Here is a 72,089-nt window from a genome sequence, read left to right on the forward strand (position 1 = left end):
CACAAAATCCATAAAGAATACTTTGGGAGGAAGATGGAAGTTCAATAAAAGGTATTTACTTATCATTAAAACCAACATGTTTAGCCTTCATTAAAGCCTTCATGGTGGAGTTTTAGGAAGTGGACAGAACATAGCTCAGGAACAGTCAGATACTTATCTTGGAGGTGGGGAGGGGGCGATGGACGGAGAGACTTTGTAACCCTGGAAACTGTTGCTAATTAGCCCTTGAATGAGTAGCTGTGTCCAAACTTTTGACTGTTACTGTACATCACATGCGACCCTGATAAGAGTATGTAATTTGTATGTTAACAAATTATATTAAATGAATAATCTGACTCCATAAAGATTATACAAATTTGCTAGCAAGCATTAGGCAATGAGTTGATGTTGACGAGCAAATATTGGTCTGAGAGTGGAATACTAAAGGCAAATAGATTTAATGACATTGTAAAATGAATGATAACGTTATACAAGGCACAAGCTTAAGTTACAAGGCAATACTGACATTAATCAAGGAATTTAGTATATAGGCATGATCAGACAGGGAGAGAGAGACATTGAATCCATGTCTTGAGCCATGGCCCATAGCTCATGGGAGAGGGAGCGAGAGAAAGACTGTGCATATCTAACCACAGCAGGTCAGGAACAAAGAGCAGAGAAAGACTGTGCATATCTAACCACAGCAGGTCAGGAACAAAGAGCAGAGAAAGAGAGACACAGCGAAGCTGACCCTTTTATAACCATTTGACCATGTTTAGATTCCAAATCTGAGTTTTTGACCAATAGCATTACTGATGAGCTAACTTCCAATTAGATATCAGACCTACAGGATGTCATCACAACAGCACCTACTGCTTTACAGAGGTGTGACAGAATGGGGGATGTGGAGAGCAACACAGAGAAGATTCCTGAGAAGACAATAAAACCTTTTGCATACAGTGTTGATAAAACAGAGATAGGAGTTTGGGCCGTTCTGTGTGTGTGTGTAACAGTAGTCTGTGAATCGAGTCATTCACACAAACATGGAGACTTAAAGTGCTTTTACCCTCTGTGGACCCTGCCTTTGGCTGGTGGGATAAAAATAACCAGGGTCTGGCTGTCCTACGCCACAGTTGCCTACAGACACACACGCAACCACACATGCACAATTACGCGCACACGCAACACACACAACATACACAACATTTCCATTCAATCTCCTCTCACTTGAGTTCATTCCTCTCGATGCCTAGTTGAACTAAAACATCAGTTCTCTCCTTTCCTCTCTCCATCCCTTCTCCCCTTCTCCACTCTTTTTTATCCTCTCCTCTCTTCCTTAGTTATGAAATATGATTGACAGAATGTGGACAAAGAGGACATCTAATTCATATGCTAATCCATGTGGGTTTGATTCCCGTACGGCCGGGCCACGTTCACTAAATACACAAGTTAACTATAAATCAATTTGGATTAAAGCAGAGGTCTCCAACCTTTTCTAGCATGAGAGCTACTTTTAAAAATGTAACATGTTGCAAGCTACTATTTTCTTTTTTTTATAGCTTTCAAATAGGCACATTCTTCTCTTATCCTCTGCCTTGCAACTCTTCTCCGGGTCCTTGGTGTACAAGAGATGTGTTTTCTGTAAATATACCTGGTAAAATAATGGTTAAAAAACAACTCTAAGGGTCCCCATAAAATTATATTTTGTATTTTCCTGAATTCTGTTTTCTTTTTCATGTTTTGGGATTTTTTCTCTCCGTTTTTTACTCTCAATATTACAATTATTCATGGAGAAACAACGGCAATTGATGTTCTGAGTCCATGTGAATGCCTAAATCACATCAGAAGACAATTTTAGAGGTCTGAAAAAAAGAGATCTATTTTTTGCTGTAATTCCCCTTTAATTGTGCATCTTTTGATCCCATTCTATTGATTCCATTACAGCAATTACAATGAGCCCGTCCTCCTATAGCTCTTCCCACCTGCCTTCTCTGTGTTAGGCCTAATGATGCAACACGTCATGGCAGAGTTTGCAAAACAATTGCCACCCAATTGATACAAATAATAATGATATAGTTCGGTCAGGTAAGCCTACTTTGCAGACGCAGTTAAAGTTTAATTGAGAAAGTTTTTGGGGAAAGTCTTTGTCTACCCACAAGACGGTTATCATTAGCTAACTGGCTACATACAGAGTGATAGACAAACGCGCACACCATATCTGGAAATTAATTTGCAGATATTGTGTTACGTTTGGCTTTTTAAGCCAATTGTGGCTAACCAGAGGTGGGACAATGTCAATGTGGCTTTGATTGGATAGTAGCCGGGTGTCACGATCGTTGATTGAAGGATTGCAGCATTGAAGGTGCAGCATGGTATGCGTACATATTAATTTATTCAAGAAACACCGACAACAGAACGTGAAGTTCTACAGGCTACACAGCAACAAGCCAAACCAGAAACAAGATCCCACGAACAAAAGAAGGAACATGGCTGCCTAAGTATGATCCCCAATCAGAGACAACGATTGACAGCTGCCTCTGATTGGGAACCACACACGGCCAACATAGAAATAGACAGTACACCCCAAATCACACCCCAAATCACACCCTGACCTAACCAACTAGAGAATAAACGGATCTCCAAGGTCAGGGCGTGACACCGGGAGCTTTATTCCACTGGGCATAGACGTCAATTCAACGTCTATTCCACATTGGTTCCACGTCATTTGACGTGGAAACAATGTGGATTCAACCAGTGTGTGCCCAGTGGGATGTTTATTACAGTTTGCGATGGAACACATGAAGAAATGCATGTACTTTCAGAATTGATTGGTGAGCTACTCCTAGGTGGACTGTGAGCCACTGGTAGCTCACAATCTACCTGTTGGAGACCCCTGGCTTAAACCATCTACTAATTGAACCATTTGATTTTATAATGAGTAATGATTATGAATATAATGTTTTATTTGAACTTCTCTGAATCACAGAAACAGTGCTTACTTACTTGCTTATGGCAGCTCAATTCACCAGATGATGGCATGCCATAGCTCTCTGATAATCATGACAGTAGGTAGGTTCTCCATTCTAAGACAAGTGTATCAGCAGATGTTGTCCAAGTATGTTTCATATGGTATTCCAGCAGGTCTTAACCCAGGAGAAGGTACCCACCGTATGAGACCACTGACAGCCAGCTGATGATGCCTGAAACAGTATTGAAGAGTAAAATAATAAACAAAAATAGACCATACTTTATAAGTAGGACATGGACAGACATATGGTCTAACAATGTCTCTTTCTGAATGGAAGAGAGGGAAAGTCATTGGCAATAGTCTGGAAATATTGTATCTATTAAGGCATCAAGGTTCAATGGATGTGTTTTGTTAGCAGCCTTGGGTATTTCTTTGTTTGACAATAAACAAGCATTCATACTTGACATGAATGTATGGATACACGTGAAACTGGGGTGTCCTTGAAATGTGCGGTCGGTCTTTCTTGAATGCATCAATATTGTACACTGAGTGTACACAACATTAAGAACACCATGACCTTCTAATATTGAGTTGCATCCCCTTTTGTCCTCAGAACAGCCTCAATTCGCCGGGGCATGGACTCTACAAAGTGTCGAAAGCGTTCCACTGGGATGTTGGCCCATGTTGACTCAAATGCTTCCCACAGTTGTGTCAAGCTGGCTGGATGTCCTTTGGGTATATACACTGCTCAAAAAAATAGGGAACACTTAAACAACACAATGTAACTCCAAGTCAATCACACTTCTGTGAAATCAAACTGTCCACTTAGGAAGCAACACTGATTGACAATAAATTTCACATGCTTCACATGAATAGACAACAGGTGGAAATTATAGGCAATTAGCAAGACACCCCCAATAAAGGACTGGTTTTGCAGGTGGTGACCACAGACCACTTCTCAGTTCCTATGCTTCCTGGCTGATGTTTTGGTCACTTTTGAATGCTGGCGGTGCTTTCACTCTAGTGGTAGCATGAGACGGAGTCTACAACCCACACAAGTGGCTCAGGTAGTGCAGCTCATCCAGGATGGCACATCAATGCGAGCTGTGGCAAGAAGGTTTGCTGTGTCTGTCAGCGTAGTGTCCAGAGCATGGAGGTGCTACCAGGAGACAGGCCAGTACATCAGGAGACGTGGAGGAGGCCGTAGGAGGGCAACAACCCAGCAGCAGGACTGCTACCTCCGCCTTTGTGCAAGGAGGAGCAGGAGGAGCACTGCCAGAGCCCTGCAAAATGACCTCCAGCAGGCCACAAATGTGCATGTGTCTGCTCAAACGGTCAGAAACAGACTCCATGAGGGTGGTATGAGGGCCCGACGTCCACAGGTGGGGGTTGTGCTTACAGCCCAACACCGTGCAGGACGTTTGGCATTTGCCAGAGAACACCAAGATTGGCAAATTCGCCACTGGCGCCCTGTGCTCTTCACAGATGAAAGCAGGTTCACACTGAGCACATGTGACAGACGTGACAGAGTCTGGAGACGCCGTGGAGAACGTTCTGCTGCCTGCAACATCCTCCAGCATGACCGGTTTGGCGGTGGGTCAGTCATGGTGTGGGGTGGCATTTCTTTGGGGGGCCGCACAGCCCTCCATGTGCTCGCCAGAGGTAGCCTGACTGCCATTAGGTACCGAGATGAGATCCTCAGACCCCTTGTGAGACCATATGCTGGTGCGGTTGGCCCTGGGTTCCTCCTAATGCAAGACAATGCTAGACCTCATGTGGCTGGAGTGTGTCAGCAGTTCCTGCAAGAGGAAGGCATTGATGCTATGGACTGGCCCGCCCGTTCCCCAGACCTGAATCCAATTGAGCACATCTGGGACATCATGTCTCGCTCCATCCACCAACGCCACGTTGCACAAGACTGTCCAGGAGTTGGCGGATGCTTTAGTCCAGGTCTGGGAGGAGATCCCTCAGAAGACCATCCGCCACCTCATCAGGAGCATGCCGAGGCGTTGTAGGGAAATCATACAGGCACGTGGAGGCCACACACACTACTGAGCCTCATTTTGACTTGTTTTAAGGACATTACATCAAAGTTGGATCAGCCTGTAGTGTGGTTTTCCACTTTAATTTTGAGGGTGACTCCAAATCCAGACCTCCATGGGTTGATAAATTTGATTTCCATTGATAATTTTTGTGTGATTTTGTTGTCAGCACATTCAACTATGTAAAGAGAAAAGTATTTAATAAGATTATTTCATTCATTCAGATCTAGGATGTGTTATTTTAGTGTTCCCTTAATTTTTTTGAGCAGTGTACTACATATACAGTGAGGGAAAAAAGTATTTGATCCCCTGCTGATTTTGTACGTTTGCCCACTGACAAAGAAATGATCAGTCTATAATTTTAATGGTAGGTTTATTTGAACAGTGAGAGACAGAATAACAACAACAAAATCCAGAAGGACGCATGTCAAAAATGTTATAAATTGATTTGCATTTTAATGAGGGAAATAAGTATTTGACCCCCTCTCAATCAGAAAGATTTCTGGCTCCCAGGTGTCTTTTATACAGGTAACGACCTGAGATTAAGAGCACACTCTTAAAGGGAGTGCTCCTAATCTCAGCTTGTTACCTGTATAAAAGACACCTGTCCACAGAAGCAATCAATCAATCAGATTCCAAACTCTCCACCATGGCCAAGACCAAACAGCTCTCCAAGGATGTCAGGGACAATATTGTAGACCTACACAAGGCTGGAATGGGCTACAAGACCATCGCCAAGCAGCTTGGTGAGAAGGTGACAACAGTTGGTGCGATTATTCGCAAATGGAAGAAACACAAATTAACTGTCAATCTCCCTCGACCTGGGGCTCCATGCAAGATCTCACCTCGTGGAGTTGCAATGATCATGAGAACGGTGAGGAATCAGCCCAGAACTACAAGGGAGGATCTTGTCAATGATCTCAATGCAGCTGGGACCATAGTCACCAAGAAAACAATTGGTAACACACTACGCCGTGAAGGACTGAAATCCTGCAGCGCCCGCAAGGTCCCCCTGCTCAAGAAAGCACATATACAGGCCCGTCTGAAGTTTTCCAATGAACATCTGAATGATTCAGAGGAGAACTGGGTGAAAGTGTTGTGGTCAGATGAGACCAAAATCGAGCTCTTTGGCATCAACTCAACCCGCCGTGTTTTGAGGAGGAGGAATGCTGCCTATGACCCCAAGAACACCATCCCCACCATCAAACATGGAGGTGGAAACATTATGCTTTGGGGGTGTTTTTCTGCTAAGGGGACAGGACAACTTCACCGCATCAAAGGGATGATGGACGGGGCCATGTACCGTCAAATCTTGGGTGAGAACCTCCTTCCCTCAGCCAGGTCATTGAAAATGGGTCGTGGATTGGTATTCCAGCATGACAATGACCCAAAACACAAGGCCAAGGCAACAAAGGATTAGCTCAAGAAGAAGCACATTAAGGTCCTGGAGTGGCCTAGCCAGTCTCCAGAACTTAATCCCATAGAAAATCTGTTGAGGGAGCTGAAAGTTTGAGTTGCCAAACGTCAGCATTGAAACCTTAATGACTTGGAGAGATCTGCAAAGAGGAGTCGGACAAAATCCCTCCTGAGATGTGTGCAAACCTGGTGGCCAATTACAAGAAACGTCTGACCTCTGTGATTGCCAACAAGGGTTTTGCCACCAAGTACTAAGTCATGTTTTGCAGAGGGGTCAAATACTTATTTCCCTCATTAAAATGCAAATCAATTTATAAAAAATTTCTGGATTTTTTCTTTTGTTATTCTGTCTCTCTCTGTTCAAATAAACCTACCATTAATATTATAGACTGATCATGTCTTTGTCAGTGGGCAAACGTACAAAATCAGCAGGGGATCAAATACTTTTTTCCCTCACTGTATATATACACTACCGTTCAAAGGTTTGGGGTCACTTAGAAACGTCCTTGTTTTCCATGAAAACATACAGTGGGGAAAAAAAGTATTTAGTCAGCCACCAATTGTGCAAGTTCTCCCACTTAAAAAGATGAGAGAGGCCTGTAATTTTCATCATAGGTACACGTCAACTATGACAGACAAATTGAGATTTTTTTTCACCAGAAAATCACATTGTAGGATTTTTTATGAATTTATTTGCAAATTATGGTGGAAAATAAGTATTTGGTCACCTACAAACAAGCAAGATTTCTGGCTCTCACAGACCTGTAACTTCTTCTTTAAGAGGCTCCTCTGTCCTCCACTCGTTACCTGTATTAATGGCACCTGTTTGAACTTGTTATCAGTATAAAAGACACCTGTCCACAACCTCAAACAGTCACACTCCAGACTCCACTATGGCCAAGACCAAAGAGCTGTCAAAGGACACCAGAAACAAAATTGTAGACCTGCACCAGGCTGGGAAGACTGAATCTGCAATAGGTAAGCAGCTTGGTTTGAAGAAATCAACTGTGGGAGCAAATATTAGGAAATGGAAGACATACAATACCACTGATAATCTCCCTCGATCTGGGGCTCCACGCAAGATCTCACCCCGTGGGGTCAAAATGATCACAAGAACGGTGAGCAGAAATCCCAGAACCACACGGGGGGACCTAGTGAATGACCTGCAGAGAGCTGGGACCAAAGTAACAAAGCCTACCATCAGTAACACGCTACGCCGCCAGGGACTCAAATCCTGCAGTGCCAGACGTGTCCCCCTGCTTAAGCCAGTACATGTCCAGGCCCGTCTGAAGTTTGCTAGAGTGCATTTGGATGATCCAGAAGAGGATTGGGAGAAACCAAAATATAACTTTTTGGTAAAAACTCAACTCGTCGTGTTTGGAGGACAAAGAATGCTGAGTTGCATCCAAAGAACACCATACCTACTGTGAAGCATGGGGGTGGAAACATCATGCTTTGGGGCTGTTTTTCTGCAAAGGGACCAGGACGACTGATCCGTGTAAAGGAAAGAATGAATGGGGCCATGTATCGTGAGATTTTGAGTGAAAACCTCCTTCCATCAGCAAGGGCATTGAAGATGAAACGTGGCTGGGTCTTTCAGCATGACAATGATCCCAAACACACCGCCCAGGCAACGAAGGAGTGGCTTCGTAAGAAGTATTTCAAGGTCCTGGAGTGGCCTAGCCAGTCTCCAGATCTCAACCCCATAGAAAATCTTTGAAGGGAGTTGAAAGTCCGTGTTGCCCAGCGACAGCCCCAAAACATCACTGCTCTAGAGGAAATCTGCATGGAGGAATAGGCCAAAATACCAGCAACAATGTGTGAAAACCTTGTGAAGACTTACGGAAAACGTTTGACCTGTGTCATTGTCAACAAAGGGTATATAACAATGTATTGAGAAACTTTTGTTATTGACTAAATACTTATTTTCCACCATAATTTGCAAATAAATTCATAAAAAATCCTACAATGTGATTTTCTGGATTTTTCTTTTCATTTTGTCTGTCATAGTTGACGTGTACCTATGATGAAAATTACAGGCCTCTCTAATCTTTTTAAGTGGGAGAACTTGCACAATTGGTGGCTGACTAAATACTTTTTTTTCCCACTGTACATGAAATTAGTTTGAATAGGAAATATAGCAAAATGCACAGGAAATGTATTCATTGACAAGGTTAGAAATAATGATTTTTTATATAAATAATAAATAATCCTTCAAACTTTGCTTTCGTCAAAGAATCCTCCATTTGCAGCAATTACAGCCTTGCAGACCTTTGGCATTGTAGTTGTCAATTTGCTTCATGCTTCCTGAAGCACCTCCCACAAGTTGGATTGGCTTGATGGGCACTTCTTACATACCATAAGGTCAAGCTGCTCCCACAACAGCTCAATAGGGATGAGATCCGGTGACTGTGCTGGCCACTCCATTATAGACAGAATACCAGCTGACTGCTTCTTCCCTAAATAGTTATTGCATAGTTTGGAGCTGTGATTTGGGTTATTGTCCTGTTGTAGGAGGAAATTGGCTCCAATCAAGCACCATCCACAGGGTATGGCATGGCATTGCAAAATGGAGTGATAGCCTTCCTTCTTCAAGATCCCTTTTACCCTGTACAAATCTCCCACTTTACCACCACCAAAGCACCCCCAGACCATTACATTGCCTCCACCATGCTTGACAGATGGCATCAAGCACTCCTCCAGCATCTTTTCATTTGGTCTGCGTCTCACAAATGTTCTTCTTTGTGATCCGAACACCTCAAACTTCGATTCGTCTGTCCATAACACTTTTTTCCAATCTTCCTCTGTCCAGTGTCTGTGTTCTTTTGCCCATCTTCATTTTAAATTTTTATTGGCCAGTCTGAGATATGGCTTTTGCTTTGCAACTCTGCCTAGAAGGTCAGCATCCCGGAGTCGCCTCTTCAGTGTTGACGTTGAGACTGGTGTTTTGCGGGTACTATTTAATGAAGCTGCCAGTTGAGGACCTGTGAGGCGTCTGTTTCTCAAACTAGACACTCTAATGTATTTGTCCTCTTGCTCAGTTGTGCACTGGGGCCTCCCACTCCTCTTTCTATTCTGGTTAGAGCCAGTTTGCGCTGTTCTGTGAAGGGAGTAGTACACAGCATTGTACGAGATCTTCAGTTTCTTGGCAATTTCTCGCATAGAATAGCCTTCATTTCTCAGAACAAGAATAGACTGACGAGTTTCAGAAGAAAGTTATTTGTTTCTGGCCATTTTGAGCTTGTAATCGAACCCACAATTGCTGATGCCCAGAGACTCAACTAGTCTCAAGAAGGCCAGTTTTATTGCTTCTTTAATCAGCACATCAGTTTTCAGCTGTGTTAACATAATTGCAAAAGGGTTTTCTAATGATCAATTAGGCTTTTAAAATGATAAACTTTATTAGCAAACACAACGTGCCATTGGAACACAGGACTGATGGTTGCTGATAATGGGCCTCTGTACGCCTATGTAGATATTCCATTAAAAATCAGCCGTTTCCAGCTACAATAGCCATTTACAACATTAACAATGTCTACACTGTATTTCTGATCAATTTGATGTTATTTTAATGGACAAACAAATTGCTTATCTTTCAAAAACAAGGACATTTCTAAGTGACCCCAAACTTTTGAATGGTATATATATATATATATATATATATATATATATATATATATATATATATATATATATATATACACATACATACATACATACATACATACAGTGCCTTCGGAAAGTTTTCAGACCGCTTGACTTTTTTCACATTTTGTTACGTTACAGCCTTATTCTAAAATTGATTAAATAAATAAAAATCCTCATCAATCTACACACAATACCCCATAATGAGGAAGCGAAAACAGGTTTTTAGAAATTTTAACAAATGTATTAAACCTAAAAAAACGGAAATACCTTATTTACATAAGTATTCACACCCGTTGCTATGAGAATCGAAATTGAGCTCAGGTGCATCCTGTTTCCATTGATCATCCTTGAGATGTATCTACAACTTGATTGGAGTCCACCTGTGGTAAATTCAATTGATTGGACATGATTTGGAAAGGCACACACCTGTCTATATAAGGTCTCACAGTTGACAGTGCATGTCAGAGCAAAAACCAAGCCATGAGGTAGAAGGAATTGTCTGTAGATCTCAGAGACAGGATTGTGTTGAGGCAAAGATCTGGGGAAGGGTATCAAAACATTTCTGCAGCATTGCAGGTCGCCAAAAACACAGTGGCCACCATCATTCTTAAATGGAAGAAGTTTGGAACCACCAAGACTCTTCCTAGAGCTGGCTGCCCTCCCAAACTGAGCAATCAGGGGAGAAGGGCCTTAGTCTGGGAGGTGACCAAGAACCCGATGGTCACGCTGACAGAGCTCAGGAGTTCCTCTGTAGAGATGTGAGAACCTTCCAGAAGGACAACCATCTCTGCAGCACTCCACCAATCAGGCCTTTATGGTAGAGTGGCCAGACGGAAGCCACTCCTCATTAAAAGCCACATGACAGCCCACTTGGAGTTTGCCAAAAGGCACCTAATGACTCTCAGACCATGAGAAACAAGATGCTCTGGTCAGATTAAACCAAGATTGAACTCTTTGGCCTGAATGCCAAGCATCACGTCTGGAGGAAACCTGGCACCATCCCTACGGTGGAGCATAGTGGTGGCAGCATCATACTGTGGGGATCCCCGGACTTGAACCCGACTGAAAATAGCTGTGCAGCGACGCTCCCCATCCAACCTGACAGAGCTTGAGAGGATCTGCAGAAAAGAATGTGAGAAACTCCCCAAATACAGGTGTGCCAAGCTTTTAGCGTCATACCCAAGAAGACTTGAAGCTGTAATCGCTGCTAAAGGTGCTTCAACAAAGTACTGAGTAAAGAGTCTGAATACTTATGTAAATGTGATATTTCCGTTTTTTAAAACCTGTTTTTGCTTTGTCATTATGGGGCATTGTGTGTAGATTGATGAGGGGGAAAAACAACTTAATCCATTTTAGAATAAGGCTGTAACGTGCCGGGCCGGGCTGGCGACGCGCACCACTGGCTTGGTGCGAGGAGCAGGAACAGGCCGGGCCGGGCTGGCGACGCGCACCACTGGCTTGGTGCGAGGAGCAGGAACAGGACGGGCCGGGCTGGCGACGCGCACCACTGGCTTGGTGCGAGGAGCAGGAACAGGCCGGGCCGGGTTGGCGACGCGCACCACTGGCTTGGTGCGAGGAGCAGGAACAGGCCGGGCCGGGCTGGCGACGCGCACCACTGGCTTGGTGCGAGGAGCAGGAACGGGCCGGGCTGGGCTGGCGACGCGCACCACTGGCTTGGTGCGAGGAGCAGGAACGGGCCGGGCCGGGCTGGCGACGCGCACCACTGGCTTGGTGCGGGGAGCAGGAACGGGCCGGACCGGACTGGCGACACGCACCACTTGCTTGGTGCGAGGAGCAGGACTGGGTTCCTTTATTAACCCCCACTCCTTCTGCTGCCTAACCAGCTCCTCTCGCCGTGCCTCTACTTTTTCCTTCTCCCTTTTAGCCTCCTGTAGCGCCTCCCTCTGACCGAATAACTCCTGCTCCCTCTGAACCCCCGTAACATGGTGGCCTCCTCTCCTAACCTGCAGATCCGCCCTTTCACGGCCTCCTGCTGCCTCGTCGTCCACACTGTGTGCCCCCCCAAAATATTTTCTTGGGGTTGCCTCTCGGGTCTGATCCCTTTCAGGGCCTCCATCTGCCTTGCCAGATCCTATCTTATCTCACGCCAAGTCCATCCTCTCTGCTCCTCCTCGGCACACTGCTTGGTCCTTGTTTGGTGGGATCTTCTGTCACGTTCGTTGAATGACGGGTCAGACCAAGGCACAGCGTGATATGCGTACATGTTTATTAAACTAAATAAACACACGACAAAACAATAAAGGAAACGAAACGTGAAGTCCAAGGTAGAACACACAACATACCTTACAAGGAACAAGATCCCACAACTAGACAGTGCCAATAGGCTGCTTAAGTATGGTCCCCAATCAGAGACAACGAGCGACAGCTGCCTCTGATTGGGAACCACACCGGCCAACATAGAACTAGACATACTAGATCCTCATACATAGAACAAGCACAACAAGGAATATACACACCCTGACTCAACATATAAGTGTCCCCTGAGTCAGGGCGTGACAGCTTTTCACACTTTTGGCATTCTCTCAACCAGCTTTATGAGTTAGTCATCTGGAATGCTTTTCCAACAGTCTTGAAGGAGTTCCCACATATGCTGAGTACTTGTTGGCTGCTTTTCCTTCACTCTGCGGTCCAACTCATCCCAAACCATCTCAATTGGGTTGAGGTTGGGTGATTGTGGAGGCCAGGTCATCTGATGCAGCACTCCATCATCATCCTTCTTGGTCAAATTGCCCTTACACAGCCTGGAGGTGTGTTTTGGGTCATTGTCATGTTTTAAAATAAATGATAGTCCCACTAAGCGCAAACCAGATGGCATGGCGTATCGCTGCAGAATGCTGTGGTAGCCATGCTGGTTAAGTGTGCCTTGAATTCTAAATAAATCACAGTGTCACCAGCAAAGCACCATCACACCTCCTCCTCCATGCTTCACGGTGGGAACCACACATCCGGAGATCATCCGTTCACCTACTCTGCGTCTCACAAAGACACGGCAGTTGGAACCAAAAATCTCAAATTTGGACTCATCAGACCAAAGGACAGATTTACACCGGTCTAATGTCCATTGCTCGTGTTTCTTGGTCCAAGCAAGTCTCTTCTTATTATTGGTGTCCTTTAGTAGTGGTTTCTATGCAGCAATTCGACGATGAAGGCCTGATTCAAGCAGTGTCCTCTGAACAGTTGATGTTGAGATGTGTCTGTTGCTTGAACTCTGTGAATTATTTATTTGGGATGCAATCTCAGGTGCAGTTAATTGCCCATTTCTGAGGCTGGACTTATCCTCTGCAGCAGAGGTAACTCTGGGTCTTCCATTCCTGTGGCGGTCCTCCAGTTTCATCATAGCACTTGATGATTTTTGCGACTGCACTTGAAGAAACTTACAAAGTTCTTGAAATTTCCCGGATTGACTGACCTTCATGTCTTAAAGTAATGATGGACTGTCATTTCTCTTTGCTTATTTGAGATGTTCTTGCCATAATATGGACTTGGTCTTTTACCAAATAGGGCTATCTTCTGTATACCACCCCTACCTTGTCACAACACAACTGATTGGCTCAAACCAGGAGATTCCTAACACTCTTGTGTTAGAGTATAACTAGGCCCTCAAAGAAAGGCCTTATATATGTCACACAGTGGGGGGAAAAAGTATTTAGTCAGCCACCAATTGTGCAAGTTCTCCCACTTAAAAAGATGAGAGAGGCCTGTAATTTTCATCATAGGTACACGTCAACTAAGACAGACAAATTGAGATTTTTTTTCTCCAGAAAATCACATTGTAGGATTTTTTATGAATTTATTTGCAAATTATGGTGGAAAATAAGTATTTGGTCACCTACAAACAAGCAAGATTTCTGGCTCTCACAGACCTGTAACTTCTTCTTTAAGAGGCTCCTCTGTCCTCCACTCGTTACCTGTATTAATGGCACCTGTTTGAACTTGTTATCAGTATAAAAGACACCTGTCCACAACCTCAAACAGTCACACTCCAAACTCCACTATGGCCAAGACCAAAGAGCTGTCAAAGGACACCAGAAACAAAATTGTAGACCTGCACCAGGCTGGGAAGACTGAATCTGCAATAGGTAAGCAGCTTGGTTTGAATCAACTGTGGGAGCAATTATTAGGAAATGGAAGACATACAAGACCACTGATAATCTCCCTCGATCTGGGGCTCCACGCAAGATCTCACCCCGTGGGGTCAGAATGATCACAAGAACGGTGAGCAGAAATCCCAGAACCACACGGGGGGACCTAGTGAATGACCTGCAGAGAGCTGGGACCAAAGTAACAAAGCCTACCATCAGTAACACACTATGCCGCCAGGGACTCAAATCCTGCAGTGCCAGACGTGTCCCCCTGCTTAAGCCAGTACATGTCCAGGCCCGTCTGAAGTTTGCTAGAGTGCATTTGGATGATCCAGAAAAGGATTGGGAGAATGTCATATGGTCAGATGAAACCAAAATATGACTTTTTGGTAAAAACTCAACTCGTCGTGTTTGGAGGACAAAGAATGCTGAGTTGCATCCAAAGAACACCATAGCTACTGTGAAGCATGGGGGTGGAAACATCATGCTTTGGGGCTGTTGTTCTGCAAAGGGACCAGGACGACTGATCCGTGTAAAGGAAAGAATGAATGGGGCCATGTATCGTGAGATTTTGAGTGAAAACCTCCTTCCATCAGCAAGGGCATTGAAGATGAAACGTGGCTGGGTCTTTCAGCATGACAATGATCCCAAACACACCGCCCGGGCAACGAAGGAGTGGCTTCGTAAGAAGCATTTCAAGGTCCTGGAGTGGCCTAGCCAGTCTCCAGATCTCAACCCCATAGAAAATCTTTGGAGGGAGTTGAAAGTCCGTGTTGCCCAGCGACAGCCCCAAAACATCACTGCTCTAGAGGAGATCTGCATGGAGGAATGGGCCAAAATACCAGCAACAGTGTGTGAAAACCTTGTGAAGACTTACAGAAAACGTTTGACCTGTGTCATTGCCAACAAAGGGTATATAACAAAGTATTGAGAAACTTTTGTTATTGACCAAATACTTATTTTCCACCATAATTTGCAAATAAATTCATTAAAAATCCTACAATGTGATTTTCTGGAAAAAAAATCTCATTTTAGTCATTTAGCAGACGCTCTTATCCAGAGCGACTTACATTTAGTGCATACATTATTATTTTTCATACCCCCTGTGGGAATCGAACCCACAACCCTGGTGTTGCAAACGCCATGCTCTATCAACTGAGCTACATCCCTGCCTGCCATTCCCTCCCCTACCCTGGACGACGCTGGGCCAATTGCACGCCGCCCCATGGGTCTCCCGGTCGCGGCCGGCTACGACAGAGCCTGGATTCAAACCAGGATCTCTAGTGGCACAGCTAGCACTGCGATGCAGTGCCTTAGACCACTGCGCCACTCAGACATTTTGTCTGTCATAGTTGACGTGTACCTATGATGAAAATTACAGGCCTCTCTCATCTTTTTAAGTGGGAGAACTTGCACAATTGGTGGCTGACTAAATACTTTTTTCCCCCACTGTATATTGTCATTAATAATTACATTTGACAGGCTAATAAGGCTGGTGGAACTGTTCATAGATGGTTCTAGGAAAAAACCTCCAAAGATAAAAGGGTTCTCAGTAGAACCCTTCATAGATGGTTCTAGGAAGAACCGTTAGATAATAAAACCGAAGAACCCTGTATGGTTCTACTTAGCATCTTTTTTTCTAAGAGTGGAGGCGCTGCTCCCTCTACACCCATCTATACCCAGAGTAAGACCAAAGTAACCTGCACTCCTCTCTCTCTCTGTAACGCAGCTCTCACAGCGTTAACTCATTTCCCTCCGAGAAGAGGGCGTCTCGCCCTGTCTCCTTATCTCACCCTGTCTCTGGCCCAAATCCCACATCTCTAAAAAGCAATTTACAGACTAGACAGAGAGAGCATGAGAGCAAGAGAGAGCGAGAGAGAGAGAGAGAGCGAGAGAGAGAGAGAGAGAGAGAGAGCGAGAGAGAGAGGAATGGACTAGAGAGATAAGTGTGTTAGAGTAATGAGCAGAAAAGCTGAGTAGGCAGAAAGGGCACTCCAGGCCAGAGTGAAAAGCATACTGAATATGTAGAGGAGAGAAATCATTGCCTGACCACTCATACTGAATTTACACTGAACAAAAATATAAACGCAACATGTAAATTGTTGGTCCCATGTTTCATGAGCTGAAATAAAAGATCCCAGAAATGTTCCATATGCACAAAAAGCTAATTTCTCTCAAATTTTGTGCACAAATTTGTTTACATCCCTGTTAGTGACCATTTCTCCTTTGCCAAGATAATCCATCCACCTGACAGGTGTGGCATATCAAGAAGCTGATTAAACAGTATGATCATTATCCATGTGCACCATGTGCTGGGGACAATAAAAGGCCACTCTAAAATGTGCAGTTTTGTCACACAACACAATGCCACAGATGTCTCAAGTTTTGAGGGAGTGTGCAATTGGCATGCTGACTGCAGGAATGTCCACCAGAGCTGTTGCTAGATAATTTAATGTTCATTTCTCTACCATAAACCGCCTTCGGTACGTCCAACCGGCCTCGCAACCACAGACCACGTGTATGGCGTTGTGTGGGTGAGCGGTTTACTGGTGTCAACGTTGTAAACAGAGTGCCCCATGGTGGCAGTGGGGTTATGCTATGATAGGCAGGCATAAGCTACGGACAACGAACACAATTGCATTTCATCGATGGCAATTTGAATGCACAGAGATATCGTGAAAAGATCCTGAGGCCCATTGTCGTGCCATTCATCTGCCACCATCACCTCATGTTTTAGCATGATAATGCACGGCCCCATGTCGCAAGGATCTATTTCAATTGACTGATTTCCTTAAATGAACTGTAACTCAGTAAAGTCTTTGAAATTGTTGCATGTTGCGTTCATATTTTGGTTCAGTATAATTCCACTGCTCTATCTATCGCTACATACGTTCAGTCTGAGACTGCCATCGTAGAAGTCGTTTCTGCTGACGTCAAAGTGAGGGGCAAGAAAAATCATACTTCATATAGGCTACCTGGTGAATCTTTATAATGAGTTGCCTGGCTCAAGAGATGTGAAGGTGTGATAGGTTACTAAGGATTGTGCAGCAATAATTAAAATAGAAAGGTTGCTACTGTACTTTTTAAATGATTAGAATGCATGGGCATAAATAATCAGCAATAACCATTTAATAAACATGGCTGGAAGAAGAGAGAAGCAAGGGAGAAGGAGAGAAAGAGAGAGACAAAGGATGGAGGAGAGAGAACGAAAGAAATGCAGGGGCTAACCAGAGAAGAGACAGACCTGTCACCAGTGGAAGAGACTGATAAAGACGTGTGTCCAGTTAAGCTGTGATAGCTGCCTCAATATTTAATTAACCACTCACATCAAGATAAAGATTAATTACTTCATTAAATTAAAGTATTCAGGAGAAGAAGTCTCTACCTAGTCCCGTGTAGCTCAGTTGGTAGAGCATGGCGCTTGCAACGCCAGGGTTGTAGGTTCGATTCCCACGGGGGACCAGTATGAAAAAATGTATGCACTCACTAACTGTAAGTTGCACTGGATAAGAGCGTCTGCTAAATGACTAAAATGTAAAATGTAGGTTTCCTCCTGGAGGAGGGGGAAGGATGGAAGCATTGCCTGGCGTGAGCAACCTATGAAAGGCAGTCATTATTTTACCTCCAGTGGAAGTTGGTCGCTTTCACTGAATCCCAGTGATGCGTAAACTTGTCACAAAACACTGCACTGTGAAATGTGGAAATAAAGGTTTTATGAGGGAGCATAAGGAGAGTATTAGAGATTTAGAGAGCATTTTCTGGAACAAAAACAATTCTCCCCTGGTTGCTGTGGATACTAACTCAGTGCAGCTCAGCCCTCTCAGCACATGAGTTTTGTGAGAGCCTGTGGTAGCTGGGAATGGGATATAGAAATGCTATCTACAGTGAGAATGTAATCCAGTCCTCCACTTGTTGCTTCTGGGTTGTTTGAAAACAGTGATGTGCCAAGGTTGAGGGTACAGTGGAGGAAGGGGAGTGGTGTAACTGGAGCCAGATGTACCAATGGGATTAAGGCTTTAGTTTAGTAAACCCAGACTGACTGAGCTGTGTTGGCCGGCCCCATAGAGATAGAATTTCCAGAGGACATACAGTACATAGCCTATTTACTTATAGCCTGAGTGCCAGTCTGTTTGTGCCATCATGCAAAACATTGTTTGGTTTGACAATGACAGCAATAGTTGTCAAGGGCACAAACAGATCTGGGGAACTTTTTACTGCAGTCAAAATCTAATATTTTTTCCAGTCAAAAACCAATTAGCTTTATCACATCTATGGCAGCACAAAATAATGTATTGTTGCTGCATGTGTACAATGAGAAAGGCACATGATTCTGAGGAATGATGTTGTAAAGCTCTAGGTAGTAACCACAAATCTGTGATCAGATTACTTTAGCCCAATCCTAACCTTAATTTGAAGAACCACCTGATCCGATATAGTCAGTGAGAATGTATGCCTTCACCTGTGATGTTTCATTGGTACTAGCATTAAAACATGCACCATTAGTCTAAATAAACTGGTAAATTGTTCAGGATAAAGTTTCCATTACAAAAAACATGTTTTGCTCAAAATGTATGTTTTTTTATTTTTTTTATCCAGTTTTCAGAGATGCAGATTAAGCCCAATCCTGTTATAATTATGTTCAAATGATTCCTCATTGCAAGTGCTTCTTAGTCCTAAACAAATTGTTATCTGTGTCCAGGAATCCAGCCCCCAAATGAAACAGCGCAGTCAGTTCAGATAGTTGAAATGGTCCACCCACACAGACAGTGTGGTGAAGAAGGCGCAACAGAGCCTCTTCAACCTCAGGAGGCTGAAGAAATTTGGCTTGGCACCTAAAACCCTCACAAACTTTTACAGATGCACAATTGAGAGCATCCTGTCGGGCTGTATCTCCGGTGCGGTCTGCCCAACGCATTACCGGGGGCAAACTACCTGCCCTCCAGGACACCTACAGCACCCGATGTCACAGGAAGGCCAAAAAGATCATCAAGGACATCAACCACCCGAGCCACTGCCTGTTCACCCCGCCATCATCCAGAAGGCGAGGTCAGTACAGGTGCATCAAAGCTGGGACAGAGAATGAAAAACAGCTTCTACAGTGCCTTGCAAAAGTATTCATCCCCCTTGATGATTTTTCCTATTTTGTTGCATTACAACCTGTAATTTAAATTGATTTTTATTTGGATTTCATGTAACGGACATACACAAAATAGTCCAAATTGGTGAAGTGAAATGAAAAAAATAACTTGTTTCAAATAATTCTAAAAAATAAATAATGGAAAAGTGATGTGGCAAGCTTATAGAGACATACCCCAAGAGTCTTGCAGCTGTAATTGCTGCAAAAGGTGGCTCTACAATGTATGGACTTTTGGGGGGTGAATAGTTATGCACGCTCAAGTTTTTTTTTGGTCTTGTTTCTTGTTTGTTTCACAATAAAAAATATTTTGCATCTTCAAAGTGGTAGGCATGTTGTGTAAATCAAATGATACAACCCCCCCCAAAATCAATTTTAATGCCAAAATAGGAAAAATGCCAGGGGGGGATACTTTCGCAAGCCACTATCTCAAGGCCATCAGACTGTTAAATAGCCATCACTAGCACATTAGAGGCTGCTGCCTATAGACAGACTAGAAATCACTGGCCACATTAATAGGACACTAGTCACTTTAATGTTTACATATCCTGCATTATTCATCTCATATGTACAGTATCTCACAAAAGTGAGTATACCCCTCACATTTTTGTAAATATGAGTATATCTTTTCATGTGACAACACTGAAGAAATGACACTTTGCTACAATGTAAAGTAGTGAGTGTACATCTTGTATAACAGTGTACATTTGCTGTCCCCTCAAAATAACTCAACACACAGCCATTAATGTCTAAACCGCTGGCAACAAAAGTGAGTACACCCCTAAGTGAAAATGTCCAAATTGGGCCCAATTAGGAATTTTCCCTCCCTGGTGTCATGTGACTCATTAGTGTTACAAGGTCTCAGGTGTGAATGGGGAGAAGGTGTGTTAAATTTGGTGTCATCGCTCTCACACTCCCTCATACTGGTCACTAGAAGTTCAACATGGCACCTCATGGCAAAGAACTCTGAGGATCTGAAAAAAAGAATTGTTGCTCTACATAAAGATGGCCTGGGCTATAAGAAGATTGCCAAGACCCTGAAACTGAGCTGCAGCACGGTGGCCAAGACCATACAGCGGTTTAACAGGACAGGTTCCACTCAGAACAGGCCTCGCCATGGTCGACCAAAGAAGTTGAGTGCACGTGCTCAGCGTCATATCCAGAGGTTGTCTTTGGGAAATAGACGTATGAGTGCTGCCAGCATTGCTGCAGAGGTTGAAGGGGTGGGGGGTCAGCCTGTCAGTGCTCAGACCATACGCCGCACACTGCAACAAATTGGTCTGCATGGCTGTCGTCCCAGAAGGAAGCCTCTTCTAAAGATGATACACAAGAAAGCCCGAAAAACAGTTTGCTGAAGACAATCAGACTAAGGACATGGATTACTGGAACCATGTCCTGTGGTCTGATGAGACCAAGATAAACTTATTTGGTTCAGATGGTGCGAAGCGTGTGTGGCGGCAACCAGGTGAGGAGTACAAAGACAAGTGTGTCTTGCCTACAGTCAAGCATGGTGGTGGGAGTGTCATGGTCTGGGGCTGCATGAGCGCTGCCGGCACTGGGGAGCTACAGTTCATTGAAGGAACCATGAATGCCAACATGTACTGTGACTTACTGAAGCAGAGCATGATCCCCTCCCTTCGGCGACTGGGCCGCAGGGCAGTATTCCAACATGATAACGACCCCAAATACACCTCCAAGACGACCACTGCCTTGCTAAAGAAGCTGAGGGTAAAGGTGATGGACTGGCCAAGCATGTCTCCAGACCTAAACCCTATTGAGCATCTGTGGGGCATCCTCAAACAGAAGGTGGAGGAGTGCAAGGTCTCTAACATCCACCAGCTCCGTGATGTCATCATGGAGGAGTGGAAGAGGACTCCAGTGGCAACCTGTGAAGCTCTGGTGAACTCCATGCCCATGAGGGTTAAGGCAGTGCTGGAAAATGGTGGCCACACAATAGACACTTTGGGCCCAATTAGGACATTTTCACTTAGGGGTGTACTCACTTTTGTTGCCAGCGGTTTAGACATTAATGGCTGTGTTTTATTTTGAGGGGACAGCAAATTTACAGTTATACAAGCTGTACACTCACTACTTTACATTGTAGCAAAGTGTAATTTCTTCAGTGTTGCCACATGAAAAGATATACTCATATTTACAAAAATGTGAGGGGTGTACTCACTTGTGAGATACTGTATTCTATACTATTCTACTGTATCTTAGTCCATGCCGCTCTGTCATTGCTCGTCCATATATGTATATATTCTTAATCCCATTCCTTACTTAGATGTGTGTATTGGGTATATGTTGTGAAATTGTTAGATATTACTGCACTGTCGGAGCTAGAAGCACAAGAATTTCACTACACCCGCAATAACATCTGTAAAACACATGTACTTGACAAATAACATTTGATTTGATCATGGGCACCACCTTGTGGTTGCAAATAAAATGTGAATAATAAGTAAATCAGAATCAAATTATTTATTGGGAAATTGAGTTCATGAATACAACATTGGGGTGGTTAACATGACCACAAAATATATTTACAGACATATCTACAAATCAAAATGCGCATTTGTTTTCCAAACAGATGAGAGGGAGAGTGAGAAAGGGAAAGAGGGATTGTGGAGAAATCTTGATCTTCCTCAGAGGGCTGGATAGGTCACAGGTTAACAACTGAACAGTACACTCCTGAGCTAGAATAAGAACCCTGGTCACAGAAAAGACAGGGGGATCCTTTAGTAGAACCCTTTTACCATTGTCCAGCCAGTATCAATCTCAATTCAGACTGCATTAATCAAACTGCTGATATCAATGAATGTATCCAAATACATCAACTTGTATTTAGACCCATATTACCATAACCCCCCTCATGGACGCTGGAAGAGCTAGACAATCTATCAACCAGCAGAAATGTAGAATACAGATAAAACCAAAACCAACAGCGATGCCATGATACAGAGGTAATCAACAGTCAGCCATGACATCCCTTACTTTTCCTCACAACAGGAAGTTCCTCCTCCCCATCCACAGGAAGTAGGAACCAACCCCCTCTGTTCTTCCATTGGACTTTGGACCAGGGAGGTTTAGGAAGCCTCCTCATCAATTTTGGGTGCCAGGTAGTACTTAACGTGGCCCATGTCAGCTATCTTGTACTCCACCACTGTCAAAGATCAGATTAGTAAAATTTGATTAGTCAGACATCAGGAAACAAAACCGCACAGTACTAGGATGTGTGTTTATTGGGCTCGTTAGGGGCAGGGTACCTACCGAGGGGGATGTCTGCAGACATGCTGAGGATGACGGTTTTGGAGAGGGGTGTGGCTTTGGTGAAGAAGTTTAGGTAGTTAAGTGCGAAGATCAACTGGACTGGTTCGTTCATCTCAACAGTCACCTGAGAGTAAGGAAGGAGGGGGAGATAAGAGATTGAATTCAAACGCAAATCCTCCAGTGAGCCCAAACAAAACTAGTGAATCTTTGCTGTCCAAGAGAACCATCTTAACGGAACTGGTGATGGAGCAATTCAAACAGAATTGTCAGTCCATCAAGTGCAGTTTCTCCTGCCCCATCCCTCCCACGTTTCACTCTGGGAGATTGGTCCCAAATAATATAGTGCATTATATAGGTAATGGGTTCTCATTTGGGACACAGACCACCCTCCACCCATACTTACAGCTTCCTCCTCCTTGTCCACATTGCTGGTCTGGGACAACTTGACGTTGCCGGTGCCCAGCTCTCCCGTGGCAGAAAACTTAACTCCATCCTTGGCGCAAGAGATCATGACGGCGTCACCAATCTGAGAAAGGTCACGGCAGATACGGGCAAACTCCCCTGATGGCATCTTCACCACACAGCTGTACTCCTGCTCCTGGGGGGGGAATCATGGGAGAATGTGGCTACTGGGGTGGTGTGATCCGGTGACAAATGCTACTGCCACTACGACTATTATTACTTAATGGAATGTTGGGAGAAGAACACTTACTGGGATTCCCAACTGTTCTACATCAAGATCCATCAGCTTCATCTCATAGTCGGACACCTTTTCCTGGTCTGAGCGAGAGAGACAGATTAACACTCATCTCTAATTAAACATCTAAATACATTATCAAGCATACATAAATGATAGCATTGGATTATCATGGTTCCTGACCGTTCAAGTTTTACTACTACTGGTATGAACCTCTGAACATATCAATTCTAGCTCGAAATGAAATATCCCTACACTAAGAGTAGAGCTATTGATATGGATTGATGGATAAAGGTACTCACTGAGTGTCTCAAAGACAAGGGCGAGTGTGTCTGCGTTGTCCTCTGCTCTGAGAGTGATGATGTCCTCATTCCCAGCACACTTCAGGATCTTTGACATACTAGGAGGAATTGGGTGGTAGGCCAGTCAGTATCTGGCATACTGTTACAGGAACAAGTTTTAAAACACTATTCCTTATTTTGAGTGATCAGTATAAAAAGTTGTCACCATTATCAGGTCTGTCCCGAAAGATGATATGCCATCATTTCACTCAAAAAACACCATATATTCTTAAATTTCTGACGCCCTGTAAAGTAGATTCGATGTTATTTGTGTGGAAGGCCATTTCAATAAATGGTGTATTTGAATAATTTATCTCCGCTTTTTCATTGGCTATGTAGTTTTGTCATTCAAATGTAGGTCATTATGCCACTGCATGAAGCACCATTGTCGAAGTCAAGATCTACTACAAGTTGGATACATTACACAGATGCATTATGAGAACGTATAATGTATTTTTATATGGTTGGTAAGCGTGATCATTTGATCCATTTAGCAAGTAGACAATTTCAGCACAATAGTGACTGACGTCAGCTGACCTTCGCGAGTTCGAGAAATTCCCGCCAACCATCACCCAGAGAAGGCAGTGGATTTGGCGCTCAAATTACGTCACACGTAATTTTCAAAAGGCGGCTTTGCACCATACATATTGTAGTATAACGACAAAATGCCGATTTACCCGTAACAAAAATGTAACGTCTAAAATGTCCTCCTTACAGTAAAAAGTTGTATGACAGCAGAGTACAACTTCAAGACGCCAACTCAAGAAGCCAGACTAACTAACGCTAGTTACCTTGCTAACTGGCTGTAAATTCAGCCAATTAGACAAAATCATAAAATATCACAAACTATATTCCTTCTAAACTAACGCCAAGTTATTGTTCTCTGGCTAAACTTCACAACTATGCTGTCATATTCAATTAGTTCTGTTTACCTGCTAAGATTGACTCCCATGGCGAGATTGCGGTCGCAGCGGTAAGAGTCGAACCCGTCGCTGCGGAGGGTGAGCTGGACTAGGGAGACGTGGGACGAATCCATACTCTGGAGGGAGATACCCGACGAGCTCACGTCCCAACAGGCCTCCGTGATCAGGTCCTTCAGAGCCTCCAAAACTTTCTTCAGGATGGATCCCTGTACCAAGCGAGCCTCAAACATGGTGGATTCTGTGTTTGGTTCAAGTAGAAATAAGAAAACCTTTACTGAGACGTTTTCCCGTCAACTTTAGTGTTGCAGTCTAAAGTTACTTGGTTACAAAGGAGTCCTTTTCTCGCTTCACAAAGTGCGACACAAGCTGTCTCTTCTCTTTCTGGAGGGAAACTGGTTTGTGCGGCTCATTGGCGCGCGCTAAAATTGTTGTTTTAATGCGTTTGCGTCATTTCCCTTGAAACATGTGTTCATCCGGCTCCTCCCACTGAAGAAACTAAGGTACGCTATTCTCCATCTTGATCTAATTGAGCCAAAATGGTATGTGTTACAACCGCCTCCCCAAATGCAAGGAAGTGATCAAAATAATCAAGTTCGATGCAGACCCGGTGCCAGAACGAATCAGTTGGACGGGCATTTGATTTCCATAGGCGGGCCCGTTTTTTCACGGGACCTCCTATGTGTGCACACGCTTGCACGCATTTTTTAAACGGGTGTAATACAGATAGAACAATGAGACAGATATTTCACTGGATGTTAAAATGTGAAGCATCCGATCGGCGTTTCCACTCACTACCAAATGTGGTAGTGAGAGGAAGCCCACTGGCGGGCAGAGGGAGAAGATGGAACGAGATGGATTTTGGCCGACACACTGCACATTTTGTCATCGATTAAACATTTGATCTCAATACAGTTTTCTGTTCCCAGAACTAGAATCTGTTATGAACATAGTGGACTAAGATTTGCAGACTTTACCCTTTGCAAAAGTTGTAAAACATCGCGCTGTTTAGGAGTGCAAAGGCGAGTTGAGTTATGGCACACGCGCACTTCAGAGTAGGCGTTCCCTAACGGAAATATGCAGATGTATACTAGAACGCGCCAATAGAATATCGCTAGCGCTTGCTTGGCTCTGCCCACCTCCTTGCTTCTTCTGCCCACTTTGACTCATTTGTTCCCATTGGAAACGACAACCTGTGGTATATCTTGGTTTAGATATAAAAAATATTTGGTGCAATAGTAAAGACCATCGACCATTTTCTGTGTTTGCAGACATTGCCGCACGAGGGCGATGCGCGCAAATTGGTGGCAGAACATGAGCGTTAGCATTCTAGCTAACAACAGCTGCATCCAAAATATTGATTTAACAAAGATCACAACCAAATATAATCTTAGCGACTGTTCAAGCAAGAATCAAAACATCATTGTAAGCGTATGAGAACACAAAACAGTTGTTTTGTGTAGGCTTACCCTGGCGTGACTTTTTGATAACCGTGTAAATCTCTCGGACAACGGGATGTGAGCAAATTGCTTCCTCTCAATATATTCGGCTCTATTTACCCTGATTCAAATAATGCTCATTTGCATCAAAGTAGACATTATGCAAGACTACAAATGCTTGCAAGCTCCTGCATGTCATCTGTCGCTGGCACCTTTGATAAAAGGTCAATTTAAAGAAATGTAGCTAATTTTTCAATTTCTACATTAAACTAACATTAGATAGTTAATCCAAAGATTCTCAACCTTTGCCTCGATTTGGCTGTCTCGTCCATATCATGGCATTTGTAGTTCTTTATGATAGCCCCATTAGCAGCTAATTAGCATTTCATTTGTTGGGGGTAAATGCAGGTGAATATATTGATAAAAGTCACCTTGTCCGAGAGAGATTTACACGGTTATCAAAACGTCATGTCAGGGTAAGCCTACACAAAAATGTGAGGTGTATGTGGTAAATTAAGGCAATCATGAGAGAAAAGAGAAACCCACGCTGCGTGCGTTTCTCTTTTATCTCATGTTATTCAATTGTTACCATGCACCTGCAACATGGAAGACAATTCATGCCCCAATTATTTTCAGGGGGCAGTGCGGTTTACCTCTGACTGTACTTATGGACAAATGTAATATATTTTTTATTGATTAAGAGAAACAGAATACAATTGGATAGATTTCCCCCAATTTTGTATTGTAGATATGTGGTAGCAGGGGCACAACTTTGGTTTTTATAAGTGGGGGGGGGGGACATAATTATTATTATTATATTAGTTTTCAGTCAGATAAACACTTCAAACAGCCTACCTGACTGTTCGGAGGCGTCCGCAACATACACCATGTTCGTACTCATTTCGCAATAACTGGAACTAGCAACAGCTAACATTGATTGAAATAAACAAAAACATTGCATTTACTATGCTTGATATTGTCTGGCACACAACCACGTGACTTGCAACTCACAAAATGGATGCATGAACAACAAAGCGTGTTTGGTAATTGAGAGTGTATTCAATACAGTGACTCATGTTAGAAATGGGGGTCAAACATTTGACATTTGAGGTTGGACGGATAAACCGTAGCAGAATCTTAGAAATATAATCTATAGAATAACAGATCTTGGAGAGGTATTGGAATGTTCGAAATGAACTGCCGATATCACAGCATTGATGGATATCTGTGCTCTTGAATACTTTGTGCAACATATCAATTGAACTGGCACTATCAGGACGGTTCTATGTGACATTTCTCATGAGACAGAAAATAGGGTCCATTCGACACATTCTATTTCTATCATCAAATTGCTAGGCTCTGGGCAGGGCATCGTTGGGTTGATATGCACTGGGCAGGATGTAGTTGGTAGCCATGGCGAGGATTGGAGCTCCGGTGGGGACACCAGGGAAGGGGCCGCTTGAGCCAGCGATGTCGATGTGAGAGTAAGGCAGAGGAGTGCCAGAGTCCACACCGTACTGATGAAGTGAAACAAGACAAACACATACAAACAGCGATTAGGTTAGATTCAGGGCTATGAACAGGGCTGTGGAGCATGTGTGTGTACCTTGTCCAGCCCAGAGGCCATGATGAGGAAGGCAGCGGGGGTCTGATGTCCACGTGGGGTAGCAGAGGATGGTAGGTTGTTGCTTTGCAGAATCTCCTCATACTCAGACTTCCCTTTATGGAAGTCATAGTCCTCACGCCTGATACTGGACACCTCAAACAGATCACCCAGCACCTCTCCCGCTACAGAGAGGGAGAGAGAAAGGACTAACGGGTTACATACACCATGTTCATACCAGAAAACCCTGGTTTTCTGATTTGTTTGAATAGTGTGTGTCGAGCATCTCACCTTTCTGCCACTGATGGGCATTGCCAGAGCGATGGGCAGCTCCGTTGTCCATGATGATCTATAACCGAAAGAGTTTAATTTACATCATTAGCAATCATTCTCACCATGGCCAGTGTGCTATTTTATAAAGAGTCTGTATGGTACAGTACAGATACTGTGTGTGTATGGTACAGTACTCACAGAGTAGTTGGGTCCCATGGCTCTGATGGCATGTCCTGTCAGAGTGGCGATGGTGAACAGCTGAGGAGACGCCTCACGTACCGCCTGTTGAGAGAGGAAGAAGACATGAGATTAAGGAGACAGAGAATAGATTTGACAGGAGAAACAGGGAGAGTGAGGGAGGACATGGAATACAGTTGTGTTTCCTTTACCTTCTCTTTCATCTCACAAAGCAGGTCGACCATCACCATGCGTCCCTCAGCATCTGTGTTCCCTACACGAACCCTGCGACCCGCACGGGACACCACCAACTCATCAGCTACGTAGCAGTCTGACAGAACAGAGAGAGAACACAAAATCCTTAAACCCTCATTCTGTCAGAGAGACAGAACATATCCCACACACACACATTTAGAGGAGAGAGGGAAGAGGCCAACTACTCAGTAGGTGAAACCATAGAAATATAATCTATATTAGATATTTATATTCTATTTCTATGGGTGAAACCCCCACCCCACGACATCACACTGACCTGAGCCCACGCTGTTTCTCACCATCGCCATGGCACCCACCACCTTCAGATGCTTGGGCTTGAGTTTGGCCAGGACCTGACAGGACAGGAGACAGCTACATGTTAGCAGGAGTAACAGACTATATCAGGGACTATGAGTCCACTAGTAATAACTGAAGGGTATCAAAGTGTTAGTTATTTACCTGGAAGAACCCAGCCACGGCAGCAGCACCACACTTGTCTCTGTGCATGCCAGCCATGATGCCACCAGCCTTGATGTCAGCTCCACCAGTGTCATAGGTGATGCCCTGAGAGAGACACACACACAAATAAATGCACGCATGTTACACACAGAAAAACATGTTCATGACATGATAGAAACACCCCACTCCCTTTAAATCGCCATTATCAAATCATCATCTTCTCCTCTTCCACCCCAACTCCTTCCTCTCTCTCCTGCTCACCTTGCCGACCAGCATCAGTGTGTGTTGGATGGGTCCTTCTCCACAGTACTGCAGCTTGATTACTCTGGCCTGGTGACGAGGCACAGCTAAAGGAGACAAACACACATGGATGAAAAAGACACACACATACAGAAACAGACACACATATACAGTGAGGGAAAAAAGTATTTGATCCCCTGCTGATTTTGTATGTTTGCCCACTGACAAAGAAATGATCAGTCTATAATGTTAATGGTAGGTTTATTTGAACAGTGAGAGACAGAATAACAACAACAAAATCCAGAAAAACACATGTCAAAAATGTTATGAATTGATTTGCATTTTAATGAGGGAAATAAGTATTTGACCCCCTCGCAATCAGAAAGATTTCTGGCTCCCAGGTGTCTTTTATACAGGTAATGAGCTGAGATTAGGAGCACACTCTTAAAGGGAGTGCTCCTAATCTCAGTTTGTTACCTGTATAAAAGACACCTGTCCACAGAAGCAATCAATCAATCAGATTCCAAACTCTCCACCATGGCCAAGATCAAACAGCTCTCCAAGGATGTCAGGGACAAGATTGTAGACCTACACAAGGCTGGAATGGGCTACAAGACCATCGCCAAGCAGCTTGGTGAGAAGGTGACAACAGTTGGTGCGATTATTTGCAAATGGAAGAAACACAAAAGAACTGTCAATCTCCATCGGCCTGGGGCTCCATGCAAGATCTCACCTCGTGGAGTTGCAATGATCATGAGAACAGTGAGGAATCAGCCCAGAATTATACGGGAGGATCTTGTCAATGATCTCAAGGCAGCTGGGACCATAGTCACCAAGAAAACAATTGGTAACACACTACGCCGTGAAGGACTGAAATCCTGCAGCGCCCGCAAGGTCCCCCTGCTCAAGAAAGCACATATACAGGGCCGTCTGAAGTTTGCCAATTAACATCTGAATGATTCAGAGGAGAACTGGGTGAAATTGTTGTGGTCAGATGAGACCAAAATCGAGCTCTTTGGCATCAACTCAACTCACCATGTTTGGAGGAGGAGGAATGCTGCCTATGACCCCAAGAACACCATCCCCACCGTTAAACATGGAGGTGGAAACATGCTTTGGGGGTGTTTTTCTGCTAAGGGGACAGGACAACTTCACCGCATTAAAGGGACGATGGACGGGCCATGTACCGTCAAATCTTGGGTGAGAACCTCCTTCCCTCAGCAAGGGCATTAAAAATGGGTCGTGGATGGGTATTCCAGCATGACAATGACCCAAAACACACAGCCAAGGCAACAAAGGAGTGGCTCAAGAAGAAGTACATTAAGGTCCTGGAGTGGCCTAGCAAGTCTCCAGACCTTAATCCCATAGAAAATCTGTGGAGGGAGCTGAAGGTTCGAGTTGCCAAACGTCAGGCTCGAAACCTTAATGACTTGGAGAAGATCTGCAAAGAGGAGTGGGACAAAATCCCTCCTGAGATGTGTGCAAACCTGGTGGCCAACTACAAGAAACGTCTGACCTCCGTGATTGCCAACAAGGGTTTTGCCAAGTCATGTTTTGCAGAGGGGTCAAATACTTATTTCCCTCATAAAAATGCAAATCAATTTCTAACATTTTTGACATGCGTTTTTCTGGATTTTGTTGTTGTTATTCTGTCTCTCACTGTTCAAATAAACCTACCATTAAAATTATAGACTGATCATGTCTTTGTCAGTGGGCAAACGTACAAAATCAGCAGGGGATCAAATACTTATTTCCCTCACTGTACACACTTACCATTGGCACAGCGGTTTACAGCAGCGAGGCAGGGATACTCCTTCTCCAGCACCTTCAGATCACTCACCACATCCACCTGAGAGACAGGCCCGTTCAGCATTATCACATTAACACTAATACATTAGTGAGATCCAGTACTTGAGACAAGTAGAAATGAGATATGCCGGCGCTTCTATGGAATGAGGTGCTCATCTAGGTAAAGTCATATTCTAAAAAAGAAAAGGTGATGGCATCTCCCAAAAAGACCACAACTAAGTGCTTTGACAATGATCGATTAAGGTCGAAACAAAACAGCCTTTTTAACTAATAGAAAAGCCACTATGAATAACAAAATACTTTTGTTGTCTTTTTGTGAGATATCTTCACCTTTTCTTTTTTGGATGTAGGAGAAAAGCCTCTCTCTCACCTGCACTGGGCTCTCCTTAAAGAGGGCCTGGACGTACTCAGCCACACGAGGAGCAGCCATCCTTTCAGGATCGGACCCTCCTATGTCACGGCAAGCCAGCCTGGAGAGAGAGAGGGAGATGGAGGGCCAAGGGAAGAAGAGAGAAAGATCATAGTAAATATATATAAACCGAGTATACAAAACATTAAGAACACTTGGTCTTTCCATGACAGACTGACCAGGTGAATCCAGGTGAAAGCTATGATCCCTTATTGATTTCACTCGTTAAATCCATTTCAATCAGTGTAGATGAAGGGGAGGAGATGGGTTAAAGAAGGATTTTTAAGCCTTGAGACAATGGAGACATGGATTGTGTATGTGTGCAATTCAGAGGGTGAATGGGCAAGACACAAAATGTAAGTGCCTTTGTGAACAGGGTATGGTAGTAGGTGCACCGTTTTGTGTCAAGAACTGGAATGTTGCTGGGTTTTTCATGCTCAACAGTTTCCCTTGTGTATCAAGATGGTCCACCATACTAAGGACTTCTAGCCAGCTTCACACAACTGTGGGAAGCATTGGAGTCAACTTGGGCCATCATCCCTGTGGAACGCTTTCAACATCTTGTAGAGTCCATGCCCCGATGAATTGAGGCTGTACTGAGGGCAAAAGGGGGGGGCTGCAACTCAATATTAGGAAGGTGTTCCTAATGTTTGGGATACTCAGTGAGCACCAACAGTATTGGGACAGCGACAATTTGTGTTGTTGTTTTGGCTCTGTACTCCAACACTTTGGATTTGAAATGATACTATGGCTATGAGGTTAAAGTGCAAACTGTCAGCTTTATTTTGAGGGTATTTTCATCCATATCGGGTGAACCATTTAGAAAATTACAGCACTTTTTGTACCATTTTAGGGGACCAAAAGTATTGGGACAAATTCACTTATATGCAGGGGCGCAACTTTCACTGGGGACGGGGGCACATTCTGAAATTGCATTTTTGTCCCCCCCAGTTTTATCATTGCAGTGTGGCACGGGTGTGCCTAAGCACCATGCGGACGCCTCCAAGCGGTTGGGTAGGCTGTGTGAAGGCAAACCTTCTGGAAGACTGGACCAGCACGGGAGAGTTGAGCATAGTTCAGTGTGTATGTGTTGCGCTCTTTCACCGAGTTGCAAAAGCAAGCAGAGCAGAAACTGGCTAATCTTTAGTTGACTGATGTAGCTGGCAAGGTAACTGCTGTTTATCTTAACAGAAAAAACGACACTAGTGTTTATTCGCAGTGCTGAGCTAGTATTGTAATTGACATGTAACATTAGCTAATGTTTCATCCCCTCTCGACTGAGGTGAATGAATAAGCTACACTAGCTACCACAGCCAGGTTAGCTCTAGCCTCTAGTTATCTGTCAGATAGCGATATGAGGTGGCTATAATTACTATCTAACAGCTTTTGTTTGTACGAAAATGTTTTGTCAACTTTGTTTTGTCCCGTTTCAGAAGTAAATGAACTTGGCTAGCTTTCGCCAGCTGATGTACCATTAGAGAGAGAGCTGGCCAAAAGTTGGCTAACGTTAGCTATTCTTTTTGCCTCAATCACACTAACGTTAGACCTGAATCAATCTATGAAACCATCGGCCAAACGATAGAAGACTATATTCTGACATTTTTTCAGTGCAATGTGAGTTTTATTAGTTAGTATGGCAATGTAACGTCATTGATCTGTCAGTTTCCCTAGCTAATTCCCTACTTTTCACACTTGCACAGTAATAAACAGCTCTAACGTTACAGGCTTCACTGTCATGGTGCAAAGTAGAGGTCTGCGTGGGACCGTTTTCTTCATCCCACTCCCGCTGGCTTTCTGTCCGACTCCCACTGTCCCAAACCCAACTGCAGTACCGCAGTGTTATTTTAGGCGTATGTGAGCAATTTTGCGCCCTATAGGCAATATCAAATGCGCAAAAATAACTTCAGAAATAGGTTAAATTACCAGAGATTCTCACATGGCCCTTATTACTGTGCTATTTCAGCCAATATGCTAGATCTAGTTTGAAGAGAGCGGAGTTGGAGAGACTTGCATTCACTTGAGCTATTTTTATAGCCTACCTTTTAGGAGTGGGAAGATTTTCAGACGAAGAAATATGGGTGAACAATATTTAGGCCTATTTCTAGGCAATGTAGTAAACTATAGCCTAATCATAGGCCTATTTAGGAAGTACATTTCCTTCGAAATATAACTGCCCCGTGCTTCTCCGCCCATGCATAGGCTATAGCCTACTCTATTTAATTGAGACCAAACGCGCACCTGATCTCGCAGGTATGGCTACTGAACTTGAAGCAGCAAGAATGATGACAGCGACACTTGCTACGTTTTGCATAGGCCTATAGGATATAGCCTACCTTTTAGGAGGATGATTTGCAGGCAGAGACAAATAAATGGGTAATCAATACTTATTGAAAATGAAAAGGCGCAACGCTCGCTCACCATAGTAGCATAACCTATGTGCGCGTTGTGCCTTTACCTTTTCAACAATTATTTTTGATTGCACTTCGACTCACGTTGGTTGAGCGCCCTCCACTTCTTTCCATTATCACTATTTATTTACAGACACTGTAGTAAACTGCAGTCTAGTCATATATACGTTAATTTCATATTCAAGTTACCTGCCACGTGATTCTCCGCCCATGTAGGCACCCTACTCTATTTCAATGAGACCACACATACTAGCGGCACTTGAACTCTCACGCCCAACTAGGAGAGGTAGGCTACTGAAGTTGAAGCAGCGAATTCTGAGTGTGTGAATATTGCGAAATATGTGTTTTTAATACAATAGGTAGGGTAACACATACAAAGCAGAAAGAGGACTGTTTCCAAATATCCTGTGGGACAACACAAATATTTCCTTCCCAAAGTCGTCTGTCTGACCGCCCGCAACATGAAAAATGCCAACCGCGCCGCAATGATCTCTGTCGGGACCCGCAGGCAACCCGTGGGAATGCAGCCCTCTAGTGCAGTCAGTACACAACACTATGCTCATCATGTCTTAGCAGGATCAGATGGTGACAGGGGCCCAGCCGGGTCAGACAGCCAGGGAAGACCAGTATATGGAGCTCAGGTGTATTTTGCAGTATATTAACAATATCAGTGAATAATACAAAGTTCCATCTTGAATTGATGGGTAGACCTACAGTAGCTACACCACAGTTTAAGCTTAAAGCTACAGTCTGGGATCTGGGAATAATGGTCATTTCAATTATTGAACCATTGATTCTATTCTTGGATAATATAATGTATAAATGTACACCAAGGTAATTCTTTGTCATGCCTCATTTTAGGAGGATCAGATGGTGACAGTGGTCTCAGCAGGGTCAGGCAGCCAGGGAAGACCAGTCTGTGATGGAGGTGAGGTGCATTTTTGCAGATATAACACTTTATTCTCTCTGTGCAGCCAACACTGGCACAAGCCAGATGCTATTGTAAGGCAGTCTGACAAACCTCCAAAGTTGATTTCCAAACTGTATCAAGCGTTGACAGAGGCTTTTCCAGATGACACAAAACATGTAAAACAAAAATGTGAGGAAGACCTGGTAGAAGCTATTGATGATGATGAATGGATACAGATATGTTTGAATGCCCAGTCATGTTCATATCATCTCAGACATAAATGACTGCAGTTTAAGACCATCCATAGAACGTACAAAAATATAAATGCAATCTGTAAAGTGTTGGTCCCATGTTTCATGAGCTGAAATAAAAGATCCCAGATATTTTCCATATGCACAAAAAGCTTGATTCTCTCAGATTTTGTGCACAAATTTGTTTACATTCCTATTAGTGAGCAGGCCACTCTAAAAAGGGCACTCAACACAATGCCACAGATGAGGGCGCATGCAATTGGCATGCTGACTGCAGGAATGTCCACCAGAGCTGTTGGCAGAGAATTTAATTTTTATTTCTCTACCATAAGCCGCCTACGTCGTCGTTTTAGAGAATTTGGCAGTACGTCCAACTGGCCTCACAACCGCAGACCATGTGTGACCACCCCAGCCCAGGACCTCCACATCTGGCTTCTTCACCTGCGGGATCATCTGAGACCAGCCACCCGGACAGCTGATGAAACTGAGTATTTCGGTCTGTAATAAAGCCCTTTTGTGGGGAAACACTCATTCTGATTGGCTGGGCCTGGCTCCCAAGTGGGTCCCTCCCAGGCCCACCCATGGCGCAGTCATGTGTAATCCATAGATCAGGGAATAATGAAATTATTTCAATTGACTGATTTCCTTATATGAACTGTAACTCAGTAAAATCGTTGAAATTGTTGCGTTTATATTTTTGTTCAGTATATATGCCAGTGAAACTGAATTACATGCACTCAGAAATGTCATTCCTCTGCTAGAGGTATAAACCACAAAAGGGGACATATTTGCATATGTTATGGTCTCGTGAAGGCTGGCTGAATTCTGGCAAAGAGTATGTTCTTTTATCTCAGCATGTCTATAGATTCTCCCTTCTCCCAGTTTTTGTTTGCTTGGAAATGTTGATACAGGATACTTATCTGAAGAAACTGTGTAACCAAGCATTTATAGTGGCTAAGAAATGCTTTGCCATTAATTGGAAGGTTGGTTATCCTCCCACAATGTCAAGATATGCATCACTAGATTTATTACAGGATAAAGGGTATACTGGGAAACTTTAATAAGGTCTGGATGCCTAATATGGAGTACATTACGACTTAAGGAGTCTGTATTGAAAACATGCCCACGTCAGGGGAGATACCCATTTTGGCAATCCCTAGCTGCTGGACTGCTCAGTCCTGGCCCTGGGGGTCTGCCGTCCTGTGGGTTGTCACTCTGGCATTGGCTTAACACACCCAAAACCAATAATGAATGTTTCACTAAGATCCTAAAGCTGAGTGGGGTGTGTTGGGTTGGGGCGCTGCAGGGGGGTAGACCCCTAGGGACAGGACGGGGCGACCCAGCCATATTGTGTGCAAGTAAAAAGAGCTCTACAGTACTATTAGTCCTATGAGATTAATTATATGGAGGATTTGCTGTTTGTGTGTTAATGTATATGTGAGGTGTACAGTATGTGGGCTTTTTGTTAGTTTTTTTGTTTCCAAACCTTTCCCTTGGGAATTAAAAAATTAAAGGTGTGAACTGGGAAGGAAATTGTGTTGGGAGAGAGTTGAGTTATTGACTAGACTGGTGGGGGTTGGGTGTGCATGCGGCTTTTTTTCAAGAGTTGTTCATTTGTTAGGCTATTGGACAAAGGTGCAACACAATATTTATTATTGAATTACCTTTGATCTAGTTCAGTCTTATTAATCACTTAAACATATTTAATAATGATCTCTTACCTAGCTTGATGACTGTGTGCATTTTTGCTTACTTTTTGTTCTAAAAAATGCAAGAAATGAGCTTTAGATGCCCCCAGACCCCCGCCAGGTTATGTCCCTCCCACTTCAAAAATCAAAGTGGCACCCCTGCTTATATGTGTATTAAAGTAGTCAAAAGTGTAGTATTTGGTCCCATATACCTAGCACGCAATGATTACATCAAGTGTGTGACTCTACAAACTTGTTAGATGAATTTGCTGTTTGTTTTGGTTGTGTTTCAGATTATTTTGTGCCCAATATAAATAAATGGTAAATAATTTTGTCATTTTTTAATCACTTTTATTGTAAATAAGAATAGAATATGTTTCTAAACACTTCTACGTTAATGTGGATGCTACCATGATTACGGGTAGTCCTGAATGAATTGTGAATAAATGATGAGTGAGAAAGTTAGACGCACAAATATCAGTTGGATAACAAAGCAAGCACTCTATCATGTACTGTAGGAACTATCTTCCTTTATGTGCAATCATGGATCTGGAGTGAATCTGACATATAGTTCATGAGAAGATAATTTTGAGCATTAGCGTTACATTTGCAAATAATTCATTGTTAGTTTCCTTGTTTTCGATATAAATACCAAATTCAGTGTGGTTCATCTTACGGACGTGCATGATAGCAATGAAAAGTTTCAAGTTGATAGGCCTCGTAAAATCTGATTTTTGATTTGTCAATAACTCAGCCATCTTTTGACCTATCCCTTAGCTTTTCTCAAACCAAGTTAAGACATGTACCACCATGGGCCTACATTCCAAATGTGGTGTCATTTGGTCCTATTGTTCATGAGAATAAGATTTTAAGTATTTTCCTAGCATATATTAGCGTATGTGCTAAATGGATCTACTGGTATAGTGTGGCTATCTTTGAATGCATCAATTTTATTTTCTCAAACTCTTTAGGGACTATTGTGATGAGTCCAAAGACCACATTTGGAGCGAATCTGACAGTCCATAAGAAGATTTGTTTTATAATTACATAGTAAAATAAGTGAATTGTTAATCGTTTCCTTATGTTTTAAGATATAAATGCCAAACTTCACATGGTTCATTATGTTAATGTCTTTGATGACCCTTAAAAGTTCCAAGTTGATAGGCTATCGTGAAGTGGATTTACAAAGGATTTAACCCATAACAGTCTAAGCCCTCGAAGTATGAAAAAAATATATACAAAAACTATTTGAGGAACAATTAATTTTGGCCCTACTGCTATTAGCCCATACAAACGCATTGAACAACATATTCACTACATGGAACAACAAATAGTCCCCCCAACAAATCTAAAGTAAGTTTGTTCTGTATTGTCTGTCCTATACTTGAGAGATGTAAGAACGATAAGAAAAACATTTGTTATTTTATTTTACATGTATTTAACCCTTTATTTTTGGCACTAGAAAGTCTCCATATACACTACCGGCCAAAAGTTTTAGAACACCTACTCATTCAAGGGTTTTTCTTTATTTTTACTGTTTTCTACATTGTAGAATAATAGTGAAGACATCAAAACTATGAAATGACACATATGGAATCATGTAGTAACCAAAAAAGCGATAAACAAATCAAAATATATTTTATATTTGAGATTCTTCAAATAGCCACCCTTTGCCTTGATGACAGCTTTGCACATTCTTAGCATTCTCTCAACCAGCTTCACCTGGAATGATTTTCCAACAGTCTTGAAGGAGTTCCCACATATGCTGAGCACTTGTTGGCTGCTTTTCCTTCACTCTGCAGTCCGACTCATCCCAAACCATCTCAATTTGGTTGAGGTCGGGGGATTGTGGAGGCCAGGTCATCTGATGCAGCACTCCATCACTCTCCTTCTTGGTAAAATAGCCCTTACACAGCCTGGAGGTGTGTTGGGTCATTGTCCTGTTGAAAAACAAATGATAGTCCCACTAAGCCCAAACCAGATGGGATGGCGTATCGCTGCAGAATGCTGTGGTAGCCATGCTGGTTAAGTGTGCCTTGAATTCGAAATAAATCATACAGTGTCACCAGCAAAGCACCCCCACACCATGCTTTATGGTGGGAAATACACATGCCAAGATCATCCGTTAACCCACATCGCGTCTCACAAAGATACGGCGGTTGGAACCAAAAATCTCAAATTTGGACTCCAGACCAAAGGATACATTTCCACCGGTCCAATGTCCATTGCTCATGTTTCTTGGCCCAAACAAGTTTCCTCTTCTTATTGGTGTCCTTTAGTAGTGGTTTCTTTGCAGCAATTCGACCATGAAGGCATGATTCACACAGTCTCCTCTGAACAGTTGATGTTGAGATGTGTCTGTTACTTGAACTCTATGAAGCATTTATTTGGGCTGCAATTTCTGAGGCTGGTAACTAATGAACTTATTCTCTGCAGCAGAGTTAACTCTGGGTCTTCCATTCCTGTGGCGGTCCTCATGAGAGCCAGTTTCATCATAGCACTTGATGGTTTTTGCGACTGCACTTGAAGAAACCTTCAAAGTTCTTGAAATGTTACATATGGACTGACCTTCATGTCTTAAAGTAATGATGGACTGTCGTTTCTCTTTGCTTATTTGAGCTGTTCTTGCCATAATATGGACTTGGTCTTTTACCAAATAGGGCTATCTTCTGTATACCCCCCCTACCTTGTCACAACACAACTGATTGTCTCAAACGCATTAAGAAGGAAATACATTCCACAAATTAACTTTTAAGAAGGCAAACCTGTTAATTGAAATGCATTCCAGGTGACTACCTCATGAAGCTGGTTGAGAGAATGCCAAGAGTGTACAAAGCTGTCATCAAGGCAAAGGGTGGCTATTTGAAGAATCTCAAATATAAAATATATTTTGATTTGTTTAACACTTTTTTGGTTACTACATGATTCCATGTGTGTTATTTCATAGTTTTGATGTCTTCACTATTATTCTACAATGTAGAAAATAGTATAAATAAAGAAAAACCCTTGAATGAGTAGGTGTTCTAAAACTTTTGACCGGTAGTGTATACTTGCATAAATTTGTTCAACTCTACCGGGGGACCTTCAGACGAGTCTTGTGGGGCCTGTGGGCATCCTAAAGCAAAACAACCGATGTCTCATGGTCTGACACCGCTCTAGCGCCGTCACCTTTCACCGCAAATGCGGAAGTGCGACATCAGCGGATGCGGTGGATTGAGACAGATATCAAATATCTCTAGCTTAAACTGACGGATGTTTATGGGGATTTCTATTATTATGCTAATTACGCTTCCGCTAGGGCACGGACATCGACTCTAGGTGGTTAAATGGACACGTAAAATCTGATTTCCTGATTTATCAATAACTCAGACATCTCACCAATCCCTTACATTTATTTCAAACTAAGTTAAGAGATATACCATGGGCCTACATTGGTGTGATTTGGACATATGGTTCCTGAGAATACATTTCTAAACAGGTTTTTTTTAATTCCAAGACGGAGGAAAATCTATCCCAATGGACCTAATGGGTCCTTGAGGCAAATCTGTTCAGCATGAGGACATTTAACATATAAAAATGTATCCCCATAAGAGAGATCTCTCCTTTGTTACAGATGAAAATATGGGCGTGTGTGCGACTCACCGTCCACTCTCCAGAGCAGAGGCCAGATCCACCAACTCCTTCCCCTGGGCCTCCTGGTCCACCCACAGCCCCAGAACACACACCTTATACTGGCTAGGCTTCACAGACACCTCCCTCACCTCCAGAGGCTGGAAGAGATTGAGAGAGGGGAAAGAGAGAGATTGTGGATAAAGGATGAATGTCAGCACACCATTTGGAGCAAAAGACAATTGAGCTCCACCTGTGTGCAAAGGGTATGTTTTGTTTTAGGGGCATAGGAGTGCCTTCAGCTCGAAACAATGCACAATAAAACAACGGGAGCATTCGTCAGTGTGCAGGTATCTATTGCTTATTTCACAGTGTTCTCACCATGTAGAGGGCGTGCAGGGCCCCTAGGGCAGCAACCAGGGTGCTCCTGTCATAGCTGCTGTGACGAGGACAGACCAGAAGGGGGCGCTGCATGCCTGCTTTCATGGCCCTGAAGAAATACCCAGACAGTATATTTTAGTCATTTAGCAGACGACTTACAGATAGTGAGTGCATACATTATTTTTTTATTTTTCATACTGGCCCCCCGTGGGAATCGAACCCACAACCCTGGCGTTGCAAAGGCCATGCTCTACCAACTGAGCTACATCCCTGCCGGCCATTCCCTCCCCTACCCTGGACGACGCTGGGCCAATTGTGCGCCGCCCCATTGTGCGCCGCCCCTTCCGGTCGCGGCCGGCTACGACAGAGCCTGGATTCGAACCAGGATCTCTAGTGTCACAGCTAGCACTGCGATGCAGTGCCTTAGACCACTGCGCCACTCAGGAGAGATACACACAGGACAGGAATACAGATATACAGTAACCTCTTGGTACATTTTGTGTGTACGTGTGTATGTGATGTTGACTTGGACCTCTTGATGCCATTAACGGCTGCATCGCTGAAGCGTCTGACGTCATCGTAGTCCCGGTTAACAGGCCCGGTGGACGCAAACACCAAGCGTTTACCAGGCAACCCCGGAACCATCAACACTACCACCTCATCTCCCAGACCACAGTCCACCTAGAGGAGAAAGAGAGAGAGGGAGGAAGGAGAGAGAGGGGAGAAGAGAAAGTAGGAGGGGTATATTCATCTATCTATGGTGTGGGTGTGTGCGCGTGACTCACAGCGCTGTAGTCCTGCAGAGGTGCTTTCAGACATTCCAGATCCTTGGGCAGCGTGTCATAACTCTGGGTCACCAAGACTATGCCATCATAACTGGAAGAGAGAAAACACACACACTCACGTTTTGTTCTTCTACCCTTGTGAGGAACTAAAATTAATTTAGATTCAAAATCATAATTTCCCTAACCCCGACCTTAACCCAAAACCTTAAAATAGCCTTTGTCCACGCACACGCACAAGCACAAGCACGCGACCTGACCAGCAGTTCCTCAATACTCACTTCTGGTTCTTACAGTCAGTGGTCCACTCGATGGGCTGGACACTATAGAAAGAAACGCACATTCAATACACCTCAATATAGGCTCAATATTATTGGTCTTGAGGGTCCAACTCAGTAGCCTGGTCCCAGATTTGTTCGTGCTCCCATTAGTTTGTTTGTGCTCCCATTGTCATGCCAAACAATGGGTGACAAGGAGTTGGCTACAATTATAGAACAAATAGACTGGCACTGGTTACCAAATCAGAGAATGGTGAGATAAAATATTGCTTTAAATTCCTGTCTGGTATTCTCTGCTTCAGGGTTAGTGATATCTGTCAGATTGGGTCAAAGACTGGCTTCAGAGAAACCTTTGGTCTCCAGATAATCTGCAGGACTTGTGCACACTTGGACTGTCAAGGGGACATCTCAATAGCCTTTTGCGTTCACCTGTCCAGTCTATGCACATCATTACAGATGCAGAAGGAAAGGAGATGAGGAAAGGACATACCTTTAGACCATTGAAATGCATGCTATGTGATATAATATATGCCATTTAGCAGACACTTTTATCCAAAGAGACTTATAGTCATGCGTGCATACATTTTACGTATGGGTGGTCCCGGGAATCAAACCCAATATCCTGTCATTTGAAGTGCCATGCTCTACCAACTGAGCTAGAGGACCATGAGATGCACCCTGTGTGATATGCAGAGTTGCAGACTATATGAGCCTGACTCAGTACTCATCTTTCCATTGCACAAACCATGCTTTCAGAATGAAATAGAGTGTTCTAAAAAGGACAGTCTTCCCTTTCTCTCACCCTCCCTTTCCTGTCATTTGGAATGAGAATAAAATTTCATGACATATGGGGAATGTTTCAATTTCAGATACTGTTTAGGGAAGTCACAAGAAGTAGGCACATGACCTAGGAACAGAAAGTGCAAATTGGGCGATTAGATTTTTGTCCATAGGGCATATAGGCCAATAGGGCTTTAATAGAAAGCTAGCTTGCTGGTACTTGGATGCAAAATTGCAACTATCTGGCTAAGCAGCTGTCTGCAAAGACAATGGACAGTCCACTCCATGAGGACAGATCAATAGGATTTAAATACAGCGCCATCAGAAAGCATTCATACCCCTTGACTTATTCCACATTTTGTTTTACAGCCTGAATTCAAAATGGATTAAATATATTTTTTCTCACCAATCTACACACAATACCCCATAATGACAAAGTGAAAAATGCTTTAAATAAATTTAGCAAATTTATTGACAATGAAATACAACATCTAATTTACCTAAGTATTCACACCTCTGAGTCAATACATGTTAGAATCGCCTTTGGCAGCGATTACAGCTGTGAGTCTTTCTGGGTAAGTCTAAGAGCTTTGCACACCTGGATTGTACAATATTTGCAATTTTTTTTTTTTTTTTATTCTTCAAGCTCTGTCAAGTTGGTTGTTGATCATTGCTAGACAGACATTTTCAAATCTTGCCATAGATTTTCAAGCCGATTTAAGTCAAAACTGTACCCAGGCCACTCAGGGACATTCAACGTCATCTTGGTAAACAACTCCAGTGTATATTTGGCCTTGTGTTTTAGGTTATTGCACTGCTGAAAGGTGAATTTGTCTCCCAGTGTCTGTTGGTAAGCAGACTGAACCAGGTTTTCCTCTAGGATGTTGTCTGTGCTTAGCTCTATTCCGTTTATTTTTATCCTAAAAAACCTCCCTAGTCCTTGCCGATGACAAGCATACCAATAACATGATGCAGCCATCACCATGCTTGAAAATATGAAGAGTGGTACTCAGTGATGTGTTGTGTTTGCACCAAACATAATAATTTGTATTCTGGACATAAAGATAATTTCTTTGCCATATTTTTTGCAGTTTCATTTTTGTGCCTTATTGCAAACAGGATGCATGTTTTGGAATATTTGTATTCTGTACAGGCTTCCTTCTTTACACTGTCATTTATTTTAGCATTGTGGAGTAATTACAATGTTGTTGATCCATCCTCAGTTGTCTCCTATCACAGCCATTAAACTAGAACTGTTTTAAAGTCACCATTGGCCTCATGGTGAAATCCCTGAGCGGTTTCCTTCCTCTCCGGCAAATGAGTTAGGAAGGACGCCTGTATCTTTGTAGTGACTGGGTATATTGATACACCATCTAAAGTGTAATGAATAACTTCACCATGCTCAAAGGGATATTCAATGTTTGCTTTATTTAGGTTTACCCATCTACCAATGGTGCCCTTCTTTACGAGGCATTGGAAAACCTCCCTGGTCTTTGTGGTTGTATCTGTGCTTGAAATTCCCTGCTAGACTGAGGGCCCTTACAGATAATTGTATGTGTGGGGTACAGAGATGGGGTAGTCATTCAAAAATCATGTTAAACACCATTATTGCACACAGAGTTAGGCCATGCAACTTAGTAAGCAAATGTTTACTCCTGCACTTATTTAGGCTTGCCATAACAAAAGGGTTGAATACTTATTGACTCGAGACATTTCAGCTTTTCATCTTTAATTAATTTGTAAAAATGTCTAAACATAATTCCACTTTGACATGATGGTTTTTTTTGTGTGTAGGCCTGTGACACAAAATCTACATTTAATCCATTTTAAATTCAGGCTGTAACATAACAAAATTAGGAAGAAGTCAAGCGGCGTGAATACTTTCTGAAGGCACTGTATGCACCCAATCCTGTTCAGGAAAACCACGTCTCAATAAGTTACATCGCTCATTAATTAATACCCAATAACAACAGATACTGCAAACATGCATTTCATAAAGTACATATTCTGAAGGAAACTTTGCACGGAACGGCTAACTGTATGAATAGATAGGCTTACTGGGTACACATGGCTGGCCTTCCGACGTCTTGAGGGAAAAAACATCAAGCCAAGCCGTCCACTGACACGACGAAGCTTCCTCAGTCAATCACGTGATTTATCAATGTCCTTTCAACGTAGTTGTAGTTTTTAAATGCTGATTACTACGCGGAAATGTGCAGATTATCTACAATAACAAAAAATCTCAAAATATAGTATCAATTGGAAGTGTTATATATATATGATGTACATACTAGAGAAGTACCTACACTTCAGATTATGTATAATTGAGAGCAGTGAGTGACAGTATTCAATAAACTAAACTACAAATACCAAACCAGGAAGTGCACTCCTATGCATGTTGTCTTTTCAGTAGACAAGCCAGCAAGGTGAGTGCCTGATCATTGGTCCAAAGTGCAATAATGAGACGATTTTAGAGACTTTTCACTTGACTGACGATATGATATCAGTAAAATTACCTACTCTTGATTGACTTGAATATATTTGCAGATTTGGCTGTGCAACATTGTTGTTGGCTGGTTGTGGTTATTTTGCTTTTCCGTAGGCATTCAGTAATCACTGGTGATCAGGTAGGACAGTTTTAACTTTATACTGTGCGACTTTGTATTATCTTGATTGTAAATATACTGTAACTGTACGTTATCTACAGGAGTAGAGTTTGAGCTCTGGCTGATAAGGTTATCACTAATAAAATAATTTACATTGCAACTAAGAGTTTGCAGGAAACCGTAAGGATTTATTAGATATTTTGGGAATTCCTTGGCTCTGTCCATATTCGGGTCCCTGAGGTGTCTAAGTGCAACTAGCTACGCTAGAGCTCTGTACTCATGAGTCACTTTACTGCATCATACGACAGTATTTACATTTTAGTCATTTAGCAGATGCTCTTATCCAGAGCGACTTACAGTTAGTGGGTGCATACATTTTCATATAGGCTACTGTACTTTGAGATTATCTACAGAAATTGTTCAATACTTCCTTAATTGGTAATGGACAATTCTTAGCCCAACCTGTTGTCTGAAACTATTAAGTTCACCCCTTCACTTTCTTTCCTTTTGTACTTTTACTCTTTGTCTCTGCTTTTCTCTCTCAGTATCTTTCCTGCTCTCTGTTTTCAGTAGATGAGACTTCCAATTCACTCCTTGTCTCTCATCTCGAGGAGCTTCTCTGATAGGCTGTCTGCTATCCCAGGTAGGCGGGGAGTGTGTGGCGCTGCGATGCGATTGGTGCAGTTCTGCCGCCAAGGCGATGAGGGAGGGGTTAGGGTCGGTGTTGATCGGGGGGAGGGGCTAGGGGTCGTTGACCTTAAGGCCTTTGACCCTTCAATGCCAATGACAATGAGAGAGCTGCTGGAGATGGGAGCGAAGGGCATGCAGTGTGCACAGAGGTAACACATACACAACACACACACACTTTCTTGGTGCTTGTCAGTAGCAATCCTTTCCACCCAGAGCACATACTATCCTCTTTCTCTCAGGGCACTGGAGGCTAGTCCTACTCAGTGTGTGGTTCCCTTTGCGGAGGTGAGGCTGCTGTCCCCAGTCCTAGCCCCAGAGAAGGTGGTGTGTGTGGGGATGAACTACCGGGACCACTGCCTTGAGCAGAACGCACCTATCCCTAAAGAGCCAATCATCTTCAGCAAGTTCCCCAGCGCCATTACTGGGCCCTTCGATGACATCACACTGCCCGACGAGAGCCAGGTGAGAGCAGCCTTAGTCACTGGGCACGTTCCTCTGCCCAGGTATTTTACGTATCAGCTAACCACATAATATGTTATAGCAATCTGGTGCCCGACGGCACAGTCGATGACGTGGTACGCAACCATTGGTTGATGCATGCAACGTCTGTGCAGGAGAACACGACCCCTATAAGGCCCAGAGGAGAAGATGGAGATGCAGTAGATATGCATGATCCTAGAGCCGTGCCTGATACAATTAAAATGTACAGAGGCACTGTAGCTTGGATGTTACACAGTTTCTGCATTCAATAACTTAATTGATGGATTCTTATTCCTGCTTCTCTCTGATTGGAGGAGGTGGACTGGGAAGTGGAGCTAGCCTTTGTGATTGGACGAAAGGGGAAACACATTAAGGTGAGTCTGAATACAACTTGACACATAGGAGTTTCATGTCCCACAGATGAGCTCACTCCCCCCCCCCCCCCCCCCCCCCCAACCCCCCAAGGAAGAGGATGCTATGTCCTACGTGGCAGGTTTCACCGTGGCCAACGATGTCAGCGCACGTGATTGGCAAATGAAACGCAACGGGAAGCAGTGGCTGCTGGGAAAAACCTTTGACAGCTTTTGTCCTCTCGGCCCCGCCTTAGTGACCACCTCCGCTGTGATGGGTGAGGGAGGGAGAAACACAAGATAAAATGTATACTTATAATTTGCTTACTTTGGCAGAGTGGTTGCTAAAATGTATGTATTTGTCGTCAGACCCCCATAACCTGGGTATCCGCTGTCTGGTGAATGGAGTTGCAGTCCAGAACAGCAACACTAACCAGCTGATCTTTAAGACTGAGCAAGTGGTGGCCTGGGTCTCACAGTGAGTCACACACACAATGTGTTCATAGTTCTTGTGATGGTAATACTTTACTTGAGCCCTCTGTCACAAGGGCTACATAACACTGTCAATAACAGTTATGACAACTGAGTAACACTGTCATCACAAAACCAATACTAATGAGTAGTCTACAGTTGCTGATAACAAAGATTTGCATGTGTGTGTTCTTTCCTGTGTTAGGTTTGTGACGTTGTCTCCAGGTGACGTGTTTCTGACGGGGACTCCTCCAGGTGTGGGCGTGTTCAGGAACCCACCTGTCTTCCTCAAGGTCAGCATCACACACTAATATAAAGACATTAGTTGTGTACCAGGCCAACTACTTTGCAGATGTTGTAATGCATCAATCAATGGTTGTGTGCCACTTCGACTGATTGCTAAATCATATGATTTGGTTAGCTGATATAGTGGGGAAAAAAAGTATTTAGTCAGCCACCAATTGTGCAAGTTCTCCCACTTAAAAAGATGAGAGAGGCCTGTAATTTTCATCATAGGTACACGTCAACTATGACAGACAAATTGAGAAAAAAAATCCAGAAAATCACATTGTAGGATTTGCAATGAATTTATTTGCAAATTATGGTGGAAAATAAGTATTTGGTCACCTACAAACAAGCAAGATTTCTGGCTCTCACAGACCTGTAACTTCTTCTTTAATAGGCTCCTCAGTCCTCCACTCGTTACCTCTATTAATGGCACCTGTTTGAACTTGTTATCAGTATAAAAGACACCTGTCCACAACCTCAAACAGTCACACTCCAAACTCCACTATGGCCAAGACCAAAGAGCTGTCAAAGGACACCAGAAACAAAATTGTAGACCTGCACCAGGCTGGGAAGACTGAATCTGCAATAGGTAAGCAGCTTGGTTTGAAGAAATCAACTGTGGGAGCAATTATTAGGAAATGGAAGACATACAAGACCACTGATAATCTCCCTCGATCTGGGGCTCCACGCAAGATCTCACCCCGTGGGATCAAAATGATCACAAGAACGGTGAGCAAAAATCCCAGAACCACACGGGGGGACCTAGTGAATGACCTGCAGAGAGCTGGGACCAAAGTAACAAAGCCTACCATCAGTAACACACTACGCCGCCAGGGACTCAAATCCTGCAGTGCCAGACGTGTCCCCCTGCTTAAGCCAGTACATGTCCAGGCCCGTCTGAAGTTTGCTAGAATGCATTTGGATGATCCAGAAGAGGATTGGGAGAATGTCATATGGTCAGATGAAACCAAAATAGAACTTTTTGGTAAAAACTCAACTCGTCGTGTTTGGAGGACAAAGAATGCTGAGTTGCATCAAAAGAACACCATACCTACTGTGAAGCATGGGGGTGGAAACATCATGCTTTGGGGCTGTTTTTCTGCAAAGGGACCAGGACGACTGATCCGTGTAAAGGAAAGAATGAATGGGGCCATGTATCGTGAGATTTTGAGTGAAAACCTCCTTCCATCAGCAAGGGCATTGAAGATGAAACGTGGCTGGGTCTTTCAGCATGACAATGATCCCAAACACACCGCCCGGGCAACGAAGGAGTGGCTTCGTAAGAAGCATTTCAAGGTCCTGGAGTGGCCTAGCCAGTCTCCAGATCTCAACCCCATAGAAAATCTTTGGAGGGAGTTGAAAGTCCGTGTTGCCCAGCGACAGCCCCAAAACATCACTGCTCTAGAGGAGATCTGCATGGAGGAATTGGCCAAAATACCAGCAACAGTGTGTGAAAACCTTGTGAAGACTTACAGAAAACGTTTGACCTGTGTCATTGCCAACAAAGGGTATATAACAAAGTATTGAGAAACTTTTGTTATTGACCAAATAATTATTTTCCACCATAATTTGCAAATAAATTCATAAAAAATCCTACAATGTGATTTTCTGGATTTTTTTTTCTCATTTTGTCTGTCATAGTTGACGTGTACCTATGATGAAAATTACAGGCCTCTCTCATCTTTTTAAGTGGGAGAACTTGCACAATTGGTGGCTGACTAAATACTTTTTTTTCCCCACTGTATGTTAAACACCTATCCAGGCGTTTTGAGATCTGACATGTGTCTGTAATGTAGTTAGTCTGGAATGAATCCGTATTGTTACATATAGTAATAATCAACTCCACATCCACTCCAAGCTCCTATAGGGCTAGGCACTTCCCATAGATCTAAAAAGATCAGATGGGGCACAAGAGTTACAAGCGTTGCATGTTGTGGTCCTGTCTTACGAAAGACGTAATGAAGTGTTCCTTTGTGTGTTTCAGAAAGGAGATGTGGTGGAGTGTCAAATAGACCAGGTCGGGGTCATACGCAACAATGTTGTCTGATCCCTGAAGCAGCCAGCCCATTGGACAGCTCTCTCTTCAATCTTAATTCAGCTCTCTTTGGACCCAAGTGTCATTAATCTAGTGTACTGTAAATCAGATATAATCCATGTTTAAAAGACTGCGTTTACACAGGCAGCCCAATTCTGATATTTTGTCAAATGATACGAATTTGACTGCCGGTGTAAACAGCCAAAGATGTTGAATTAGGCTTGTTTGTAAATTCTATCAATCTAACTCAAGTTGCACATATATTGTGGAATGTCTGTAGAATTGAATAGGTTACTTTTATAAATCAAAGTTCTTTATTCTTGTTTTCTGTGATCCCTATTATACAAAACATCTACTGTTATACTACAGTGCCACTCACATGGCTAAATGTGTGACTAGTCTTCACAGAAATCATGTCTCATATAACACTGTGCTTTCCAATGGCACCCTATTTCCTACATAGTGCACTACTTTTTATCAGGGACCAAAAGTCAAAAGTAGTGCACTATAGGAATAGGATGCCATTTCGGACGCAACCAAGTGCCATTTGGGACAGAACCAAGTGCCATTTGGGACACAGCCAATGTGTCATGACAAAGATGGTATTTTTACCCAGAGAATTAGATTAATCAGGACTTCCATGAATTAAATCTGATGGATGTGCATTTAAGTCATTATGACTCATATAATTGGCTTTTTTGTTGTTGTTGAAAAAAGGAGTATACATATGCAACTCATGAGGTCAGATAGGGGAGCAGAAAGGTAAGAGTCTAGCTTGTGCAGGAATAGCAGCCACTTACCATGCCCACTGTGATGCTGTGTGAGTGTGTGACAAAGGGAAAGGCCAAGCAGCTAGCAAAGTACTGCTCTAAGTCAGCTGTTGTGGGTAGCTCATCTGGGGCCTCATTTATAAAGTTGCTTATGCACAAAACATGCGTGCACCAGTTTTCACGCAAAAATAGGCATTTTGACAAAAACTGAACTTGACGTGAAAATGCGCTTATCCTCCTGCAAACTTTAGGCCAGGCGTATGCAAATGGTGAATATATGACTTATTCATAACAAAAACACAGGTAGCTAAAAATTATAACAAGATGCAATCATTTGCTGTTAGTGAGAAGAGCGAAAATCGATATATTTTATCTTTGCATTCTAAAGTAATTAGAAATGTATTTCTGATCATAGCATTTCCATGATCACTGAAGAATGAATTCCTCACTGTTCCTAACTGATGGTTTCATACTCGTGAAATTGCCTATAGGCCTACAACAACTTAGGATAGGCTACCATTTGATCCGTCTCTCATTTAATTGAACACACTTCACAGTAGTAAATAGATACTATGCGATCTGTTTCGAAGCGCAGTTTAACGGTAGAACAGACGGTTCATCTTTTCCATTGACGTTTGTAGGCTACGTCTGAATAATATAATGTCAAATATGTCGCGTAGCCTAGACAATATTTCATTTCAGGTCATGAGTTCATATTTCGAAGTAGTCATACAACAATATACCATGCGCATCTAATTTAATTGAGCTTATTAGATGGCCTATAGGCCCTTTTCACGATGACGTCATCTAACTTCCGCCTTTCCGCGTAGCAGGTTAACTTCACTTCCGTTCGCCCGTAACCTGAGACTTCTCAACGAAAATACAACTGTTGACCACTAACTAGCAAGCTAGCTACTTGAAGAAATTCCAAAAGGTACGTTTAAGTTAAATTAGTAAAGTTAAGAGTAATAATGTTTACGTATATGCAATGGTTTGTAACTTGCTAACGTTATTGTTAATTCATAATTGTTCACTGCCTTAGTTACTTAAAAGTGGGCTAACGTTAGCTAACAACAACTTAGTACCAGATACCGATAACGTTAAAAGGTAGCGTTACATTGCTGCCTGGCTGTAATGTAACAAGTTTACTTAGCTAGCTATCTAACCCTTTGTTAGGCAGTTAGTTTATTCATGAATGTATAGTAACTCACCTATTCAAATACTGTTGTGCATGATAGCTAGATAAATATTGATTCCTGGTCAAAGCTGAATGTTAATTTAGCTGTTTCTTTTCTCTCGGTGTCTGTATCGCAACAGTATCCCATCCAACACCGAAGCATGGCACAATCTTCGAGAAGATGCTATTGCAGTGTACCATTTTGTTCAAACAAAACTCAGATACGGGAATTTCTGTTTGTTCACGATTTCCCTGTTGATGGAGAAATACGTGCCCGTTGGGTGAGGGCGATCAGGAGAGATGAGGGACCAAGTTTTAAGATTCTTCGTGGGAGCACCTTTGTTTGCAGTCAGCACTTTCCCCCTGAGGATAGATACACATCGGCCAGTGGACGGATCCGTATTAAACAGGGATCAGTGCCGTCTAGATTCCACTGGAATGATTGGGGTAAGGATAGGTAGACAGCGTTAAACGTAATACTACTGTAATCCAATAATATATTAAAAAAAAAAAAAAATTGGCTGTTCTGAAACCTTTGACAAGTAGTGCCAACACTTATCGAAAATTTGAACATTTTGAGTTATCACAGAATCTTTCCCAGTCTTTATTGCCGTCAACAACCCACATCGGTTTGTAAGAATTTCGTTGTGTATTAAGTTTAATGATACAAAATCAGAGCTCAGACTGAGAAACAAACTGATCCACAGTGGAACTTTGTGGAATCATTCTTATTAAATCTGCAACCGCAGCAAAACACAACAAAAAGAAAACTTATCTATCTTAACCTATCTTATCATAATGTTAGAGAACTGTTTATCTGAGAAACCTGAAGCCGATGAGCCTCCTCATTTTTCTTCATGGACCTGTAACATCGCCCTCTCACTGTCACCTCACCGTTAACTACACTTGAGACTGTTTCAATACAGTGATTGGGAGAAAGGGCGCAGCATTAGCCATTAATACATTACTGACTCTTATCTTACGGTCGATACAAACAGCAGTAATATTAAAAAGAGGCTGCAAAACAGAAACTCGTCAGCTCATAACCTTCGCTAGCATAGGGCTAATTTAAGCTAAATAAAGATAAACACGTACCTTCATAATCAAACAGGTAACCTTCAACGAAGAACTTGTAGCCTTTATCAAGCTTCGATCTTGAAGTAAGGGACCACTTGTCAGCAAGTCGTTCTACGTCGTTAAGTCGTATTGGTGGCAGATGTGAAAGGGACTGGGTGAACTCCATAATGATGTGCTACTAGCTAAGCGTTCCTAAGCGACACCGGATGTAAACATAACCTGCATCGCGGCAGAACGGAAGTTGTCTGACGTCACGTGAAAAGGGCCTATTATAATTTCAAGTTTTTGCTCTATGCATCCGAAAGGGAGCGCGGTTTATAACATACAGGTGAACAGACAGTTGATCTTTTGCATTTAAGTGTAAGTACGCCTACTCATTTTTTTCAGAGTAGACAATGTTGCAGAATTCGCGGACAGCCAGTGCAGCATATTTAGGTTCAGGAGAAAGTAAATGCAAAACATTATAGAATTCAAAAGGTCTGTTTACAGGTCCACAACATTTTGCAATGTTATACAGAAGGTAGCCCTATTTGGTAAAATACTAAGTCCATATTATGGCAAGAACAGCTCAAATAAGCAAAGAGAAACGATAGTCCATCATTACTTTAAGACATGAAGGTCAGTCAATACGGAACATTTCAATAACTTTTAAAGTTTCTTCAAGTGCAGTCGCAAAAACAATCAAGCCCTATGATGAAACTGGCTCTGATGAGGACCACCACAGGAATGGAAGACCCAGAGTTACCTCTGCTGCAGAGGATAAGTTCATTAGAATTACCATCCTCAGAAATTGCAGCCCAAATAAATACTTCACAGAGTTCAAGTAACAGACACATCTCAACATCAACTGTTGAGAGGAGACTGTGTGAATCAAGCCTTCATGGTCGAATTGCTGCAAAGAAACCACTACTAAAGGACACCAGTAAGAAGAAGAGACTTGCTTGGGCCAAGAAACACGAGCAATGGAAATTTGTCCTTTGGTCTGTAGTCCAAATTTGAGATTTTTGGTTCCAACCGCCGTGTCTTTGTGAGACGCGGTGTGGGTGAACATATGATCTCCGCATGTATATTTCCCACCATAAAGCATGGAGGAGGAGGAGGAGGTGTTATGGTGTGGGGGTGCTTTGCTGGTGACACTGTCTGTGATTTATTAAAATTCAAGGCACACTTAACCAGCATGGCTACCACAGCATTCTGCAGCGATACGCCATCCCATCTGTTTTGGGCTTAGTGGGACTATAATTTGTTTTTCAACAGAACAATGACCCAACACACCTCCAGGCTGTGTAAGGGCTATTTGACCAAGAAGGAAAGTGATGGAGTGCTGCATCAGATGACCTGGCCTCCACAGTCCCCCGACCTCAACCAAATTGAGATGGTTTGGGATGAGTTGGACCGCAGAGTGAAGGAACAGAAGCCAACAAGTGCTCAGCATATGTGGGAACTCCTTCAAGACAGTTGGAAAAGCATTCCAGGTGAATCTGGTTGAGAGAAGGCCAAGAGTGTGCAAAGCTGTCATCAAGGCAAAGGGTGGCTATTTGAAGAATCTCAAATATAAAATATATTTTGATTTGTTTAACCCTTTTTTGTTCACTACATTATTCCATATGTGTTATTTCATAGTTTTGAGTTCTTCACTATTATTATACAATGTAGAAAATAGTAAAAAATTAAGAAAAACCCTAGGTGTTCTAAAACATTTCACCAGTAGTGTATGTTTTCCAGTTTCTTGAAATACAAATTATTTCCATGTGTAAACTGAAATGGTCTATTCATTCTTTTTACATTTTAGGAGATGCTCTTATCCAGAGCATCTTACAATAGTAATGAGTGCATACAGTGGCTTGGGTAAGTATGGCATTTTTTCGATTTTGTTACCTTACAACCTGGAATTAAAATTGATTTTTTGGGGGGGTTTGTATCATTTGATTTATACAATATGCCTACCACTTTGAAGATGCAAAATATAATTTTTTTGTGAAACAAACAAGAAATAAAACAAAAAAACAGAACTTGAGTGTGCATAACTATTCACCCCCCCAAAGTCAATACTTTGTATAGCCATCTTTGGCAGAAATTACAGCTGCAACTCTCTTGGGGTATGTCTCTATAAGCTTGGCACATCATACCACAGATTCTCAATTGGATTGAGGTCTGGGCTTTGACTAGGCCATTCCAAGACATTTAAATGTTTCCCCTTAAACCATTGGAGTGTTGCTTTAGCAGTATGCTTAGGGTCATTGTCCTACTGGAAGGTGAACCTCCATCCAGTCTCAAATCTCTGGAAGACTGAAACAGGTTTCCCTCAAGAATCTCCCTGTATTTAGTGCCATCCATCATTCCTTCAATTCTGACCCGTTTCCCAGTCCCTGCCAATGAAAAACATCCCCACAGCATGATGCTGCCACCACCATGCTTCACTGTGGGGATGGTGTTCTCAGGGTGATGAGAGGTGTTGGGTTTGCGCCAGACATAGCGTTTTCCTTGATGGCCAAAAAGCTCAATTTTAGTCTCATCTGACTCCCACATGCCTTTTGGCAAACATGTTTGCTTATTTTTGTCTTCAAGCAATGGCTTTTTTCTGGCTACTCTTCCGTAAAGCCCAGCTCTGTGGAGTGTATGGCTTAAAGTGGTCCTATGGACAGATACTCCAATCTCCGCTGTGGAGCTTTCCAGCTCCTTCAGGGTTATCTTTGGTCTCTTTGTTGCCTCTCTGATTAATGCCCTCCTTGCCTGGTCCGTGAGTTTTGGTGGGCGGCCCTCTCTTGGCAAGTTTGTTGTGGTGCCATGTTCTTTCCATTTTTAATAATGGATTTAATGGACTCCATGGGATGCTCAAAGTTTCTGATATATTTTTTTAACCCAACCCAACTTTGTCCCTGACCTGTTTGGAGAGCTCCTTGGTCTTCATGGTGCCGCTTGTTTGGTGGTGCCCCTTGCTTAGTGGTGTTGCAGACTCTGGGGCCTTTCAGAACAGGTGTATATATACTGAGATCATGTGACAGATCATGTGACACTTAAATAAAGTCCACCTGTGTGCAATCTAACTAATTATGTGACTTCTGAAGGTAATTGGTTGCACCAGATCTTATTTAGGGGCTTCATAGCAAAGGGGGTGAATACATATGCACAGACCACTTTTCCGTTATTTTTCTTAAATAATTTTTTGAAACAAGTTATTTTTTCATTTCACTTCACCAATTTGGACTATTTTGTGTATGTCGATTACATGAAATCCAAATAAAAATCCATTTAAATTACAGGTTGTAATTCAACAATATAGGAAAAACGCCAAGGGGGATGAATACTTTTTCAAGGCACTGTACATTTTCATACTTTTTCGTACTGGTCCCCCATGGGAATGGGACCCACAACCCTAGCGTTGCAAGCGCCATGCTCTACCAACTGAGCCACAACATCACATCACAAACCACTTGATGTCTCAATGTACTTCATTAATGCATTGTGCATTGTTTTTCTTCATGGTGATGGACAGTCTACAGGTACCAAATCTAGATGACCAGCCTATGTACAATATGAAGTGGTTTGTAAGGATGGTAAATTAATATTGCACAAAAGGTGTCTGTTTTCAATGTTATTTGATCAATAATTTGTATTTATTTTATGTGGATGTTTTGTGTCTTTGCCCATAACTTCGCACCTTTTGATGTACATGTTTGAGGACAGGGTTTGTTCTTTCTGGATTCAATTAGAATGACAATCATAGAGAAAGGGACAGGGTATTAACTCTTATAATTCCTACTGTTGAATCCTGCAAGATACTGTTCTTAACTATACAACTACCTTTTATTTTGTGGAGATGCAAAACATATTTTTTTTTGCCAGCGTTCCAGATGTTTAAATGGGTCAAAAATATTATTTCCATTTTTTTATATATTTTTAATATGTATACACTACCGTTCAAAAGTTTGTGGTCACTTAGAAATGTCCTTGTTTTGGAAAGAAAAGCATTTTTTTTGTCCATTAAAATAACATCAAATTGATCAGAAATACAGAGTAGAGATTGTTAATGTTGTAATTGGCTATTGTAGCTGGAAACTGCTGATTTTTAATGGAATATCTACAGTGAGGGAAAAAAGTATTTGATCCCCTGCTGATTTTGTACGTTTGCCCACTGACAAAGAAATGATCAGTCTATAATTTGAATGGTAGGTTTATTTGAACAGTGAGAGACAAAATAACAACAAAAACATATGTCAAAAATGTTATAAATTGATTTGCATTTTAATGAGGGAAATAAGTATTTGACCCTCTCAAATCAGAAAGATTTCTGGCTCCCAGGTGTCTTTTATACAGGTAACGAGCTGAGATTAGGAGAACACTCTTAAAGGGAGTGCTCCTAATCTCAGCTTGTTACCTGTATAAAAGACACCTGTCCACAGAAGCAATCAATCAATCAGATTCCAAACTCCCCACCATGGCCAAGACCAAAGAGCTCTCCAAGGATGTCAGGGACAAGATTGTAGACCTACACAAGGCTGGAATGGGCTACAAGACCATCGCCAAGCAGCTTGGTGAGAAGGTGACAACAGTTGGTGCGATTATTCGCAAATGGAAGAAACACAAAATAACTGTCAATCTCCCTCTGCCTGGGGCTCCATGCAAGATCTCACCTCGAGGAGTCGCAATGATCATGAGAACGGTGAGGAACCAGCCCAGAACTACACGGGGGGATCTTGTCAATGATTTCAAGGCAGCTGGGACCATAGTCACCAAGAAAACAATTGGTAACACACTACGCCGTGAAGGACTAAAATCCTGCTCAAGAAAGCACATATACATGCCCGTCTGAAGTTTGCCAATGAACATCTGAATGATTCAGAGGAGAACTGGGTGAAAGTGTTGTGGTCAGATGAGACCAAAATTGAGCTCTTTGGCATCAACTCAACTCGCTGTGTTTGAAGGAGGAGGAATGCTGCCTATGACCCCAAGAACATCATCCCCACCGTCAAACATGGAGGTGGAAACATTATGCTTTGGGGGTATTTTTCTGCAAAGGGGACAGGACAACTTCACCGCATCAAAGGGACGATGGACAGGGCCATGTACTGTCAAATCTTGGGTGAGAACCTCCTTCCCTCAGCCAGAGCATTGAAAATGGGTCGTGGATGGGTATTCCAGCATGACAATAACCCAAAACACACGGCCAAGGCAACAAAGGAGTGGCTCAAGAAGAAGCACATTAAGGTCCTGGAGTGGCCAAGCCAGTCTCCAGACCTTAATCCCATAGAAAATCTGTGGAGGGAGCTGAAGGTTCGAGTTGCCAAACGTCAGCCTCGAAACCTTAATGACTTGGAGAAGATCTGCAAAGAGGCGTGGGACAAAATCCCTCCTGAGATGTGTGCAAACCTGGTGGCCAACTGCAAGAAATGTCTGACCTCTGTGATTGCCAACAAGGGTTTTAAGTTATTCTGTCTCTCACTGTTCAAATAAACCTACCATTAAAATTATAGACTGATCATGTCTTTGTCAGTGGGCAAATGTACAAAATCAGCAGGGGATCAAATACTTTTTTCCCTCAGGCGTACAGAGGCCCATTATCAGCAACAATCAGTCCTGTGTTCCAATGGCACGTTGTGTTTGATAATCCAAGTTTATCATTTTAAAAGGCTGTGTTTACTGATAATGGGCCTCTGTATGCCTATGTAGATATTTCATTAAAAATCAGCCGTTTTCAGCTACAATAGCCATTTACAACATTAATGTCTACATTTATTTCTGATCAATTTGATGTTATTTTAATGGACAAAACATTTTGCTTTTCTTTCTAAAACAAGGACATTTCTAAGTGACCCCAAACTTTTGAACGTTAGTGTATATTTTTATTTCAGAATTTTCAGGGGGTGCTGAATCACCCTCAGCACCCCTACATCCCACAGCTTTGGAAAATGGTCCAATTCAGATTTTTGTTTTGTGTTAACCCTTATTTTGCCAGGTAAGTTGACTGAGAACACATTCTCATTTACAGCAACGACCTGGGGAATAGTTACAGGGGAGAGGAGGGGGGATGAATGAGCCAATTGGAAGCTATGGATGATTAGGTGGCCATGATGGTATGAGGGCCAGATTGGGAATTTAGCCAGGAGACCAGGGTTAACACCCCTACTCTTACGATAAGTGCCATGGGATCTTTAGTGACCACAGAGAGTCAGGACACCCGTTTAACGTCTCATCCCAAAAATATATCAAGAGAACATCCCTGGTCATCCCTACTGCCTCTGATCTGGCAGACTCACTAAACACAAGTGCTTTGTTTGTAAATGATGTCTGAGTGTTGGAGTGTGCCCCTGGTTATCCGTAAATTTGTGCTGTCTGGTTTGCTTAATGTAAGGAATTTAAAATTATTCATACTTTTCGTTTTACTTTTGATACTTACAGTGGGGAAAAAAAGTATTTAGTCAGCCACCAATTGTGCAAGTTACCCCACTTAAAAAGATGAGAGAGGCCTGTAATTCTCATCATAGGTACACGTCAATTATGACAGACAAAATTAGAAAAAATAATCCAGAAAATCACATTGTAGGATTTTTAATGAATTTATTTGCAAATTATGGTGGAAAATAAGTATTTGGTCACCTACAAACAAGCAAGATTTCTGGCTCTCACAGACCTGTAACTTCTTCTTTAAGAGGCTCCTCTGTCCTCCACTCGTTACCTGTATTAATGGCACCTGTTTGAACTTGTTATCAGTATAAAAGACATCTGTCCACAACCTCAAACAGTCACACTCCAAACTCCACTATGGCCAAGACCAAAGAGCTGTCAAAGGACACCAGAAACAAAATTGTAGACCTGCACCAGGCTGGGAAGACTGATTCTGCAATAGGTAAGCAGCTTGGTTTGAAGAAATCAACTGTGGGAGCAATTATTAGGAAATGGAAGACATACAAGACCACTGATAATCTCCCTCGATCCGGGGCTCCACGCAAGATCTCACCCCGTGGGGTCAAAATGATCACAAGAACGGTGAGCAAAAATCCCAGAACCACACGGGGGAACCTAGTGAATGACCTGCAGAGAGCTGGGACCAAAGTAACAAAGCCTACCATCAGTAAAACACTACGCCGCCAGGGACTCAAATCCTGCAGTGCTAGACGTGTCCCCCTGCTTAAGCCAGTACATGTCCAGGCCCGTCTGAAGTTTGCTAGAGTGCATTTGGATGATCCAGAAGAGGATTGGGAGAATGTCATATGGTCAGATGAAACCAAAATATAACTTTTTGGTAAAAACTCAACTCGTCGTGTTTGGAGGACAAAGAATGCTGAGTTGCATCCAAAGAACACCATACCTACTGTGAAGCATGGGGGTGGAAACATCATGCTTTGGGGCTGTTTTTCTGCAATGGGACCAGGACGACTGATCCGTGTAAAGGAAAGAATGAATGGGGCCATGTATCGTGAGATTTTGAGTGAAAACCTCCTTCCATCAGCAAGGGCATTGAAGATGAAACGTGGCTGGGTCTTTCAGCATGACAATGATCCCAAACACACCGCCCGGGCAATGAAGGAGTGGCTTCGTAAGAAGCATTTCAAGGTCCTGGAGTGGCCTAGCCAGTCTCCAGATCTCAACCCCATAGAAAATCTTTGGAGGGAGTTGAAAGTCTGTGTTGCCCAGCGACAGCCCCAAAACATCACTGCTCTAGAGGAGATCTGCATGGAGGAATGGGCCAAAATACCAGCAACAGTGTGTGAAAACCTTGTGAAGACTTACAGAAAACGTTTGACATGTGTCATTGCCAACGAAGGGTATATAACAAAGTATTGAGAAACTTTTGTTATTGACCAAATACTTATTTTCCACCATAATTTGCAAATAAATTCATAAAAAATCCTACAATGTGATTTTCTGGAATTTTTTTCCTCATTTTGTCTGTCATAGTTGACATGTACCTATGATGAAAATTACAGGCCTCTCTCATCTTTTTAAGTGGGAGAACTTGCACAATTGGTGGCTGACTAAATACTTTTTTCCCCCACTGTAAGTATATTTTAGCAATTACATTTACTTTTGATACTTAAGTATATTTAAAAACATACTTTTATACTTTCACTTTTACTTGAGTCATTTTCTATTAAGGTGGCTTTACTTTTACTCAAGTATGACAATTGGGTACTTTTTCCACCACTGGAAACATGCGTAATGTACAATATGTATGGCGTGAGCCAAGTTTATAAATCTCAATATTTTTTTGTGCGTGCACAGTCTTTTCAGAAATAGTGCATGCAGAAATTTAGTTTGAAATTTAAGCAACAGTCATAAATGAGGCTCCTGAACTGTATGGAGATGGTGGGTTTGGTCTCCATGATTCAATCAGACATCTGTGTCCTCTGCAGCTTAATGCTTTACTGTAGTGTAGATACAAATGAAGTATTGGAAATGTTTTGTGTCTGGCAGTTATGTCATACCTGGACAGTCACACACACTCACGCACACACACACAATAAACAGTGATGGCCTCCCCTGTAGCGCTTACACAAACACTAGTGTTTACTGTGTCAAACACACCTCAGAGTTAAACACTCAATCTTAATGCAAAGTGTGAGAGACAGAGAGAGCTGAAGGCTATTGAGTATTCAAAGTGCATCAGAAAGGTAAAATGCACAGCCAGCCTGCTCACACTGTGAGTCGTCCACGTCACAGATTTCAAATGCTGCTATTTGTTCAGTCCACCACAAGGTGGAAGTGGAGTGTCATATAAGAGAGGTCTTCTGACGTTGAGACTGAGGAGTATGTTTTCTCTGCAGTATCTGAAAACAGCCTAGGTGCCATTGGCACCAATGAAATTAATAGCTGCATACATGTTAGTTTTAAAGGTAGAGTTCTCAATAATTATGATCCGTATCACTTCTGATGGACTGTGGTGCTTCATGTTAATGAAAGTAGAGAAATGATGGATTCAGGAAACAAACACACATTTCTAGGTTTCATAAAAACATGAACATAACAAATAGCATCATATTTTAACAAAACCTTGCTAGACACTTTCCACTGACCTATAACACATATTTCACACTAGAAACAAAGAGCTTGTCTAAATGTTTCTTGTGTGTCCAATAATTAGAACTGTTACTGGCCAAGTCATTATCCAAAATAAACGGTGAGTGCCTTCAGAAAGTATTCACAGCCCTTGACTTTTTCCGCATTTTGTTGTGTTACGGCCTGATTTTAAAATGGATTAAATTGAGATTGTTTGTCACTGGTCTACACACAATAACCCATGATGTCAAAGTGGAATTATATTTTTAGAAATGTTCACAAATTAGTTAAAAATGAAAAGCTGAAATGTCTCGAGTCAGTAAGCATTCAACCCCTTTGATATGGCAAGCCTAAATAAGTTCAGGAGTAAAAATATGCTTAACAAGTTACATAATAAGTTGCATTGACTCAATCAGTGTACAATAAGTGATTAACATGATTTTTGAACGACTACCTCATCTCTATACCCCGCACATACAATTATCCGTGAGGTCCCTCAGTCAGACAGTGAATTTCAAACACAGATTTAACCACAAGACCAGGGAGGTTTTCCAATGCCTCACAAAGAAGGGCACGTATTGGAAGACAGATACAATTTTAAAAAGCAGACATTGAATATCCCTTTGAGCATGGTGAAGTTATTAATTACACTTTGGATGGTGTATCAATACATCCAGTCACTACAAAATATACAGTTGTCCTTCTTAAACTCAGTTGCTGGAGAGGAAGGAAACCGCTCAGGGATTTCAACATGAGGCCAATGGTGACTTTAAAACAGTTACAGACTTGAATGGCTGTGATAAGCGAAAACTGAGGATGGATCAACAACATGACAGAGTGAAAAGAAGGATGCCTGTACATAATACAAATATTCCAAGTTATGCATCCTGTTTGCAATATGCACTAAAGTAAAACTGCAAAACATTTGTCAAATAAATTAACTTTATGTCCTGAATACAAAGCGTTATGTTTGGGGCAAATCCAACACAACACATCACTGACTACCACTCTACATATTTTAAAGCATGGTGGTGGCTGTATCATGTTATGAGTATGCTTGTCATCGGCAAGGACTAGAGCTTTTTGGGGGATAAAAATAAACAGAATAGAGCTAAGCACAGGCAAAATCCTAGAGACAAGCCTGGTTCAGTCTGCTTTCCAACAGACACTGGGAGACAAATTCACCTTTCAGCAGGACTATAACCTAAAACACAAGGCCAAATATACACTGGAGTTGCTTACCAAGACGACATGGAATGTTCCTGAGGGGCCTAGTTAACAGTTCTGACTTAAATAGGATTGAAAATCTATGGCAAGACTTGAAAATGGCTGTCTAGCAATGATCAACAATTAAGTTGACAGAGCTTGAAGATTTTTTTATTTGTTTTTACATTTTAGTCATTTAGCAGATGCTCTTATCCAGAGCGACTTACAGATAGTGAATGCATACATTATTATTTTATATTTTTTTTATTACATTTTTTATTTATTAAAAACATTAAATACAATTATTTTTCATACTGGCCCCCTGTGGGAAATGAACCCACAACCCTGGCGTTGCAAACGCCATGCTCTACCAACTGAGCTACATCCCTGCATGCCATTCCCTCCCCTACCCTGGACCAATTGTGCGCCGCCCCATGGGTCTCCCGGTCGCGGCCAGCTACGACAGAGCCTGGATTCAAACAAGGATCTCTAGTGGCACAGCTAGCACTGCGATGCAGTGCCTTAGACCACTGCGCCACTCGGGAGATTAATAATGTGCAAATATTGTACAATCCAGGTGTGCAAAGCTCTTAGAGACTTACAAATCAAATCAATTTTTATTGGTCACATACACGTATTTAGCAGATGTTATTGTGGCTGTAGCGAAATGCTTGTGTTCCTAGCTCCAACAGTGCAGTAGTATCTAACAATTCACAACAATACACACAAATCTAAAAGTAAAAGAATGGAATTAAGAAATATATCAATATTAGGACGAGCAATGTCGGAGTGGCATTGAATAAAATACAGTAGAATAGAATACAGTATAGACATATGAAATTAGTAAAGCAGTATGTAAACATTATTAAAGTGACTCGTGTTCCATTATTAAAGTGACCAGTGATTCCATGTCTATGTACATAGGGCAGCAGCCTCTAAGGTGCAGGGTTGAGTAACCGGGTGGAAGCCGGCTAGTGATGTCTATTTAACAGTCTGATGGCCTTGAGATAGAAGCTGTTTTTCAGTCTCTCGGTCCCAGCTTTGATACACCTGTACTGACCTCGCCTTCTGAATCATAGCGGGATGAACAGGCCGTGGCTCGGGTGGTTGTTGTCAATGATGATCTTTTTGGCCTTCCTGTGACATCGGGTGCTGTAGATGTCCTGGAGGGCGGGCAGTGTGCCCCCGGTGATGCGTTGGGCAGACCGCACCACCCTCTGGAGAGCCCTGCGGTTGCGGGCGGTGCAGTTGCTGTACCAGGTGGTGATACAGCCCGACAGGATGCTCTTGTCGTATCGAGTAAATGCTGGCAATTATTGCTGATAAACAAAGGAGTCCGCTCATACTGAACCTGGATCATAAGTTTTATTCATATCACAAGCTTTCAGCATGAGTTACAGACTTGCAGGGTCTGGAGAGCAGTGTCCTCGAATTCTAATGGCTGCTCTAACCCCCTATGCCCCCAGCATATACTTATAAACAATGTGAAAATATGGGTTGCTCCCTCTGCGGTCCAATCACCGGTCTCCCCTGGGGCGTCACCCCACAAATGGCTACTTTTGAACTAACATAAACAACATTCTTTCAGTTCCACTTAAAACCATTAACAAAGACATAATCCTAATACACGACATATCAATTGTGCATCTGTAAAAGTTTGTGAGTGTCCAAGCCAAATTTCTTCAGCCTCTTGAGGTTGAAGAGGCGCTATTGTGCCTTCTTCACCACACTTTCTGTGTGGGTGGACCATTTCAGATTGTACTTTCTTTTTTATAGGGGGTAGATCAGCTATAATATTGCAGATAGATTGTAACTTCCATCAATGTAATTGTCTGCATCACTTCCAATCCCCCATATGTTTTTTTTTCTCGCAAATATATATACACTGCTCAAAAAAATAAAGGGAACACTTAAACAACACAATGTAACTCCAAGTCAATCACACTTCTGTGAAATCAAACTGTCCACTTAGGAAGCAACACTGATTGACAATACATTTCACATGCTGTTGTGCAAATGGAAGAGACAACAGGTTATAGGCAATTAGCAAGACACCCCCAATAAAGAAGTGGTTCTGCAGGTGGTGACCACAGACCACTTCTCAGTTCCTATGCTTCCTGGCTGATGTTTTGGTCACTTTTGAATGCTGGCGGTGCTTTCACTCTAGTGGTAGCATGAGACGGAGTCTACAACCCACACAAGTGGCTCAGGTAGTGCAGCTCATCCAGGATGGCACATCAATGCGAACTGTGGCAAGAAGGTTTGCTGTGTCTGTCAGCGTAGTGTCCAGAGCATGGAGGCGCTACCAGGAGACAGGCCAGTACATCAGGAGACGTGGAGGAGGCCGTAGGAGGGCAACAACCCAGCAGCAGGACCGCTACCTCTGCCTTTGTGCAAGGAGGAGCAGGAGGAGCACTGCCAGAGCCCTGCAAAATGACCTCCAGCAGGCCACAAATGTGCATGTGTCTGCTCAAACGGTCAGAAACAGACTCCATGAGGGTGGTATGAGGGCCCGACGTCCACAGGTGGGGGTTGTGCTTACAGCCCAACACCGTGCAGGACGTTTGGCATTTGCCAGAGAACACCAAGATTGGCAAATTCGCCACTGGCGCCCTGTGCTCTTCACAGATGAAAGCAGGTTCACACTGAGCACATGTGACAGACGTGACAGAGTCTGGAGACGCCGTGGAGAACGTTCTGCTGCCTGCAACATCCTCCAGCATGACCGGTTTGGCGGTGGGTCAGTCATTGTGTGGGGTGGCATTTCTTTGGGGGGCCGCACAGCCCTCCATGTGCTCGCCAGAGGTAGCCTGACTGCCATTAGGTACCGAGATGAGATCCTCAGACCCCTTGTGAGACCATATGCTGGTGCGGTTGGCCCTGGGTTCCTCCTAATGCAAGTCAATGCTAGACCTCATGTGGCTGGAGTGTGTCAGCAGTTCCTGCAAGAGGAAGGCATTGATGCTATAGACTGGCCCGCCCGTTCCCCAGACGTGAATCCAATTGAGCACATCTGGGACATCATGTCTCGCTCCATCCACCAACGCCACGTTGCACCACAGACTGTCCAGGAGTTGGCGGATGCTTTAGTCCAGGTCTGGGAGGAGATCCCTCAGGAGACCATCCGCCAACTCATCAGGAGCATGCCCAGGCGTTGTAGGGAGGTCATACAGGCACGTGGAGGCAACACACACTACTGAGCCTCATTTTGACTTGTTTTAAGGACATTACATCAAAGTTAGATCAGCCTGTAGTGTGGTTTTCCACTTTAATTTTGAGGGTGACTCCAAATCCAGACCTCCATGGGTTGATAAATTTGATTTCCATTGATAATTTTTGTGTGATTTTGTTGTCAGCACATTCAACTATGTAAAGAAAAAAGTATTTAATAAGATTATTTCATTCATTCAGATCTAGGATTTGTTGTTTAAGTGTTCCCTTAATTTTTTTTGAGCAGTGTGTGTATATATATATATATACAGTTGAAGTCGGAAGTTTACATACACCTTAGCCAAATGCATTTAAACTCAGTTTTTCACAATTCCTGACATTTAATCCTAGTAAAAATTCCCTGTCTTAGGTCAGTTAGGATCACCACTTTATTTTAAGAATGTGAAATGTCAGAATAATAGTAGAGAGAATGATTCATTTCAGCTTTTATTTCTTTCATCACATTCCCAGTGGGTCAGACGTTTACATACACTCAATTAGTATTTGGTAGCATTGCCTTTAAATTGTTTAACTTGGGTCAAACCTTTTGGGCAGCCTTCCACAAGCTTCCCACAATAAGTTGGGTGAATTTTGGCCCATTCCTCCTGACAGAGCTGGTGTAACTGAATCAGGTTTGTAGGCCTCCTTGCTCGCACACGCTTTTTCAGTTCTGCCCACAAATGTTCTATAGGATTGAGGTCAGGGCTTTGTGATGGCCACTCCAATACCTTGACTTTGTTGTCCTTAAGCCATTTTGCCACAACTTTGGAAGTATGCTTTGGGTCATTGTCCATTTGGAAGACCCATTTGCGACCAAGCTTTAACTTCCTGACTGATGTCTTGAGATGTTGTTTCAATATATCCACATAATTTTACTTCCTCATGATGCCATCTATTTTGTGAAGTGCACCAGTCCCTCCTGAAGCAAAGCACCCCCACAGCATGATGCTGCCACCCCCGTGCTTCACGGTTGAAATGGTGTTCTTCGGCTTGCAAGTCTACCCCCTTTTTCCTCCAAACATAACAATGTTCATTAAGGCCAAACAGTTCTATTTGTGTTTCATCAGACCAGAGGACATTTATCCAAAAAGTACAATCTTTGTCCCAATGTGCAGTTGCAAACCGTAGTCTGGCTTTTTTATGGCGGTTTTGGAGCATTGGCTTCTTCCTTGCTGTGCGGCCTTTCAGGTTATGTCAATATAGGACTCGTTTTACTGTGGATATAGATACTTTTGTACCTGTTTCCTCCAGCATCTTCACAGGGTCCTTTGCTGTTTTTCTGGAATTGATTTGCACTTTTCGCACCAAAGTACGTTCATCTCTAGGAGACAGAACGCGTCTCCTTCCTGAGCGGTATGACGGCTGCGTGGTCCCATGGTGTTTATACTTGTGTACTATTGTTTGTACAGATGAACGTGGTATCTTCAGGCGTTTGGAAATTGCTCCCAAGGATGAACGAGACTTGTGGAGGTCTACAATTTATTTTCTGAGGTCTAGGCTGATTTCTTTTGATTTTCCCATGATGTCAAGCAAAGAGGCACTGAGTTTGAAGGTAGGCCTTGAAATACATCAACAGGTACACCTCCAATTGAGTCAAATTATGTCAATTAGCCTATCAGAAGCTTCTAAAGTCATTATATACTTTTCTGGAATTTTCCAAGTTGTTTAAAGGCACAGTCAACTTAGTGTATGTAAACTTTTGACCCACTGGGAATGTGATGAAATAAATAAAAGCTGAAATAAATCATTCTCTCTACTATTATTCTGACATTTCCCATTCTTACAATAAAGTGGTGATCCTAACTGACCTAAGACAGGGAATATTTACTAGGATTAAATGTCAGGAATTGTGAAAAACTGAGTTTAAATGTATTTGGCTAAGGTGTATGTAAACTTCAGACTTCAATTGTACACGACTGCCTTTCTTCTTCCCGGAGAGTTCTTTATTGGGACAGTATATCCTGAGAGAGCCATGATTCCATGAAACAGAGCATGTTACAGTCCCTGATGTCTCTCTGGAAAGAGATCCTTGCCCTGAGCTCGTCTACTTTATTGTCCAGAGACTGAACATTAACGAGTAATATACTCGGAAGCGGTGGATGGTGTGCACGCCTCCTGAGTCCATTCCGAATAATTATTCTCCGCTGGCGGCATTTTGGAGCAGCTTTTGGGATAGGTTCAATTTCCCTGGGGGGTACGAACAACGATTCTAATTTGGGAAAGTCGTATTCTTGGTCGTAATGCTGCTAAGTTACCGCTGCTCTGATATCCCAAAGTTATTTCCAGCTGTATGTAATAATAACACAAAAAACGTTCTGGGCTAATAATGTAAGAAATAACAAACAAAAAAACAAAATACTGCAAAGTTGCTTAGGAGCTAGAAACCGAGCTTCCATGTCTGTCGGCGCCATCTACCCAGAAAGACTCACAGTTGTAATCGCTGCCATAGGTGATTCTAACATGCATTGACTCAGGCGTGTGAATACTTATGTAAATGAGATATTTATGCATTTCATTTTTAATAAATTTGCACAATTTTCTAAAAACATGTCATTACTTTGTCATTATGAGGTATTGTGTGTAGATGGGTGAGAAAACAAATCTATTTAATCAATTTTGAATTCAGGCTGTAACACAACAAAATGTGGAATAAGTCAAGGGGTATGAATACTTTCTGAAGGCACTGCACGTATTGTTCATCTTTGGCCAAAGGAAACTTCTGAACTGAAACAAGAACCAAAGTTCTGGTCCCTTATAGACTCATGCAAAGTCTATTACTGAACTGAAAAACACATTCAGATTTAACACAAAACAATCTGATGAGGAGAAAATGAAATGTAAAATGCAAACTTAATGTCAACAACTTGATCATGTAAACACATGAAAATCAATAAGAGAGCATGCTTAGGGACTGGGATACAAAGTTGTGGAGTTTCTGTCTGTTGTCCGTCTATTGGAAGCGTGGACTGACTCCCAGGAACAATACATCATCTCTGCTGAACCTGAGGACGGACACACAAACACTTTATTTAGATACACGTGCAAGGACCAGTGTCACTGATAAAATATTAATCACAGCGTCCTGACTGCCACACATGCCACCTCCTCTGAGCAGCTCTCTGTGAAACACACACACACACACACACCAGTATTTGTGAATGGTGTGTAAATCGGAGTAAATGTGAATGTGTGAGTAGTGTGTGCAACCTCCAGACAAATAAGCTGGTTATTAAAGAGAGGTGTTTTTCATTAGTCAAATGTTTGAAGTATGTGTATTAGCATTCTGTGTGTGTCATTGTGTAGTTCTAGTCTCACCATAGTGTCCGATGTCCCTCTGGGCGGTGTCACACAGGTGGGAGTGTATCTGAGCCAAACACACAGCTTCTGTAGGGGGAGACACTGGCTGGGCTGGCTCAACAATAGAGATAGTGTGTGTATGTGTGTGTGTGTGTGTGAATAGTGACTATTACAGTATATCCCGGGGCAATAGGTGTGTGTGTACTACTCACAGGTATATACCTGAGGGCAGTGTGTGTGTGTGTGAGTGTGTGTACTCACAGCAGGGATTAGAACCGGTTCAGGGAACAGAACCGAAAACCTGAAAATAGCATACTTTTTAGAGGAACAGAATCAGAACTGGGAACAAAAGTGATCTATACTGTTCCGGAACAGAACTGTTATTTTGAAAGGATGGGAACCGGTTAATAACGTTATTTTATGTTCCGGGCATTTTTTTCCAGTCCCACAAAAAACACAACAAAGCGCTTATGCAAAGCCCTCACTCAGAAACGTATTCCAGTGTCTGCCTGCCAGCTGAAAATCTTTGCCAGTGTGTGCTAGCTGCCCCTCCCCCTCCGAAGCATAAGCTGCTAGCCTAATGACGTTACAACCGTGATTCAGAAATTAGTGAGAGAGATTTTTTATTTGAGAAGAATGGAGTAACTTTTTCAATGCTAGTTATCACATTTCAAATTGGATTTATTAACTACAACAAGGTAAGACGTGTTTTTATTTTAATTATTGTGCTGGTCTGCAGACACAAGCTTGTTAGCTAGCTAGCTAGCTCTGGTATAACGTTAAGCCAACTCTCGGAAGAGCAAAGACATTCAAAGTTCCTTCATAGAAGCCGCTCCTCCGTAGGTATAATTCTGTGGGCCTAATTCAGATAATGCATGTCATCATAACAAGATGCCCAGTGCTTCAAGCCAAGCTTCTTCCTCCACCCTCTCTTGCTCTCTCCCCACCTGCAAAATGTCAGTCGCATCCCGCACCCTACACTTGTCTGTTCAATGCATGTAAACAACTATTATAGCTTGCCCGCTCCATAGAAAGCTGCTCTATCCGCACGGATTGGTGAAGTAATTTAATGTTGAGCTAAATGTTTAAAAAAAATTGATTTCAGAGGTTTAAAAAAATGATATAAACTGTTACTTATTTTTGGTTCGAACCGGTTCAAAACTTTATTTTGCTAGTCGGAAAGGTGGAACGGAACAAAAAATAAATAATGGTTCTGTTCAGAACTAAACGATTGGGATATAATTTTGATTCCAACCCCTGACTCACAGGTATACAGTGCCTTCGGAAAGTATTCAGACCTCTTGACTTTTTCCACATTTTGTTAGGTTACAGCCTTGTTCTAAAATTGATTAAATTGTTTTTCCCCCCTCATCAATCTACACACAATACCCCATAATGACAAAGCAAAAACAGGTTTTTAGAAATGTTTGCTAAAAATAAAATAAAATAAAAAAGGAAATATCACATTTACAAAAGTATTCAGACCCTTTACTCAGTACTTTGTTGAAGCACCTTTGGCAGCGATTACAGCCTTGAGTCTTCTTGGGTATGACGCTACAAGCTTGGCACACCTGTATTTGGGGAGTTTCTCCCATTCTTCTCTGCAGATCCTCTCAAGCTCTGTCAGGTTGGATGAGGAGCGTTGCATCACAGCTATTTTCAGGTCTCTCCAGAGATATTCGATCGGGTTCAAGTCCGGGCTCTGGCTGGGCCACTCAAGGACATTCAGAGACTTGTCCCGAAGCCACTCCTGCATTGTCTTGGCTGTGTGCTTATGGTCGTTGTCTTGTTGGAAGGTGAACCTTCGCCCCAGTCTGATATCCTGAGCGGTTTGGAGCAGGTTTTCATCAAGGATCTCTCTGTACTTTGCTCCGTTCATCTTTGCCTCGATCCTGACTAGTCTCCCAGTCTCTGCCGCTGAAAAACATCCCCACAGCATGATGCTGCCACCACCATGCTTCACCGTAGGGATGGTGCCAGGTCTCCTCCAGACGTGACGCTTGGCATTAAGGCCAAAGAGTTCAATCTTGGTTTCAGACCAGATAATCTTGTTTCTCATGGTATGAGAGTCTTTAGGTGCCCTTTGGCAAACTCCAAGCGGGCTGTCATGTGCCTTTTACTGAGGAGTGGCTTCCGTCTGGCCACTCTACCATAAAGGCCTGATCGGTGGAGCGTTGCAGAGATGGTTGTCCTTCTGGAAGGTTCTCCCATCTCCACAGAGGAACTCTAGAGCTCTGTCAGAGTGACCATCGGGTTCTTGGTCACCTCCCTGACCAAGGCCATTCTCCCCCGATTGCTCAGTTTGGCCGGGTGGCCAGCTCTAGGAAGAGTCTTGGTGGTTCCAAACTTCTTTCATTTAAGAATGATGGAGGCCACTGTGTTCTTGGGGACAGTCAATGCTGCAGAAATGTGTTGGTACCCTTCCCCAGATCTGTGCCTCGACACAATCCTGTCGCGGAGCTCTACGGACAATTCCTTCGACCTCGTGGCTTGGTCAACTGTGGGACCTTATATAGACAGGTGTGTGCCTTTCCAAATCATGTCCAATCAATTGAATTTAACACAGGTGGACTCCAATCAAGTTGTAGAAACATCTCAAGAATGATCAATGGAAACAGGATGCACCTGACCTCAATTTCGTGTCTCATAGCAAAGGGTCTGAATACCTATGTAAATAAGGTATTTCTGTTTTGTATTTTTAATAAATGTGCAAAAACCTTTTTTTTGCTTTTTCATTATGGGGTATTGCTATAGTGTAGATTGCTGAGTTTATTTATTTTTTTCATCCATTTTAGCATAAGGCTGAAACGTAAAAAAATGTGGAAACAGTCAACGGGTCTGAATACTTTCCTAAGGCACTGTATACCCTGGGGGTAGTAGGTGTGTTAGTTGCAGGGCTCTCTCTGTCAATTGATCCTGACACAGTGTCACCTCAAACTCCATCTCCCTTCTGACCTCTTTACCTTTAACTTCTTCACCTCTGACCCTGCTGTTGCCACCGCAGCCTACCACCTCACACAGCATGGCCGACACCCCACACACTGGACACACACAGACACGCTGTTGTTATTGTCAATTATATGAAAAATGGTCATATAAATAATGAAACTTTAATGCAAACTAACCAACTAAGATTGTGAATATGGTAATGAATTTGCACACACAC

At 42.7% G+C, this 72,089-nt stretch overlaps 3 protein-coding genes and 1 long non-coding RNA gene across 7 annotated transcripts; 2 read left to right on the top strand and 2 right to left on the bottom strand.

Moving 5' to 3' along the window:
- Positions 1-21,756: 21,756 nt before the first annotated feature.
- LOC311141659 (proliferating cell nuclear antigen) lies at positions 21,757-26,075 on the bottom strand. The gene is made up of 7 exons (XM_084177064.1): positions 25,988-26,075; positions 24,531-24,759; positions 23,560-23,657; positions 23,273-23,340; positions 22,964-23,158; positions 22,561-22,684; positions 21,757-22,453 (listed from the first exon to the last, which is right to left on the bottom strand). The coding sequence occupies exons 2-7, from the start codon at positions 24,749-24,751 to the stop codon at positions 22,377-22,379; spliced, it is 783 nt and encodes a 260-aa protein (XP_084033190.1). The 5' UTR covers positions 24,752-24,759; positions 25,988-26,075; the 3' UTR covers positions 21,757-22,376.
- Positions 26,076-26,992: 917 nt separating this feature from the next.
- Positions 26,993-44,432, bottom strand: LOC311141660 (putative aminopeptidase W07G4.4; the record flags this gene model as incomplete). 2 transcript variants are annotated; one of them, XM_084177066.1, is made up of 16 exons in its annotated part: positions 26,993-27,474; positions 27,564-27,745; positions 27,852-27,909; positions 28,032-28,115; positions 28,223-28,341; positions 28,543-28,618; positions 28,725-28,829; positions 28,986-29,071; positions 30,738-30,813; positions 31,144-31,243; positions 40,082-40,209; positions 40,430-40,538; positions 40,962-41,110; positions 41,215-41,305; positions 41,493-41,534; positions 44,328-44,432. In XM_084177066.1, 16 exons carry the CDS (start codon positions 44,336-44,338, stop codon positions 27,310-27,312), a joined length of 1,581 nt encoding a protein of 526 aa, XP_084033192.1. In that variant the 3' UTR covers positions 26,993-27,309. The 2 variants fall into 2 exon arrangements, with proteins under 2 accessions (XP_084033192.1, XP_084033191.1); XM_084177065.1 differs by lacking the exon at positions 44,328-44,432 and having other exon boundaries at positions 41,493-41,554.
- LOC311141661 lies at positions 34,450-36,771 on the top strand. The gene is made up of 2 exons (XR_014614240.1): positions 34,450-34,518; positions 35,084-36,771. It is a non-coding gene; the product is annotated as an uncharacterized lncRNA (long non-coding RNA).
- Positions 44,433-44,709: 277 nt separating the features above from the next.
- Positions 44,710-49,506, top strand: LOC311141699 (oxaloacetate tautomerase fahd2, mitochondrial-like). 3 transcript variants are annotated; one of them, XM_084177117.1, is made up of 8 exons: positions 44,710-44,896; positions 45,421-45,714; positions 45,805-46,027; positions 46,360-46,419; positions 46,511-46,673; positions 46,765-46,873; positions 47,072-47,159; positions 49,139-49,506. In XM_084177117.1, the coding sequence occupies exons 2-8, from the start codon at positions 45,449-45,451 to the stop codon at positions 49,199-49,201; spliced, it is 972 nt and encodes a 323-aa protein (XP_084033243.1). In that variant the 5' UTR covers positions 44,710-44,896; positions 45,421-45,448; the 3' UTR covers positions 49,202-49,506. The 3 variants fall into 3 exon arrangements, with proteins under 3 accessions (XP_084033243.1, XP_084033244.1, XP_084033245.1); XM_084177118.1 differs by having other exon boundaries at positions 45,519-45,714; XM_084177119.1 differs by having other exon boundaries at positions 44,807-44,896; positions 45,523-45,714.
- The last annotated feature ends 22,583 nt before the right edge of the window (positions 49,507-72,089 follow it).

This window comes from Coregonus lavaretus (genome assembly GCF_964263955.1).
Source record: "Coregonus lavaretus genome assembly, chromosome: 14".
NCBI lineage: Eukaryota > Metazoa > Chordata > Actinopteri > Salmoniformes > Salmonidae > Coregonus > Coregonus lavaretus.

Coding starts and splice junctions, on each gene's coding strand:
- LOC311141659 (XM_084177064.1), bottom strand. CDS start 24,751: ATGTTTGAGGCTCGCTTGGTACAGGGATCCATCCTGAAGAAAGTTTTG. Junction 23,658..24,530: donor ATGGGAGTCAATCTTAGCAG/GTAAACAGAACT, acceptor AATTCCTCCTAG/TATGTCAAAGATCCTGAAGT. Junction 23,341..23,559: donor CCTTGTCTTTGAGACACTCA/GTGAGTACCTTT, acceptor TCTCTCGCTCAG/ACCAGGAAAAGGTGTCCGAC.
- LOC311141699 (XM_084177117.1), top strand. CDS start 45,449: ATGAGACTTCCAATTCACTCCTTGTCTCTCATCTCGAGGAGCTTCTCT. Junction 46,028..46,359: donor CACTGCCCGACGAGAGCCAG/GTGAGAGCAGCC, acceptor CTCTGATTGGAG/GAGGTGGACTGGGAAGTGGA. Junction 46,874..47,071: donor GTGGTGGCCTGGGTCTCACA/GTGAGTCACACA, acceptor TTCCTGTGTTAG/GTTTGTGACGTTGTCTCCAG.